The following is a 69,465-nucleotide window of genomic DNA, read 5'->3' as shown; positions in this document are numbered from 1 at the left end:
CACCTAATTGTGTTAAAAAGAAGAGATTAAAAATGCAAAATGACAAAATTTTATATATATCTTTAAGTCTGAGGGGTGGTAACATTTTCTTATATTTTGAGCATGAGGTGAGTCTTCAATGAAGAGAGTATATGAGCACAGCAAAACATTTTCATCATCCCGGGTTCCACTCGTGAAAGTGCAGCTTATTAAAGCGATGTGAAATAATTTGCACCTTTAGCTTTGTCTGGGTACTGGGTACTGGAGCAAACACAGCTTCAGGCAGCAGAAAGGACCTCCTTTAGCTCCAGGGCTCCGTCCACTGAATAATTGCACCAGAGGGACTCGGTACACCAGCCATTTTGTGCTATTCCAGTGGTGACACAGGACAGACACAGTCTGATTGGCGAACTGGAACCGACTGACAAATGAGTGATGGAGAGACGGCCTCTCCAACACAGTGTGACAGAGCAGGGTAGTCTTACCACTGGAGAGACTGAAAGAACTGTAGAGACCGCATTACCAGCGTGTGAAAGAGAATGGGCTGAACAGATGGCTGGTTCATTTGGCACAGTTGTGTCTGGGATGTCAGATGAGTCGCACGTTGCATAAAAATACAGACTGCTGAGACTCTTGTAGGATCAGTACAGAATTACAATCCTTACTCGGTGAGAAAGTGATTCAGGCGCTTCGTGGTGTCATTCTTTTGTTATACACTTCGTGGTGTCATTCTTTTGTTATACACTTTTTGAAATAAAAGCTATCATTTATCAAATTAAAAGGTCTCCCTCACATTTTCTCACAGTATTCCGAACAAAAACGTGTTTTAACCACATTGTGGTCACTTGTGCAACAGATGCACTTAGCTAAAACAGCTTTCAATAATGTAATATTACAAGGCAGGACAAGGACATCATGATAATGCGAGTCAAGGAAAATTTAATCTGTTGTATCAGTCATAAAACTGTATTAGATCCAGACGCAAAACATTGTCAGCGTGTCGTAGCTATTATATGTCGGCCATTATGGCAGATTTATGTTTCACTCAGTCATTGCTTCACATACAGTGCCATACCAATATATAACGTTTCTACCTCAAAGGCTACACATTGTACATCTATACAATCCAGCTTCTCCCACGTTCACTTCTACATAACCCCCCTCCACACACACACACACACACACACAAACAAACACATACACACACACACACATGCGTGCGCTTTCGGAAAGCATGCGGCCCAGTGCGAGGTGCAGGCCCACTGAGGGAGAGTTCAGTGGGTCTAAAATGGCCGCCCGAGGGAGGCTGCTGGGGGTAGGGTTGCTCGGTGAGAACCCAGAGGTAAGTGCAGACAGACACATTTGTCCAGGCCGTTATGCCCACGAGGTGCGTTCCGGGGGTTGCATGACAGATGCTGAGAATGCCTCGGTCTAATTTAAGCCTTCCAGTGGGTCCAAAACATCCTGCGTTGCCTTGCTGAGGCCGAGGATGTATTAAGATATGACGGAACTCGCCACCAGCATGTGATGCTCCAACGTGGAGAAGCTGCAGCCCCGCCAACAACTCAATACAACCACACACAACTGGACACACACACACAACTGGACACACACACAACTGGACACACACACACAACTGGACACACACACACACATCTTCAGATGTGTGTACACAAGTACAAATACACTGGCATAAGTTAAAAAAAACACACACCCACACTCCATTTATATACACAAACCAAACAAAATATTAAATACACACACGCACACACAAAGGGATACACACTTACGCTAAATGGTTCTATGCACAGTGAGTGAAACAGTGTGGGATGAGACTTTAATACTAGACTGCTGTTTTAGGGTAGAGGAATGCACCCTCTACTCAAAACCAGGCCTGCAAACAGGCCTGCCACAGTAAATCTGCAGAGATCCGTCCCATCCCACACCGGACCCTGCCACAGTAAGTCTTGGCCAGCAGAGGGGAAGTGTGAGCGAGAGCAGAGCTGGACTACACCAGGGCTCAGCCCGTGAAGGCCACACCACCTTGTTACTCCACCACGCACCTCGTGAGAATGAGCAGGCACTGAATTTAGATGGAGCGAATGCTTCAAATTTCTGCAACTGGACGACATTCCTGTAACTGGAAACTCGGACGTTCTCCTGTGTGCGTCTCTCACCTACGCTCAGGTCATTCTCCATTTCTGTTCTATTTACGCGCTCAATTTCCTGCTGCGGCTTCGCGGAGTGTGTGTTGTGTTGTCCGGGCCTCGACTACATGATAGAAAGGCTCTCAGGCTCCTGCCACATCTCTCATAGACGGTGTAATCAGGAGTGTGTGTTGTGTTGTGGCACTAAGGTTAGGCATGGGTTAAGGTTAGGGTTAGGGTTGGGGTTTGGATTAAGATTAGGTGCCTTTAAGTCAGCGGTGGCAGCGCTTCCTGGAAGACGACGTTGGGGGGCATAAAACACAACTGAGCGTGGGGGGGGAAGGGGGTGGTGGAGACAGAGGGATGGGAGAGAGAGCACCAGGCACTGAACACAGATCCCAGGGGCCTCATCAGTGGCTTCATCTCTGTTTCTTGGAAGCGCTTTTGAGCATTTTATCGTGTGATAATTGTTTGCCTCACCACACGTGCATCCCCACTGTAAGAGTGACATCCAGCGACACGTGTCCAGCGTCTACTGTGTGCTGTAGAATGTTTTCCACACAAGCATTTTATAGCCCCAGTTTTGGTTGAGGCTGAGAGTCTGTCTTTCATTTTTACATCTCTTCCCTCTTAGGGCTTGTAAACCGACACAAACCATTTTCTCTGAAACACTATCAGTCTAAATGACAGGCTTCTTGCATGTTGATATGGCCCTGGAAGTTCACTAAAAGGGCAAGCATGATTTCCACCAGGAAATGGTGGAAGGGAACCTGTACTGCATCTGACCAGCTGCCTCACGTCTTTTTTTTAATCTGACAAAAGTTTTTTTTATCGCCAGACGACGGCTTAAGCTTCACAATAGGCGTCCACTGTACTGTATGTAAGCCCCTTGCCACTGTGTGCAGTACTGCCTTAAGATAGAGGGAACGTGATATCTGGGGTCAATACAGATTCTCACTTTCACAGCATAAATGGTTGGCTGAGGTCTACCCAGCAGTGTGTTCAGTTGGCTCACAAAGAGGCAACTTGGATAAGGCTTTAGCTCTGGCAGTTAGATGATACAGGCCTTCGCCAGGGTAAATTAGATGTTCTGTGTGTGTGTGTGTGTGTGTGTGTGTGTGAGTGTGTGTGTGTGTGTGTGTGTGTGTGTGTGTGTGTGTGTGTGCTCGCGCGCGCCTGTGTGTGTTGTATCTCTACTCTGTGTACAATGAACTACTCAACCCTGCAAAATAAGAAACAAAAGGTCCACAATAGTAGAAGTTCACCTAAATCCACCCCAAAGCCACCAAATAAGAAAGAAATACACAAGAATCATAAAAATAGATTTGGACTTTGGTTTTATTTATGCGCACAACATATTTGACAAGATTTAGGACATATCAGTTATGTTGATTTTGGAGGGGTCAAACAGGCCGCCTGTTGGATGCGGAGCGTCTGGCCAGAGAGCCCAGTAGGCGCGCAGCTGAGCAATTGGTCACCTGAGGCCCCTGGAGTTGTAATACAAGTTACAGATGGCTATTAATCAATCAGTAATTAATATGCCTCAGCCTACTGCTCAACAATGAGGTATGTGTACCATTTTAGATCCAAATAGATGAATAAATAATGAAAAAAACATTCTACCTTTTGAACTACTTTATCTCATTTTATCATTGATGTAAAACAGAAGCTTTGACTAATCAACTCTAACAGTTAATATGTCAACAGTTTAGTTCAATAGTTTTATTAATCAAATCAACGGTTAATATGTCAAATGCATCATCCCTGTTTACCCATTCAAATTGTATAATTGTCAAACTAGCCAAAAGCTATTTGCGGGCTGAAGGTCCACAGCCTGGTGTTAGCTCAGACCCCCACTAGCACACATGGCCGCTCCTGTCCCAATCTGATAATGAGCCTCATATCTATGGCATTTCGTTTGTGCACACGACATTCCAGAGAGCGCAGAAACACAACTCAAGCTGGCTTTTGAAATGTAAATGGTCACGCTTTGCTAGCATACACTATTGATCCCAAGCTAGTCAAAAACATGTTTAATACTTTCAACTGCCACAGAGAGTAGTGGTTGTCTCAGAACGCCAACGAATGCTTCCGTGATGAGTCAGCGTCTCAAATATACTAGGACTGTCTCAACCTAACAAATATTTCTCACATATATAAGGACACGCTGATTAAATGCAGTCTGGATGCTAGTTTTAGCATAAGCAAGCAGAGTTGTTGCTAGCCAGAACCGACATGACAAAATGGGCCTTAAGACTAAGGAGGGAGAGGAAAACAAAACTACTCCACCAGGAACAGGATCACTCCCAGGTCAGATTTGATTTCTTTCAGTGGCCACCACATTTATAGGACATGCCACCTGAGACCAAAGGAAAATAATAGGAGAGGTCGTATGGGATGCGGTCATGCACAGAGCAGACCAACTCCAACTGGGGGTGTACTTCCACAGTTGCTAATTTGTTTCACAACAATAAACCCAAATTACAGAAGTCGTCATATGACAACGGACAATATGGGATTTTTTTTCAGAATGCAACAGTCATGAATGCTGTCGTTAGTCAGGAGATCCCCCAGCATGGCCTGCAGCCTGGGCCTGAAAGCAGAGCCTGGGAGCTGTGTGGGGTGTTTCCATAACCTCTCTCCCACCCCCACCCCCAGCTTCTTCATATGGCCCTCCATTGTGCAACACGGCACAGCATTTGTATTGTTTACAGTGGCAATACACGGATGGGTTGGCCAGCCGGCTGGAGGAGGGCTAAATTGTTGCCTGCTGTTAAAATACGCTGTCAGCCCAGTGCTGTGGACCCATCATGCCCAAGGGAGCTGCTCTGCTTGATCTCTTCACATAACCAGCCCCACATCTGAAACAAGCGCGACATGCACATATTAATAATGCAATTCGTGCAGTGGTTGTTGAAATTAATTAATGAATTCAATAATAATCAATCCGTCATAACAAATTTGGAACGTTAACTGTGTTCCTCTGGCTAATTATTGAAGTGTACAACCTCGCCACTGGCTCACATGCTGAAGCACAGATCTATCCTGCGTTTGGGGAGAAGACAATCACTCGAGATGTTATGACAAGAGGACCTTCGAGGTTTATCGGTGGGCGTTTCAAACCATTGGGCCAAATTCAGGTTGGGGCAGTTTGTTTCTCCTGGGGGATAATTTGGGGGGGGCCTCCTGCACTTGTTTGTCCTGGCTTTTGTGCGCCGGTGTTTGCTCAACGGCTCCTGACTCCTGAGCGCGGGGCACACGGCGCCTTTGTCAGCCCACGCCCAGCCAGCCAACGGCATCCAGCTAGCGCACGAGACGGCATCCAGCTAGCGCACGAGACGGCATCCAGCTAGCGCACAAGACGGGGAGAGGGGAGCCCAGGCTCGCCCACAGGGTGTGCCCAGATCTCACGGTGACTCATCGACCACCCACCCCACCCCACCCCATGCCTGCCAACCCCTCCGCCCATCGTCCCTCATTGTCAGACGGAGGTGCTCTCACGCTTTGATCTCGCTACTTGTCTGTACGTCCATAAATCAGCTTGCAAGTCACGGGGGTTCTGAAGGTGTAGCTGCACTACTTGACTCATGGACTCCATTGCTGTGTCAAAGGCTCGCAGCCTGGGTGGAACTGAACTGAAAAACTTCAAAAGGAGACAAGAAGAGAGAACAACTGAAATACCTGTTGTGGCACACTAGAGCACAGAAACATCAGAAATGCTCTTTGACACATGAACTTCCCTCAGTCTGAGGCTATCAGGAAACAGCTTAGTAGTAGTGGGAAAAACCTACCCATACAGATTGTTAAATTCTTTGTATCTCATCATCTTCTCCCAATAATAAATAATAAAGAAGTCATACATTTCTATAGCTCCTTGAGTGGCAGGGACACTTTTCTAAAAAAAACAATGCACACTGCCTACCTTGACAGACATAATTTCATTCATTGTACACACAAAGAGCTCGTGTTTAAACGACATACCCTTCTGTCCCCATGGAAACGATTACCATTGCTCTGTGTGCTGTGGAGGTGCTCATTCATTCACTCATGACCAGTATGATGGTCCTCCTTCCTCTCCTCAGCCACGGGGCACTGGTGAACACAGAACACACACACACACACACACTTGTTCCCTGCATACTGCTGTCATTGGGAATTCTCTCAGACACACACAAACAAGCTCTGGCCCACAATGCAGTATGTGCGGAAAAGGGAGTTGTTTGACACACTGTCTGACTCTAGTAAACACATCAATTGGACGGGGAAACAGAGACACAGAGGGAGGGAGAGAGAGAGAGAGAGACAGGGAGAGAGAAAGAGAGGGAGGTAGAGAGACACACAAAGGGAGAGAGAGAAGGAGGGAGAGCACGAGAGTAGGGAAGCGCTGTGGTCCTGTGATAGCCATATGAGATTCCACACGAGGTGATGAGTCATTCCCTCCCTCTCTCTCTCTCTCTCCCTCTCACCCTCCCTCCCTCCCTCTTTCTCTCAGTGCAGTGTATGGGCCTGAGTCATGGGCTCCACTCTTTCTGCTCAGAGCCTGTCCTGTGGTCGGTCGGAGTCCGAGCTTGAGTTGGACGTCCCAGAGGAAGAGACATGTGAGAATGGCCTCAAATGACTCATCACAAAAGACGGATGCAGGAACATGCCTGTCCTCTCTCTCTCTCTCTCGGTACCTCTCACTCTATCACTCTCTCACTCTTGTCCCTCTCCCTCTCTCTCTTTCCCACACACACACACACACACACACACACAGTTGTTCCACCGGTATTCCCCCTCTCCCCCTTTTCTCCCCCATCTCCCCACCCAGTCTTTTGGTGTTATGGCAAGAGAACGCAAACGAGTCAAAGCCGTTGTGTCAGCACGTTATGCGAACAAAGAGAATAATTTGACGAAGGGAATTATGACATCCTGTCAGGCTCAGGGACTCGGCTGCTCACACGTTGGCAACCGAGTCGCTTTTATATGCATAAGATATACTGCCTGCCTTGCAACAGGAGCTTCTCACCATCCAATATGGCACGGTCTCGGGATATTTTTAGAACACAGCAGAAAAAACATTCCCTGTTGGCTTTCGTTTCAGCATCTGTATTGGCAGTGTATTTACTTAACTCTGAACTCATTAGAACTGTAGCTCCTTACACACTCGCGCAGTGAAAACACGTCTCTGACGGGACATTAAGGGTAATGTAATGTAGGCTACTTTTCTTAGACCAGTAGGCAAACCCTCAATTACCAGCTCGACAAAAGGAACCCAAAAAAGGTCCCTTGGCACACACCAAACATGTGATGCATCCCCACAGTGGTGTTATACACACGCGAGCAACAGCGTGTGAAGTTTGTGGAACGCACTGAGGAGGTGTGAGGCCGAATAGCCCATGCATGAGGAGATGTGCTGACAATTGCAAGAGCAATAAGGATTTTTAGGGGCATTATGACTGGGTCAGTAAAACACAGCTGCCCCCAAAAGTCCCTCACTTTTCTTGCTGCCTTATTTTGCATGGTCCTCCTCGACTGCCCTCACTAGCCAATCTCCGACGTTTCACGACCTACATTGAATACTCTTTTTGTTCAGGCCTGTAATAGGGCAATCATGGCAGGAGTATCATCTATTAGTTTACGAGCTGAGGAATGTTGCAAATTGGCATGGGCACTTTATACCACTTTTGGGTTTGCTAGACGTGGGAATGTGAAAAACATTCTGTGATACATTAATTAACAGATGTACAACATTCTAGAGTGAAGTGGCTTTTTATAACTCTCATCTAACATGTTAGGCAAAACATACCGTAGCTTAAATAAAGCGGCACATTCATTCTTTCCGTCGCCCCACAATTGAGCACTTGGAACTGGGTCGTGTTTTTACACTGATCAAGTGTGTGTGCCAGGGTTTATACAATAAACTGTGTATTTATAACAGGGACTTCTACTGAAGCCTGCACAGGCATTTTATCGCGGGGTGAGCGAGTTCAGCGCTCTGATTCTTCTGGAAGGAGGGTCTCACAAACGCCTGCAGTTTGTACAGAGAAAAAAGCAAACATGCACGGGGTCAATTGAATAAGTGGAATTCCTCCCGTGGCGGGCATCATTTCCAAAATGACTTATTTCTAATGTGATTTGTGCCTTGGCTACAGCGCTCGCGTGGCGATGGCTGCCGCTGTTGTGCCAGACTTACAGGCACTCCAGGCCTTTAGCAGTGAGAGACACATTTTCCCTGAATGGCACTTTGATCATGGGAATTATTCATTGAAATGAGGTACGGGGAACTAAGACGCTCGACCTAAAATGGATCTGTGGCGGTCGGCATAATTGACAGGCAGGAGACTGATTGGAGTTGAGACAACGCACAGCTCCACAGAGGAGCTCTTGGCAGCCAGGGCCGCTGCGCTGCTTAATATCACAAACTTAATCAGCCCACTTGGTGGATATCCCAAAATTCCTGAGCGCCCTCCCCATGCTACTCCTAACCGGCCGACTGGCTTTGTAGCGTGGAGCAGCTCGTCCACAAAGGCCAACTACCCACCCGCCTCACGGGAATCCATGTGCTCACTGGGCCTGCTCTGTCTAACACGTTACACTGTGAAATTATCATAGCTGGATATGTTACTAGATCAAACATACTGAACTATTTCAGTTGAATTCAGTGTAATGAACACTGCAACTACAGGGAAATAAATGATAAATTATGAGTATAGTAAAAAAAATCATTTATAAGTTATAATTTGATCATTTAAGATCTGCACTAGATTTAAATGTAATAATGGTATGACATGTTGACATGGAAAAAGTAGTTATAACTCCTGTTGTTCAGAAGAACAGGACTGAGAAAGTTTAGCCACAACTCAAAACAAGCAACGCAACTCTCTAAGGCCTCTTAAAAATGCTCCACAAATACCATCCATTACCATAACATGTTCCAAATGTCTTGTTTTATTTCTTACAAATAATCTGGGTTATAATATTGGCACATTTTCATTATGATGCTGTATATATAATTTATCTTTAGTGGTAAATTTCTTAGACAAAATGGTCTTTGCTTTCACACAAAGAGACCCATTTATTCTTTTACTACCTCATGGAGAACTTATGTTTAATTGAACATGTTTTGGTGCAAGAAAATTTGAGGTTTCTTTTACTTTCTAATGAAATTAGGCTATTGCTATGTATTTACAGAGGGGGATAATTTATTTAATATTAGGCCTAAATGATGTTTAGGTTTATAACTTGAATGACCCATTCTAATCATCCAGATCATACATATGATTTAGTATTGAAAGCACACACCTAGTTTTCATTGATATTCAGTAGGCAATTTCGTTTGTTTCTGTAATGAGGTTATCTCGAATCATTCCATTTTAGCCACGTTTGACCTTTGAATTGAATCTAAAATTACTTTTCATTTAAAGAAGAAACAGAAATAAATTTGTCTGGTGCCATTTGAAGCATGTCTAAACTAATTGTGGTTCTCCGCGTCGGTCACATGTGCCAAAAACTGGGACTTTGTAGGCCAGTTGATTTAATGATGAAATTCACCTTGCCCGCAAAGACCCAATCTCGAACACACTTATACGATGTTCTCCTTTATAATTGTTTCAGGTTTAGTTGTTCGATTTTCCATAGTCTACAGGTCTAATAGAAAACCCGCCCAAAACTCTTTTATTTACCTCAGTTCTTCTATAGCCATAACCTTATTTAGGCTACTCAAACATATTTATATTAATAAAGCTATTCAGACCACGCACATGCGATTAACAGCGTCGGGCACAAATTACCTGTCAAATGTGAAGTCCGTTGTCAGACGATTGCAGGACCAATGGTTGACTTGAGGTTTTATAAGAAATAGACTCAGATGTAGAGATGAGCCGATGTCTTCTTTGTCATGTAATCTCCCGAGCCACAACACTTCCACTAAGCGACTCCACTTGTGAAAAGCCTCCCGCTTGAAGAATCGACAATGTTGCCGTGGAGTGCGAAGTTCTTGGTACTTCACATCTCAACACCGCACCCCTCTTATTTGCGGTGTTGCACACACGCCGATTAAGAAAGCCTATCCTCGGGGACTAATTGCAACATTTTCTTTGGCGGAAAAAAAGTGGACTGTCCTTCACCAGTCCGGAAAAGTCTCCATTCTCCAGCGGAACATTGTATCATGTATTCATGAATGCCAGAGCCTTTAAAGAAATTCCTGAAATATGGTCTGCTCGCGCAGAGCGACCCCATGTGCTTGGTGTTAACGCACAATCCATCTGGTTACCGTAGACGTTTTGTTGTGTTGTCATACAGTGCTGATGCGCCACTAACTGGTAGCCGAGATGGACCAGATATGTGCTATTGCAGCCACATGCTGGGACCTCCCAGAAATGGAATTCTACTGTAGTTGGCTGGTTGGAAGCTAGTTATTTCAGGCGTTTAGCACAGCTTCGAGTTGAGCATTGCCATTTAGTTCAGTCTACCGGAGAGGGGCGCTGTAATTTTCGGTCTGCCACTGTACGACAGGTCTAGGCGTTGATTGGCCATGAGGCAGACTTCTGCGCTGGATAAAGAAAAATGACATCATTTTAAAGTTCTACTTAAATTTACCCATCAGACCAGGTCTTAAAATATACATTATGCTGAATGAAGTGGTCTGCATTAGTGGTGGTCAATTACTATAATTACCTACCTATTACTGTTGTCAGTCAACATAATTGCGTAATTTGAGGCTCATTGCAGCTTGCTGTGAGAATGCCAGAACTTTTGTGGTGTCGTGCGACTCCAGGCGATGAGAAAGAAAGTTACACTTGTTAATAGAATAAAGAAAATTATAGGCCAACGAAAACAAAGCTATTCGGGTTAGCAAAAATGTTAGGCAATAACCTATAACAGCCAAATTTGCCTGCCTGTTTGGGACATCTTTTGTGCGAATACACTATCCTTTGTTAAAACGACGTCAGTGTAATGGGAGGGGGAGAATGTAAGGCTATATGACAAATGTAGATTATGTCAACTCTTTGTAAAATATCTTGTGTTGTATCTTGTTTTGTATACGAATACACACGATCCACCGTTTAATATATGACGAGGTTAGACTGAACAGCCTAGGACACGCCTTTTTCTGTGACGCGCCCCCATCAGCGATGTCAAATTACTGCTCGATACAGCTAGTCCTATCCATTGTAATATAACATTTGTAATTAACATAACAGCCCGGATGTGCATCCACTCACGTTGTGCAACACTCTCCATATCGGCAGTCTTTGGGTAAGTGACAGCATTGTTTTTATGCTCTGCACGTTTATTATTTTTGGGTAGCCTAAGCCATCGACCGGTCGGGCGCGTCTCTGGGACTTGTTCTATAAACTTTTAACTATTGATGCCAGCGGAGGCACTATTCGATAAAGTCTTCGATGACACCATGTCAAGGTGGTTTGAAACTATCGATTTGTTTGACATTCTAGGGATTATTTAGGCTAACCCACAGCGCGATATCCCCTAGCCTATCGGCCTCGGTCTCTGTAATTCTGATGTCATTTGTATGCAAGGGCTTGTAGAATAATATGTGAAGCAGCGCAGTCGTTTTTTTAAAGTTTATTTAATTATAAATAGGGAAACGCGTAGGCTGTGGGCTATTTGATGAAACTATGTGAAATCAGAGCAAGGCCGAATGGCTGCTCTCTATGCTGATCTCACGCAGTCAGGTGGTAGCTGTCAGCTGCTCGGAAAACAACGAAGTTCGGCCCCGGCTGCTTAGGCTACACTGCAATGACGTCGTCATAACACATGGATACACACGTTTTGGCATGTAGTGGCACGAGTTGTCCCTCACAGACTCCATAGCATTGTGAACGGTGAAAAGTATTAATTCATTTTACAAGATAAGTTTGCGCAACACAATGCGTAGTCACAATTGCTACAATGTGTTGCCAGTACTCTCATGTTTCAGGAGGTTGTTATTAAATAATCACTGGACCCACATTATGCAGCCTAAGGAATTGAACAGGTACTGGAGCCTGTGGTACCACTGTAAAGAGATTCACTTTAGGAGTTGGGCCTATTTGCAAAACCATTTTCTAATTCATGAACCCACGTACCTTTTCGGGAATATCATAATCCAAGTCAAACATTCCTCTCCATGGCCTGTGGTTCTAATCACTACTTATGAAGCAGTAATAATCTCCATCAGATGCAGAGGGATGTGTTGGTGTGGTTGTGCCTCACCTGTCGGTGTTCATCTCTTCAGGGTGGCTGGTTGGGGAGCAGGCTGTGACCCCGCGTTGGGGGGTCAGCACCGGGCGGCCGGATGGTGTCCCCCACCATGAAGGCAGTGGTGGACGCCGTGTGGGCCGTTTGGAGCATCAGCGTGTCCATCTACGACTACATCCACACCAACGCCATGGAGGAGCGCATCCACACGCTGGAGAGTGCCATCACCGTCCACCAGTGCATCATCGGCATGCTCTCCGCCGGCCTGTTGGCCCTCGTCACCTACGTCCTCCTCAGGAAGCACTGAGGGATGACGGTCATCTCAGAGGGACTCTGGAGGCCCAGTACTGGGGGGGGGACGGACGTTTGCATCATGAACAGAGGTCCATCTGAGTTTTCACTTCCATGGGACACATCTTGTGAGGAGGCCGGGTGACCACTCAGCGCCACGTCCTGACCCCTGCACGAGTGTCCAGATCAGGTAAACTCAGGACCTGGCATGCAGTGGCGCATGGAAACATCACCAACGTGAGCCGAGAAAGAGACCAACGTGAGCCGAGAAAGAGAGCCGATGGCATGAGAGCAGATAGCGAGTTTTCTGCCAAGGTGTAAAAATATCCCGTGGCGCTTGTTGACGGAGGGCTGCAGGAGGATGGCGCTTGGGTCATCTGTGACCTGCACTGCCCATCTCCGGAGTATAGGGTTGCAAAGGGCTGGACGATTTTTGATGAAGTCCCGTTTGGCCCATCGGTACAGAACCTGTACCGACCTACCAAAACGTTCCTAATTTCAGTAAAATGATTAATTTATGATATGACATTCCCTGAAAATCTTTTAAAGATCCCTGGACCTTTGCATTCCTACTCCAGGCTCTCCCTCATGTCCAGCAGACAGTGGACATCACTACTGTACTTGTTTATTTATTGTCCAACATTGAAAGTAACAGAAAGTGTCCTTACTCGACTAGGTATCTTATACTATTACCATGGTTCCAGATATCTCGGTCAAAAGATCGATATTTCCTCATTTGAACTGACTAGAGTTTACTTACAATATTTAAATGTCTACTATTTTTGTTGATAGGACTAATGTAGTGTATTTTAAAATATAGAAATGTAACTAAAGTAACATGGTCAAATGTCATTCATTTAGAATGTCAAAAAGGGCTTTTCCATGAGGGAGGCTTTTAAAAGTCTGTTAGTGTAAAGCCAGGGAAGCTAATTTCCATCTCAATAATTCAGCAGGAGGGTTGATCATATTAAAAACACTCTTCCCTCGTAGACCAACATGGCTCCCGACCAAACAATGTCAGAGTGGTTTCTCTGAGGAAATGCATCAGGAGAAAATAACGGTCAAGGATTGTAAATCAGATAGTTGAGTAGAACTAAGGCCTCATGTTTTTATGTATATACGTTTGTTGACTGTTACTTGACATGACAGCAAAATGAATGTTTCAGCTGTAAAGATGATGTTTGGTGTACTGTAGCCTAAAACCACATAAGAAAAGATCATCCAGTCATGTTTTATAGCATAGTCACTGTGTTCCAAACATAGGATCATCCATACATGTTTTATAGCATAGAAACTGTGTTCCAAAAGTAGAAATGGCACAACAGAAACACAAAACAATGTTACATCAAGTATGGATGGCAATGCTCCAGAAACACTACAACATGATGTGTTAAGTAGAAGAATGAATCTGGAAAAATGGTTATCTGCTAATAAATTCTTAATAAATGTATATTTCCAACAACACTATAAAAATGTTAAACATGCTCTTGTACGTCACAAATGCAAAATGGTTGAAATTCCAAAGTCCCTCAAACCTTCGGAGACATCAGCATCTTGAAAACATAACACTGTAGAAGTACAGCAGCAAGAATGTGTCAGCAAACTCCAATTTCCACACGTGCCACTCGTAGGGGCATTAGATGTGGCCTGTCTGCAGCAGGGTGTACTGGGTAATGAAGCGCTCCACGTTGTCGCCCTCCAAAGCCTTCATCGCCCGCCAGTGGAGTTTCCCACAATTCTCGGGTTGCCCATGCGGCCCACGCTCCTCTTTGATGTAGTCCATCCACAGATCTAGAAAAGAACAAACGGTTGGGCAAAACGGATGGGTCATGTGAAGATTCGATACTCTAGCTAGTGTCCAATTCATGCCGGCTCTTTTTGATTAGTTGTTCTTTCTGGGACTCGGTGCGTGCAGAGATTTTAAGTGTGTGGGCCCTTGCTGGGAGACTTGCTGTAATGAGATGGATGCAGACTTAAAAGTGGAAAATTCACAACTGCAGCAAATCCATCTCCCTTTGACATTTATTCCCTTTGATGCAGAGTCTCTTACCATCGTCCGTGGAGCCGAACTCCCTGAGTGCTCGCTCGTAGCAGTCTCTCACGTTGTTCATCTTTAAACTTTCCTGAAAGAGAGGGCACCGGCTCAAAAGAAGAGAAAAAAAGGGCATGCAATCCTGTGAATCGTTTGAGTGCGGCTCGACAATGACCATTAAGCCGTGTCCTGTGAAATCACACACAGATGCGTTCGGGTTGCAAGCCTGCCAACAGTCAACGTACCTGCTGTTTCTCGATCTGGATCATGGTGGTGAAAAATGCCTTGGTGAAGGGACGATGTTCATGCAAACTAAAAAAAAAAACAGATCAGTTAGTCCCTATTAAGAATATTTGAGAATCCTGAAAGGTTAAGATCTTGTTTACAAATGTTTTCACACAATGTATACACACCTTGTGAAGGTCTTTCGGGCTTTTTTGTACCCTCCTGTTCTATAAGCCCATTCCAGGTACTTTTCTTTTACTGCTGAAGAAACATCTGGCACAGGGGACAATAGACCCTTCTGTGGGAGGAAAAACATGAACCCTCCTTGTTATGAGTGAACGTTCAGCTTCATCACAGGGCAGTGGACATTGATTCGATGGTACAGCGTCACTGGGTTCACAGGTTCTTTAGGGCTGCGAGCCTTGTGCCGGACAAAGATGGCAGAGTGCCAGACAGCTGCCCCGGTGACTTTATAGTAACACAATCAGGTCGGTTCTCGTCTTGGCCCTGACCTCGACACTTACAGGAAAACACTTAAAAACTGGCCACAGATCAGTTGATGGGGAACAAAACACCAGGTTAACCTTGATAGTTTGCTCAGGCGTGGAGCCCAGACTTCACACACGTGCAGGTGCCTTCACTCGTGCCTGTTTCCCTGCTTTCCCTTCCCCTGCTGGGTGACACTGAAGTGCACTGCTGGTGAAGGGGGATGGGGGGTTTACCTGAAACAGCGCCTCAGTCTCCTCAGCACTTCGGTTGGACTCGCTCCACTGAATCCACTGCAGCCACAAAGGCAGGCTCTCCTGAGGGCAACACAGACAGACAGACAGAGAGAGAGAGAGAGAGGAGGGAAAGAGGGAGGGTGAGACCAGCTCATAGCATTGTTCACACTTCTCACACTTCCTACAAGCCTCCTAAAAGCCACCATGTCCTGCTCCATGTTCCTGCTCTGTTCTTCCTTCAGTGTGTACACACACTCATATATATATATATATATATAGTAAGTATTAAGTATATATACTCTTTTGATCCCGTGAGGGAAATTAGGTCTCTGCATTTATCCCAATCCGTGAATTAGTGAAACACACACAGCACACAGTGTACACACAGTGAGGTGAAGCACACACTAATCCAGGCGCAGTGAGCTGCCTGCATCAACAGCGGCGCTCGGGGAGCAGTGAGGGGTTAGGTGCCTTGCTCAAGGGCACTTCAGCAGTGCCTACTGGTCGGGGTTCGAACCGGCAACCCTCCGGTTACAAGTCCGAAAGCGCTAACCAGTAGGCCACGGCTGCCTAAGGAATATATATATATATATATATATATATATTATATATATATATATATATATATATTGTCAAGACCACCAGGCTCTATATACACACATCCATATATATATATATATATATATATATATATTTGTGTCTGTGTGTGTAATGCATGTGTGTATGTTTGTGTCTGTGTGTGGGATTTTCCATGCATTGGCATATAAACAGCTCTTTTGTGCCCTGTTAAGTGTTACATAACTGGGGGCTCCTAATCCGCCCTGTGCTGCCTGTAATCATGAGTGGCCTTATGAAAAGAACTCTCCAAACAATGCGAACTCACCTGACGTCTGGCGCAGACGAAGGGGCCCTGACCCACTCATAGCCTCGCTACACCGCTCTCACGTTTATTTATTTAGACGACACTTCCATCCAGACTGACTCAGTAACGTACAAGGAATGCATACGGTTGAGCACGTCCTCATGTGTGCCCCCCCCTCCCAGGTCTCCCCCTCCCTCTGCTATATCAGGGAGGGGAGCTCACTAAGGAAGGCGCCGCTATCTAGGTTCTGTGAAACAGCCCCCAGATTGACTCATAGTATCACACAGGAAATGTATACGTTTGGGCTCTCCCTATCTCCTCCTCCTCCTCCTCCTCCCCCCCCCCCCCAGCCCCAACCCCCAGGTCTCCTCCGTTCACCGTCGGGCTGGAGAGCTCCTCATTAAGAGGAGGTAATATGTCAGGGGAGCTGGGTTTTAATTAGGGCAGGCCTTGGAGTTTCAGGGAGGTGTCCCACTTTTAAAAAGCCGGGCAACGAGCTAGCGAACGGCGCTGACAAAAAGCAGCCACCTTGGGATTCACGTGACCGAGCGCTTCCTGGAATAGACCGCCCGCCTCTGCGCTGCCCAGCTTCACCAATGTCTGCAGGGCCAGGCTCCACGTCTCCGGCGATTGGCTGAAGCGTCGGGTGGCTGCCGTGGCAATCTGGGCGGTGGCTTCTTCGTCGCCTGACGACAGCGAGGCCTCGAGCTTGACCACAGAGGAGCAGAGAAGATGAAGTTAAGGCATGTAGGTCTCACTGACCACAGAGGAGAAGATGAGGTTAAGGCATGTAGGTCTCATTACCGCCATGCATATTTTACATTTCTATTTACTGTATACAGTCCCTGCATGTTACAAAGCATCATCAAGCTGGACTAAATAGAAGTGTGATATTTTCATAACAAGTTTGATCATTTTTGTAAGAACTGTCGAGTGCGGTGCTCGCAACAATCACATTGTAATCAAAGGGATCATTGATATCACCTAATTATAACCTAAATGTATGAATGTTGATGTTATCTGCTGCAGTAGACCTTATAGGAGGCCTGAGTACTGATCCACGCATGTAGACACATTTCAAACCCATCTCAAAGGACTGCTTCTCTTCACGTACCCAGGTTTTGTAGAGGGTCTGTGGGAGCAGCTCTGCCTGGTGAGCCCCCTGCAGTGCCTTCAGTAGCCTCTCTCTTCTCTGCAGACACACACACACACACACACACACACACACACACACACACACACACACACACACACACACACACACACACGTTATTAACACATCAGTCCCATGAGCCATCGGCCCTCCATAACTCCAGGGCCGGGTCCCCTCTAGACCCAAACTGCTCTATGTGCAGCCTTATAAAAGACAAACTAATCCATACATAATTAAATACGGAGCACTTACCTTGTCCTTCAGCTCCTGGACGTTAGTTTTCCTCTTGTATCTGTCCAGACAGAAGTTGGCGTAGCACGTCCACATGGCCTCTGTGACCCAGAGAGAGAGAGAGAGAGACAGAGAGTTGTGTAACAAGCACGCACGTTTGTGGCCGGTCATAGCTAATCAAAGAGACGTTCTTTTATTGAAAGCATATTGTGACATGCTCTGTGCGAGACACAGTTCTGGGGTATGCGTCATATTTTGTTCTGCTCATAATGTTGGTTGAGAAGAAACTGGAAGTTGCCATGATTCCTACTAAGCTCCTTTTCATTAGGAGGAATTTGAGAGGGTGATTTGAGCAGACCAGAGTCTGTCATGCACAGCAGTGCTGCCTGCCAGCAAGTCAGATGTGGGTGTGGATCCTATTCATGTTAAGGTTCCTTAACTTAACTTAACCAATGTGGGTGTGGTGGATCCTACTCATGTTAACTCATTGAGTGCCAAAAACGTAATATTACGTTTTTCCTTCCCATGCGTTGAGTGCCAAAAACGTAATATTACGTTTTTAGCTTTTTGTTAAATTACGAAACTAGACACTCTAACGTGTGTTTATGTGATTTTGGGATTTTGGGAACTCTGTGATGAATGGAAATGAAATATATGACGATCGAAAACTCATGAAAACGCACAATCTGGACATTTTATCTGGACATTTTATCATAACTCGGTTGCCGCTTTGGGTCAAATCAGTGACGCATGCACGTCAGGTCAAAACCAGGCCATTTTTGTGGGTCTATCACTAGGTGGCAGTCTCGCCAGGTCTCGCTGATCACTTCCCGGAAAGTTTACAGGCAGTACATATTTCATGAAAGACGTTATATCTCCATTTCTAGAAAAAAACAGCGATTTTGATGAAAACTAGCCACTGTTTAGCTTGGGATTTCTCAGGAACAGAGGCGTGTAGAAATACACGGTTTGCCCCCACTGAGAGCTTAAAGTCTCACCTTTTAGACGAGCCATTGTATGTGTTCATAGCTATAACACAGAATATGCTGTGGCTGTACAAAAATCATCAACAATGGTCTAGATTGCTGGCACTCTAGGACAAAGCTTCCGAAAACAGCTTGGCATTCAATGAGTTAAGGTTCCTTAACTTAACCAATGTGGGTGTGGTGGATCCTACTCATGTTAAGGTTCCTCAACTTAACTTAACCAATATGGGTGTGGTGGTTCCTACCCGTGTTAAGGTTCCTCAACTTAACCAATATGGGTGTGGTGGTTCCTACCCGTGTTAAGGTTCTTAACGCCCTCCTCGTAGACGGCGCAGCACCGCTCCTCCTTGCGGTCAGTATCGGAGGCTTTGCCTTTGGCCGTCTGAAGCTCCGGTGTCACCATCACTTCCAGCTCACGCTTGGCCATGAAGTCCCACGTCACCGAGTTGTCTGTGTGCTGGCTCTGCAGCCTACAGGAGCAAATGTTCAAATGGCCTGTAATTGTCCTGTTGACATTTACTTTGTACAATAAGAACAATTATCAGTTGTGTTGAATTAGCTGTGTGCTGTAATATGCTGGTGTTTTTTTGAAACCCTGTTTTTGTACAGTATGTGATAAAAAATAAAAAATTGAATTTTATATTTATATTGAATTGAAAATGATGAGAAATTGGCATCTTGGTTTGATGGTACTTGTCAATTAATAATCACCCAATTGAATTCATTGCCCTTCCAATCTCACTGCAATTAAACATCATTCTGGCCTTTGACATTCTTATGAATTTGGAACTGAATCAAATGGATTTTGATAAAACAGCAGTTTTAAACAGTAAGTCAAATCTCACTCTTGGAGGATGGTGGCCTGGAGGTCTTTGGTGAAGTCAAATATGGAGGCGATCTGCAGGAGGGACAGGATGAACTCCGCTCCTGTGGAGAGACCCACATTAGCATCAGCATCAGTCTCAGCACAGAACTCACTGCATCAGGACCACGCACAAATACTCAGCCTCAACTGGACGAGACTGTGAGAAAAAAAATCACCTGTGATCTTCTGAGTGGCGTCTCTGTACACCACCTCGGCCAGCTTGCCACTGAGAATCTCTTGTGAGAACTCATACTCCCCCTGAGGAGAGAGAGAGAGAGCAAGAGAGAGAGAACACAGAGCAGAGACTTCAATAATCACCTTCACATTACCACGACTAGGTCATAAGTGCCTTTAAACATCTTATAATGTCCCAATACATTATTCAATGATTCAGCCTTGAGTCCATATCGGGACCTGAGGTCTGCAATAGCAATGCCGACCCTCACGGGGTGCCCTATTGTCTGAGCTCACCACGTCCATCTTGGCCTTCTCCAACTCCTCCTGCTGCTTCCTCAGCTTCTCCGCATGCATCAGCTCCATACGGAAATACTGTATGTACACACAAACAGTCAGAATTACTGCCCAGACACACAAACAGTCAGAATTACTGCCCGGACACACAAACAGTCAGAATTACTGCTCAGACACACTAACAGTCAGAATTACTGCTCAGACACACTAACAGTCAGACCGCTGCGGCAGCAACAACTACTGGCACAAATCAATGCTTGTTCAAGTCATTCATTACAAGCGCTGCATCTCAAATGCCCCTAGAAGCATCCACTGAACAAATAATATGAATTTGTTCTATTATGACTCACCCAAATAAGCATCCATATTTTCTTTGCTGCAGTGTAGGCAACCCATTCCATTACCAGACATGTTTGATCAAGTCAGCTACTAATTCTAGTCTCAGAGTCATGCACCAATTCTGGAGCAGCCAATCTGGAGGGTTTATTTAAAGATATCCCATAAACCCTCAGGGCTGGTTTCTTGGTTTGACTAGCCCTGGTCGTAGACTAAAATCTCTTCATTGAAGCTCTTGTTTAGTCTAAGACCAGGCCTGATCTGTGTCTGGGAAACCAACCCTTACAGTGCTGATCCACCAACATGGAGCGTTCGCATCCACTGCTACACATGGATCCCATTCATTTGCTATGGATGACAGTGAGGCAAAGTTCACGCCTTCGCAAAGCATCTCGGAGAAGGCAGCATGGTTGTTTAAGCAGCAGCTCTGGCACGACAAGAAGTTGGGTGATACGCAAATTATGCAAATTAACCTGAACGTGACGCAATTATCCCATGAAGGCAGGAAGTTGTTGGTCCTTTGTTGTACCACAACGCTATCTGGGAAACTTTAGTTCCGCTTACAAGACTGTTAATCTCGACAAATTAATGTTTTAACAATCTATTCCACGACCATCTAAGAGTCCATAAACCAAATGAAACGTAAAAAATGTAAAGGCTTTGGAGAAATATATTGATTGTTGGTGTCTTTGGTGTGGATTTAATATAGCATTGAATAATTTCAATAAAGCAAAATTTCGAAATGGCTTGCATTACTTAGTCTTGACTAGTAACATTTTGTATGTATTAAATACATGTCTAGTTTAGTTGTACATTTATATGAAGCACTTTAGCCAAATAGAAGATGGGCATCCAAATGAGGGAAGGTGTATAGTTTGCAGGTGAATTTGCGCCACACAGATAAATCAGTTGCATTAGGGTTAGCCATGCCCAGCCAGCTCCTTACCTCCTGGTAGACCTTCTTGCTGTCGGGGTGGAAGCGTAGAGCTCGCAGGAACAGGTGGCGCGCACTCTCTGACGAGCCCCTGTCCTCCATCTCACACTTGGCAGCCATGACCCACAGGGCTGGAGGAGGAGAGGAGGAGGGGGGGTTCAGAGTGGAGGTCAGATTGGGTCTGTTTCAATGACGGCTTCACACAGACGGTGTAGTGGACATGTATAGGATGCATTCAATTCGTATGCTATTTGGAAACTGCCAAAGGTACTACACATATAATGATTGAGAAAAATCCTACCAACGTTGCTGCCTTCGAGTCAAAAAACAACTAATGCTGCTTTCGAGATGTCTCGTAAATGTCTCGTAAATCCGCCGCCCGAGTTGGAAAGTGTAAATTACCCAGCTTTCTTGCGGCATTTTGGGCAGACACGCCCACTTTACCTCGGAGTACTTGAGGGTACCCCGAGGTGGACGTACGACCTTACAACAAACATGGCTGCGCCCATAGTTGAGATGAGATGACATGTATTTTTTTGCATATGTACTGTGTTGGTCATGTTAAAGTTGATGTAATGCTCTTACACACTAGATTACATTGCTGCTTCAATCCAGTCACCAATTCATGCATTGCACGGTCTTGCTGTGCCTGCAATACAATGTAACAATTTGTTTTCCAGCCGTTTAGCTAGAGGCTACATGTAGCACAAAACAATAACAATGACTAGCCTCCTGCTAATGCCCCTCGTGGCTCGAGAGAAAGGCGTTCCTAAAGCCACTCATTGGTACATGTTGTACGGGTGAGTGTACGATGATTTACGAGACATCTCGAAAGCAGCATAAGTAACTAATTAAGTGTTCAATTTTAAAATACATGCTTAAACAGAACACCACACGTGAAGTACCTGGTTTGTCTGGGTGGACAGCAAGCATGGACGAGAAGACTTTGCTCAGTTCACCCTTAGTGGACTGGAGAGAGAAACCAAAGGATGTACATTACATTCAGGTCCACAGATATGCCTGTGTGTTATCCATTCAGGTCCACAGATAGGCCTGTGTGTTATCCACTTTGCAGAGATCTTACACAGTGAGAGAAGTTTACTTACCCACTTCTTACAAAAGGCTACATGGGACAGCCACAACTGGACATCTTCCTGAAAGAGAAATAATATAGAAATAATAACTGGGGTCTTTTTTACCCATGTTGAAGTGGACCTTTTGTTAACTTGTAATGATATTTAAGGTTTCCTGTGCAACTTTGATGATGAATCAAGCACACAAACAAAGCTGTATGTATATATGATCTCCATTTTTAAGCTATGAGGGCCATTAAGAGTACATGTCTGATAACACTTTTACAGCTACTATCATACACTTCATATACTTCCATACCTCTACTTGTTAACATTACTCAACACACAGACCAATGGTTTCCTAAAATAACATTACAACTGAATAGGAAGAATCAACAGACAGACCAATCCCAATTTTCAAACACAGAAACCATTCACTTTTACTATGTATGCACCCTAGTAGACTAATACTATTGTCATATGTTTATTCATCAAAGAGTTTCTGACCTGCCACTTAGACGTAGCTCTCCGGAATGTGTTGTTGACTCTATGCATGATGGGGAACTCAATGTCATCCCTCTTGAAATGGTATCCAATGTTCTAGGGAGCAGTATTAAAGAACAGGTAAGTGACCCCACACCTGTGAAATACTTTACATAAACTCTATGAAGAAAACACATTATTCTAACAAGGTCTACAGAGTATATTGGCCCCTAACACTTACTGTTCGTCTCTTCTTGATAAGTTCCAGCACGTTGATTTCATACTGAAAAGAGATCAACGATATTATTGGTCCAAGATATTCAGTGTGATAGTGTTACAACAAAGGCCAAGATCAATGGACAATCGTACCAAGTTATTTTATAGATCTCATCCAAAGCCTGTGTAAGGGACGACAATGAAATGACTGAATGAGAACCAAATGCATGCCTTTGAAACCACACCTGAATGTATGCAATGAAGTCCTCTTTAGCAATGTCCCTTCTGTGTAGTTTGTATTCTAGAGCAGTGGTCCTCTTCAACATAGACCTGCGAGAAATGTTATGCTAAGTTAAGACAACCTTCCACGCGTATGCGTTAGCTTACAGTATGATCAGTAACATTTCAGTACAATATTGTATCAAATTAAGCCAGGTAAATCTCAAAAGCAAAATAAAATTAAACCGCGGTGCCTTTGTTTATAGGCAGACAGTCCGGCTATTCCACCCGACATTTGCCTGACAGATAACTTGAGCAAAATGTGCATTACAATGAAACTTTCTACACATACTTGATTTCCTTTTTGGTGAACAGTCCAACTCTTTCCAGCTGCTCAAGCTCAGGAATCCTCTCCTCTATTCGCCGTTGAACTAGTTCAGCCATTCTTCCACGTCAATGTCAACACTGTGTAATGGTGTCAATCAATAAATACGTACAGTTTGATAAATTACTTTGTTTTTTCACTAAATACGCACTGCGTACACCTTGACTAGCTTCATTGGAGAAACACACGCGTGTGAAAGTTGTGATGTATTCGACTTCCGGTGTCCCACGATTAACGTTCCGTCTTGAAACCTTGCATGGCGCATTGGCACTGACCCATGGCAAATGTGAGCTGCAACACCACCACTTCAGTCACAGAAGTCTCACTGTTTTATTTTGATATGATGAAAGGTAATTATTAATAATTATAGTAATAAATGAATTGATTGGGTATATGTCTACGTTTTTTATCGGAAAGAAAAAAAATATATCATAGCTGTTTAAATTGTCACGAGTTTCATCAGCTTTGTCTTTTACAGGTTCACAGTACAAGCACTTCAGACATTTCAAACAAAATAGAACTTCACACATTTCTATGCGCAGGACGGATCATAAACATATGGACCAAAACATTATTGGCGGCAAATTGCGTCCTCTACCAAACCTACTTTCACATCACCCTAAATATATCGAACCAATAACAACACGGAATGGGCTCATTGCATTTTCTATTGGACAATTTTAGGGGATGGGCGTATGCCAAAAATGCTCAGACAGAGAAAGTCCATCGGTGTTCTTTCACAATAGTTTTTTGGGAATCCCTTGAATATACCACTAATATATTTGTTTCTGAAAATGACGAACTTGAGTTTATTCTGACAACCACAATAACATTTTGGGAATGTTTCATTTGAAGGTAGGAATGATCTGACGGCTCTCCTGCACACCCAGCCAACCACCGTTTTCAAGATTCACTCTTGGAGCCCGCTACACTTGGTTAGCAAGCCATCGGCAAGCTGATGGTTAACGTTAGCAGATTATTTCGCTAGCTAGCTTGCTAGCTGGTCGATAGGTAACCTGGCAGACTGTTAACCTAGCTATGGGAATTGTGTATTGTACCGATGTATTCGCTATTATCAATAGCTGTTATTTATTAAGGTAGCTCTTTAAAAGTAGTGGGCATCTGTTGTTTTTTTCAAGACCAGTCGAGTTAGCCCGCTAGCCCGCTACAAAGAGCTCAGTGGATATTAAAGCCAATAACGTTATTTGTGTCCTTTGTTTTGAAAGGACTTTTGTGATAGCCGGCTACGTGTTGTAAGTTGTTTTATATAGTCGGATGGCTCCTCAAAAGTATTCGGGTCAAGTTATGAGCAACTCTGGAAACTGTAAAACAAACGGCGTTATGTACCCGACCTCTGCGGCCGTGATGAACGCAGCGAAGAAGCCCAAGATGGAACAAATTCAAGCCGACCATGAGTTGTTCTTGCAGGCCTTTGAGAGTGAGTACTCAACGTCATCTGTCAATGCATGTTTGCTTTTTGACATTTGTTATGCACAGCTTTGCGAATCAAAAGCCCCAAATTGATTTGAATGTCCACACGTGTCAAATATCAGAACCCCATGACACATGTAGATTTTGCACTTGTTATTGCAAGGCAGTTGATTGCTGAAAAGTGTTTTGTCAGTTTACATAATCAGTATGCAAAATGAACTCTTCAGGTTTAAATTGTCCTATCAGACAGGTCACCAGCTGGTTTGTATTCGGTGCATTACAAAGATTCCGATATTAACAAACAAGCCGATTTTATTGTGCTTCCAGAGCCAACTCAAATATACAGATTCCTTCGGACAAGAAATCTTATCGCCGTAAGTGTTTTATAAGTGTTTTAAACCCCAATAGTCATCCTCCTGTGTCGTTTTTGAAAAAAGAAAAAAAAATGTTGATTGCTCTAACGTTTGAATTCTTTTTGCAGTATGCAGACACAAATAATTGCTTGTCATTGTAATCATTTCACAGTAGCAACATAACACATGTCTAATTTCCGCCCCCCTCCACCACACACACACACACACACACACACACACACACACAAACAAACAAACAAACAAACAAACAAACAAACGAACACACACACACTGTAGACAGACCCTTCTGTGTATGTTTTGGAAATTAGCAGTTATAGTTGTGCTCATAAGTTTACATACCCTATGCTAAAGTTGAGGAAAAAGAGGAAAAAATTATCTTTTGGAAATCTTATGTCTTAATTAAAAAAATGAGGGAAAATCCAATCATTAAGGACACCATTTTTCTTTGTTAATGAATAATGTATCGTAAATAAATACATGTTCTTCATTATAATACTGGGGTCATAAGTATACATTTTTATTATTATTAATAAATTATTATTTTTAAAGGCCAGTTATTTCATGGATCCAGGATGCTATGCATCCTGATAAAGTTCCCTTGGCCTTTGGAATTAAAATAGCCCCACATCATCATATACCCTTCACCATACCTAGAGATTGGCATGGTTTTATTTCAATTAGCCTAATAGCTGGTTTGATTTGCATTGAGAGATGATCTTATGGAATGTATCCCATGCCAATCATGAGATGGTGAAGGGTATGTGAAGATTTCAATTTCCAAAAGATGTTTTTTTTATTTTTTATTATTCCTCTTTTGAGTCCACTTTAGCCTGTATTGTACAGGGTATGTAAACTTATGAGCACAACTGTACACTTACAGATGTTGTGGTTGATGATTGAGTGTACAGTAACCATCAAACTACAGCTGGACTTTGATGCAAATGTGTTTTGTCCCATTCAGCCTATACTTCTGCATAGGACACTCACCTTCATGACTCACAGAAACTCCAGAACAAATGCAAGGCGGTATGGCAGGCTTTAACTCTGTTTTCATGGATCGATTTATTCTGTGCTTTGAGGCTTTTATTGTTTATGTTTCCTCTTAAACAAGTGCCACACACATGACTTAGTGCTTTGTTTTGTGTGGTTCTGGTGAGTAGAAAGTCCTTCAAAGTGGATGACATGCTACCCAGAGTGCAAGCCATGAAAGGAGAGCAGGACTCACACAAGTAAGGACCTTAAAGCACAAATATAATTTAACACAGCCAGCTACAAATGGCCGAAGTGTCATGTTGTCTAATCAAATATGAATCACACTCTGAGTACTGAAGTGTGTGTCACAGAGAGGCCTGGCCCATAGGTTTTTAGCTCACTCTGTGAAAATGTGGGATTTTGAGCAGCTAAGCTTTAATTACAGGGTGCTTAGAATGTACAGACCCCTTTAAAATTATAGACAGCTGATCACCCATCAGAAAGCCTAAGATAATCATGTAAATGTGGGGGAAGGGTTACTTAACACAGGGTGGGTGATGTGGGTGAATGGTGAAAAAAATGTCTTGCACAATATTGTTGATGATCCGTTGATATTTATAAATCAACTGTTGATGAGTGTGTGATTCAGGTCACTCACGTCACTCTGCTCTCATTCCTCAGCTTGGCATCACACCTACAGCTCACATTTACTGGATTCTTTCATAAGAACGGTACGTAGTGACATGATGTAGCTCCATAGTCCCAATGTAGCTAATAGATGGCGTCCTAAATGCATCTTTTGGCACGGGTTTGACAACCTAACAATATATCTCATTTGATTTGTTGTAGACAAGCCATGCCAAAACTCAGAAAACGAGCAAAACTCAGTGTCTCTGGAGGTGCTACTCGTCAAAGTCTGCCATAAAAAACGAAAGGTACCTACATGACCTCCTGGAATCCTTCCTTCCTTCCCACACATGAGCATGACTCAGTGCCTTGGTACTGTGGTATTTTAGGAAGTCAAAACCATAGCATTGCTTTAATAACAGTGCAGCTTTTTTCTTTTCTTTAATCAGTGATTGTGTGCACCACCATGTATCCTAACTCTCTGTGCCATGTGTCCCAACCCACTGCGCCATGCGTCCTAACACTACACCATGTGTCCTAACCCACTGCGCCATGCGTCCTAACACTACACCATGTGTCCTAATTCACTGCGCCATGCGTCCTAACACTACACCATGTGTCCTAATTCACTGCGCCATGCGTCCTAACACTACACCATGTGTCCTAACCCACTGCGCCATGCGTCCTAACACTACACCATGTGTCCTAACCCACTGCGCCATGCGTCCTAACACTACACCATGTGTCCTAATTCACTGCGCCATGCGTCCTAACACTACACCATGTGTCCTAATTCACTGCGCCATGCGTCCTAACACTACACCATGTGTCCTAATTCACTGCGCCATGCGTCCTAACACTACACCATGTGTCCTAATTCACTGCGCCATGCGTCCTAACACTACACCATGTGTCCTAACCCACTGCGCCATGCGTCCTAACACTACACCATGTGTCCCAACCCACTGCGCCATGCGTCCTAACACTATACCATGTGTCCTAATTCACTGCGCCATGCGTCCTAACACTACACCATGTGTCCTAACCCACTGCGCCATGCGTCCTAACACTACACCATGTGTCCTAATTCACTGCGCCATGCGTCCTAACACTACACCATGTGTCCTAATTCACTGCGCCATGCGTCCTAACACTACACCATGTGTCCTAACCCACTACACCATGTGTCCTAACCCACTGCGCCATGCGTCCTAACACTACACCATGTGTCCTAATTCACTGCGCCATGCGTCCTAACACTACACCATGTGTCCTAATTCACTGCGCCATGCGTCCTAACACTACACCATGTGTCCTAACCCACTGCGCCATGCGTCCTAACACTACACCATGTGTCCTAATTCACTGCGCCATGCGTCCTAACACTACACCATGTGTCCTAATTCTCTGCGCCATGCGTCCTAACACTACACCATGTGTCCTAACCATCTCACTGTTGCTCACACTGCCCTGTCAGGATGTCAGCTGCCCAGTGAAGCAAGTGCCTACGGGTAAAAAGCAGGTGCCTTTGAACCCTGATCTCAGCCAAACCAAGCCGGGTGCCTTCCCCTCCCTACTGGTCTCCAGCAACGAGTTTGAGCCCAGCAACAGCCACATGGTGAAGTCCTACTCCCTCCTGTTTAGGGTGTCGAGAGCCGGCAAAAGGGACTCCAACAGCCTGGTCAACGGAGAGACCGACGAGAACATGGGTCAGTCCACCGTCACAGCTGTGTGTTGTGTCTGGCTGTGGGTATATGTGCTGTACATGAATGCACATGACTAGACCTGTACTAGTCCACTAAGATATTCTCCTATGAGTCCTACAACACAGTAACTATGCACATGACTAGACCTGTACTAGTCCACTAAGATATTCTCCTATGAGTCCTACAACACAGTAACTATGCACATGACTAGACCTGTACTAGTCCACTAAGATATTCTCCTATGAGTCCTACAACACAGTAACTATGCACATGACTAGACCTGTACTAGTCCACTAAGATATTCTCCTATGAGTCCTACTGCACAGTAACTATGCACTGATTGTTTGGTTGGGCTATTCATGATGGGAATTGAGATGTAAACAACCATTTATATTGTTTCTAACTATTTATATTGTTTCCAACAATTTTTACGGCACATCCCATAATCGGATATGCTAGAATGCCAGGATATGATGGAATGAATGGAATCTTTTTTTTTACTTGGCTCATGTAAACATACTGTTTTAATTTCATTTCTAAGATTTAACTGGATTCCAGCTAGGCATGGAATTGTCATCTCAGTCAAGGTTTTCATGTACTGGTATCTTAAAATACAGGTGATTGAATTAAGAATAAGTAAGAATATTCTCTCAAGCATAGCAGGGTTTGGGGTGAAGCCTAGATGGACATTTTTAGGATAGTAGGGAGGGAATGACTCATCAGAATATCAGAAAGCCTAAATGGTAATTGATTTTGATCTCCTGACATCATCTATGCATGCATAAACCCAGTCATCTCCTTTATAGGGCACTTACACATTGGCCCTTTAAGTGCTCAGATTGGAGTTGGAACCAGATACTGTGGTAGGATTATCCTTGATTTACAGTAATGGAGCATGTATGCGTTGGCCTCCTCCTGGTAACTGTGCCATGTATGTATGTGTCTCCTGTGGTAGATGTGAAGGAGGAGGTTCCAGGCAGAAAAAAGAGGAACTCTTCCCACAGAGATGAAGGCGAGGCCACCGAGACGTTTGTTGCACAGATGACTGTTTTTGACAAGAACAGGTATGCATGATTTCAGACTGCTACTCCACAATGAGACTAGCTAGAATGGAATAAGCAAAGCTTCCATAAACAGCATAGCTGAAGGGTAGCTGCTCCACAACAGTGGGGGGTACTTGAGGTGAACTGTCAGTTCATATACTTGCTAACAAAGACAACAACTTGAGGAAGAAGAGGCAATGAGCTGGATTTTATGGCCTGTACTTAGTTGCACTAGTGCATTCAATTCAGAAAGAACTCTGCTGCAGTGTGTGTGTGTGTGTGTGTGTGTGCGTTTGTGGGATGGGGAGGTTCATTGCTCTAACACACCAAGTAGGGGAGCTTAAGGCGAGTGCATTCAGACTGTAAAGACGAGTTGTAGCCGTTTGAATTAAACATTGCATGTCATTGTCAGCTGTTGGAAGCCATCGCAAATGATTCATCATCAAATCGCAGTTGCAAGGTTTTAGAACACTTTTACCTCACTGCGTTTATGACATAATTCAGTCAGACCAGCAGAGGCGTCTGGTCAGAGTTTTTGTTATAGGAGAGGTAGAGAAATACTTAAACTCGGTTTTGAGGAAGATCGGTGTCTGCACAACATCAGTCAAAACGGGTATGCTAGTAAAGGTAAAAAAAAAAAAGGCACATTTTACAGACTGTTGGCTTATCAGCTATTTGGTTAACTTTGCTGGCTAACTATGGAAATGTTGCGAGTTGTTGCACTGTTTTGGATCCACAGTTTTTTAGAATGTGTGTTGCAGCAAGTTGCTGGTTTATAGGATGTTGTTCTCGTGGTGAACCTTTGGTGTAAATTGGCTTTAAAGGGTCATTCACACCAAGAACCATAACGATAATGATAACTATAAACAAATATTGTTCTCGTTAATATGAATGACGACGTTCACACACAAACTATAACGATAACGACATGAATAACGATATTGTTGGGGATCACTTTCAGATCAATTTTGAGAACGATAAAAAGCTAATAGCCAATCAGAACCCATCAAATTTTAGCTGTCACATTCATTAACACAAGGAGAGACTTTGTTTATCGTTTCGTCAGTGTGAACGCTTTTATCGTTATGGTTATAGTTATCGTTATCGTTCTTGGTGTGAATGAGCCTTAAGACTGTATTTCCTTGGCTGTGCGCGTGCAGACGGCTGCAGCTGCTGGATGGGGAGTACGAGGTGTCCATGCAGCAGGTGGAGGACTGTCCTGTGAGCAAGAAGAGAGCCACATGGGAGACCATCCTAGATGGGAAGGTCAGTGGGGCTGCAGAGGACTGATTTGTCTACATGCATGCAGCTGAAATATACATATTTATATAAAGATTGAAAGTGTAAATAGCTGTTGATCGTGTGTGTGTGTGTGTGTGTGTTGACTGGCTTTGTAGAGGTTGCCCCCGTTTGAGACGTTCTCTCAGGGCCCCACACTGCAGTTCACCCTCCGCTGGACAGGCGACCCCAACGACCCGTCCACCGCGCCCGTGGCCAAGCCGCTGTCCACGCGCAACTCGGACACCAGCGCTGCCGAGAGCAGGCCCAGCACGCTCCGATCCGCACCCCTGGGTAAGAGCCACTCCAGCCAGCTCATGTGGTCCTGCACCCATCACACCACTTTGCAACGTCTACAGGACAATCACATCTGTAGATTTGCAGAGAATTGGCTGTGACCAGGAAGTAACTGCCAGTGTTTGTGTTATTGTTGGGTAACGAAAAGTAAAGTGAAATTTTATTATGGTATAATCATCAGTATTTAACCTCAGTGACTCTAGGAAACATACTTGTCCATACAATCGGCCGATGGAAGCGTTCAGCTGGGCTAGCTTGCAGTCTGAAAAGTTGTGGGTTCAATTCCCGGCTTCCACTGTTGTGCCCTTGAGCAAGGCACTTAAACCAGAGTTGCTCTGGGGAGACTGGCCCTTGTAATAGAATTGTCAAATGTACTGTAAGTCACTTTGGCTAGAAGCCTCTTCTAAATGAAGAAATGTAAATGTTAAATGTAATACTGTGTATAACTGGACGCTCCTTAAGTGTTTTGTTAATGGTCAGTAATGTGTATGTGTTTGTGTGTATCAGCCGTTAAGGACTCGGTCAGCACCAGCATCCAGACGAGGCGAGAGCAGTCTGTGTGTGAGCCGCGACAGAAACTGCGCATATTTTATCAGGTAGGAATCAGGAGGGCAATTTTCCTGCTTGGGCTTGCCTAGGCACTCCGAATGAGTCACAAGTGGTTTCTACTGTTTAAGGAACAACATTTCTCATCTGGCAGTCTGAATTACAATTTACATTTAATTTATGACTAAAATTACTCATTATATTTCTGATTGGTATATGTGTATACACATATGTCTCCATGGGATATAAGAATACAATGCTTTTAAAGCCACATTAACTCCACGATGCTTCAAATACCAAACAATTATCGTGAACATTCCCTCGTTATGTCTTAAAGCAGACTATGAAGGCAGTAATGATGGTAGATGGTTGATTTGAGTGTATTCGATTAGTGCGTTGTGTCACTGGATGAAAGCCGCCCTGTATGTTGTGTCTGTGTGTGCAGTTCCTGTACAACAACAACACTCGTCAGCAGACGGAGGCGCGGGACGACCTGCACTGCCCCTGGTGCACCCTCAACTGCCGCAAGCTCTACAGCCTGCTCAAGCACCTCAAGCTCTCCCACAGCCGCTTCATCTTCAACTACGTGGTGAGAAGCAGAGCCGCTCACAGCAGGGCCACAGCAGGAGCCCGCTCTAGCACATTACCACCACACAGTCTTCTGCTGTGTGTGTGTGTTGAGTGTGTGTGTTGAGTGTGTGTGTGTGTGTGTGTGTGTGTGTGTGTGTGTGTGTGTGTGCCTGCTCTAACAAATTAGTGTTGCACGGTGCACCGATACTACAAAAGTATCGCAATACCCTGAAATTAAAAATGTCACAATGCCTAATTTTATTAGTATCGATACTTTTGAGAATGACCGTGTTCTTTTGAAGTAACATGCGTGTGCACAAGGCCTCCTCCCCTAACCTGTGGCTGTGCGTCTTTTCTCCTCACACGCACGTAAGCGCAGCTGTCGTGCTATAAACACTGAGAGATGGCTGCTAGTTCAAGTGATGCTATGGTAACACATAATAACAGGCTAATATCACTTGCATCTCTCAAGTTTGTGTTGCTAACCTACCTAAGCTGTGGGATTTTGGTCATTTAGGCCTACTATTTGGGTTCAATGTAATTTAGAAATAGGCTAAGCAACCATGGCAAACTTTTACATCTGAAGAGAGATCCTTGCTAACTATCCCGCTAGCTCAGGTCACGTTTGACAATAGTGCTCGCTAAAATCATTAAGGAACATTGCAAGACACTTATCTCTTCTATGATCCCAGAAAGATTTTCTTCGACTTGTACATTTTTGGAACATTTATTTTATCTAATGACATACAGAACATAATTAATTGCATCCACATATCCTTATGCGCTATGTGCAACTTTTATTCATTAGACTAAAACCGTGAGACAAGGTCAGTTACACTCATGTATCTCTTAAAGTGACAGGCACTCAATTACACCTACACATCACCAATGTGCACTCAATTAGACCTACACACCACATTAAAGATAAGTGTAATAGTTATAGTTTTAGAATAGTTTTCAAATTGCTAAATATATTTACTAGTAATTATGCAGAATATATGAAATATGACATAAGCCATCATTTTCCATGTGTGTTTGTGTGGAGAGAGTCAAGCAGAATCTGGGATGGCCACTGGTGTGAATGATCACACTACAGCATATTCAATATTACTGATGATGATATCAAGGTGGTGGGACCCCCAACTCAAATACATTTTTTAAAAAGTATCGAAGAAGTATCCAAATCGCAATTCTTGACTTGGTATCGGTATCGAAACATTAATTTTGGTATTGTGACAACACTATAACAAATAAACATGTCCCTCTACAGCCATAGGCATTGCCAAATCTTGTTGAGTGCAAATTGTACTGTTCTGACTTGTTCTGATGAGGCAGACTCTATTACTGTTGTTCTGATGAGACATACTCTAATACTGTTGTTCTGCCTTGTTCTGATGAGACAGACTCTAATACTGCTGTTCTGATGAGACAGACTCTAATACTGCTGTTCTGATGAGACAAGACTCTAATACTGTTGTTCTGCCTTGTTCTGATGAGACAGACTCTAATACTGCTGTTCTGATGAGACAGACTCTAATACTGCTGTTCTGATGAGACAGGCTCTTATACTGTTGTTCTGCCTTGTTCTGATGAGACAGACTCTAAAGCTGTTGTTCTGATGAGGCTGACTCTAATACTGCTGTTCTGATGAGACCGACTCTAATACTGCTGTTCTGATGAGACAGACTCTAATACTGTTGTTCTGCCTTGTTCTGATGAGACAGACTCTAAAGCTGTTGTTGTGTGCGGCACATGCTTGTTTAAAGATGACTTGTCTGTGCTTCACTGTCCAGCCTCACCCAAAGGGAGCCCGGATAGACGTGTCGATAAACGAGTGCTATGACGGCTCATACGTGGGCAACCCCCAGGACATCCACAGTCAGCCAGGCTTCGCCTTCAGCCGCAACGGCCCGGTCAAGAGAACAGCGGTTACACACATCTTGGTATGCAGGTGAGCCCACACTCCGCTCAAGCACGCGTCGGGTTAAATCATCTCTCTAACTTTGGGAGTTCCAGCCCATATCAGCACGGGATCACTGAACAACCTGATACTGGTGTAGTAAGCTCTTCTCTCCATTAAGTGTACTCTTGGGTACATTTGTCATGACTGTGGATTGGTGTTAACTCTCCACTGTCTAGCAAAGTTGCTACAAATCAAATCAAACATCTTGGTGCACATAACATGTATGCTAAACTCCTGAAGGGTCCATATTTTTTTGTGGGCACTTAATCCACTTTTGGGGGCTAGTTTGATATGTCCATGTGTATCACTTCAAGGAGTATGACTAATGAGCTGATCTTGGATCAGTGAAACCCTCTCACCCCACGGCGTTAATATTTGTGCCCACAGACCCAAGCGCACCAAACCCAGCCTGTCAGAGTTCCTGGAGTCGGAGGAGGGCGAGCCGGAACAGCAGCGCACCTACGTGAGCGGCCACAACCGCCTCTACTTCCACAGCGACAGCTGCATGCCGCTGCGGCCTCAGGAGATGGACGTGGACAGCGAGGACGAGCGTGACCCCGAGTGGCTCCGAGAGAAGACCATCACGGTACGGGCGAGACGACCAGTTGCCTCACAGCGGCAGAGATCGACCACTAACACACTTCTCCCCTCCAATTTGGTTATGCTTTTCTTTTGATGAAGGCACACTCCAGTCAAAATGACATTTTTGTGCCTTTAATGCTCCCCAAAGCTTCCCTTTGGTGCTACACATTTAGCTTTTTTTAACCACATATTTGGAATAAGTACATTCTTTCCTCTGTGTAATTCTCCTCTAATTCTCTGCATTACTTGTGTAAACAAATCTGTGTGCGGTCCTCCGCTACCACGTAACTCAATCTTGCTCTTAAAAAAGACCACTTCCTCCCAAAGCACATTTTTTGGAGAAACTCAGAAAGTAAATATGGTTTGAGTTTGCATTGGGCTTATATTTCCACGGTAGTGGCTTTCTGGCCTATTCTCCTACTTTGTTATAGTTCCACTGTGCTCTACCTTACTTACAAGCTGCTTTGAATAAAAGCAACTAGCAACTGAATAAATGACCGTGTGTCACACACTATTAAGGAGCTGCTCTACATTGCCTTTCCGACTACTCACACTCTGGAAAAAGAGGAACAGTGGCACAGGCATATTGTTGCCCACACTCTGTGTTAAGTCAAGGTTTGGAAAGCACTGCTGCTCTCAAACGCAGCGACCCTTTAAAAAAAAGTGGCTTTGAAAAGTGACGTTACGGTGGTGTGTGGGCGTATCTCCGTGACGGATGAATAATAACAACTGGCTTGTCTATTGACATTTCTCATAGAAAGAACTTCACCTTGTACGGTGAAAAATAGTGACGGACAACAGAGGGTCAGTCCCAGGTCAGACGCCCTCTCATGCCATCTGAGGATGCACCCGAGTCATCCGCCTACATTAGTGTCTTTAAACCCTGTTTTACTATTCATATTACGACTCTACTGACTACTGATGGTTTCTGCCTGTCATAGTATCAACACTGAGTAAGGGGCGAGTTGTTTAAATATGTTTACAGGGGTTGCTACACTGAGGCTGTAAGTATGTCACTGCACGTGAACAACACACACACACACACCCATGCTCATCTCCTGGGGACTGTTATAATGTAGAGGAGGAGGAGGCTGTTGGACATGTGTGGGCAGTCTGTATTGTGAATCTAACTGGAAGGGCTCCTCTTGCAGCAAATTGAGGAGTTCACGGACGTGAACGAGGGGGAGAAGGAGGTGATGAAGCTGTGGAATCTCCACGTCATGAAAAATGGGTAATGTACATGTTTGTTTGTTTGTTTGTTTGTTTTGTTTACTTCATTATCAGAGGGGTATTTCACAAAACCTAGATAAGGGATTAAGCTGGGATTTTTTGGTTATCCTGGATGAATTTAGCCTAGACTTGGTTTCACAAAAGAGATGGCACATAAGTTACCATGGGGATTTATTCTCTGCACCTAGCCTGGTCCCGACCAGGCTAACAGCCAAGCTAAGTTAATTCTAATGGTAATTATGTTGTCTCATTGGTTCAGCTAGCTGTCATTCACATCAGACCTCCGTGCTCATTTTTAAAGAGCTTTATTCCATTTATAAACTATTTGCTAAATGTATTTGCTCGCAAAACAAAACAGATTGTCTGCCTACTACCATATGGTTATTATTTTAATTGTGATAGCCTTATAATTATTAACATAGGCCTAGGTACTCATTGTTTGCTTATTTTATTGATAGACGTTTCATGAATAGCTACTGTAGTTGATTGGAAGTGGAGGGGCAAGTTTTCGAAGGTATTTTCAACTATAATAATAAGGTATATCATACTATGTGCATCTTTGCAGTGGCAAGCGCTTTCTTAATGATGTTGCGTGCCGAGACAAGGAAGCACTCACACGTGGGTGCATACGTAAATTTGCATTCAGTTGGTCTACCACGCCTACTCCTGCTGTTTTACAGAAATAGCCATGATTCCCCATTCCAAAAAGGACAACTTTACTTCATTGTTAGTCTATATCAAAAGCGGCTGTTCACTTTGTGAGAATGACGCTATTTTCTGCGTCTTTATTATTCCAACCGTGAGTTCTTTGGGGCAGAAACGAGAACGCGCACACATCCTGAATTACTTACACCTGGCTTGACATAGTCGCTCCTACTGATCCTGGCGTTAGTGAAATGAGTTGAGCTAGGATGACCAGACAACGCTATGTCAAACCTCGCTTTATCACTTATCTTGGATGTCTTAATTCTGCCTTTGTGAAATACCCCTCTGGTGGGTTAGCTGTTGGTTTTCCAGTAATAGCATCACAAAACTGGGCTGTCAGTCCTACTTTAAAAGGCTATTCTCTCAAAATTGACATGGTGTCTTGGCAAAGCCAAGTAATGTGATTGCTTTGCCATTGCAGATATAGTGTAACCCTGCTGTGTTTGTATAACTCTGTGTATAGTATAACCCTGCTGTGTTCATCAAAACTCCTCTAGAAAGGCTTGTAAGACCTGGCTTATTATGAGTCCGAATGAGTTGCCTTGTGGTTTTATGTAGTGACGTAGCATGAATTTGAACTGTTCTCATCTGCATTCTCCCCTGAGCAGCTTCATAGCGGACAACCAGATGCCCCAGGCCATCATGCTGTTTGTGGACACCTGCGGCCCACACATCATCCGCCGCAACCTGTGCCGCAACTTCCTGCTGCATCTGGTCAGCATGCACGACTTCAACCTGGTCACCATCGCCACCATCGACCGCACCATGACGCGCCTGCACGAGATCGAGGAGGAGCTGCCCGAGGCGGACGCCGGGCTGGCCGACACCCACGCCATGTGCAACGGCCACACGCTCGGCTCCGGGGTGTCGCTACACGGCAAGCGCACCAAGAGCGCCATGTGTGACTGACGAGGCCGCTCGTCCTCCGTCTCCGCCTCGCGCCAGCGGAGAGCGGATTCCCATTACGTTCCTTTTCTTTGTTGGTTTCAGAGCACTTGTGAGTGTGTCGACTTGTTAAGACTGGTAATTATGAGCCATTATAGTGAAATCCTAAATGGACTACGAGGCTGGGGGAAGGACACATCCATTTTAGCATTGGATAGCTCACTCTTTCCTCACCATCATGGCTAGAGTATGTCGTTTCTCACCTAGTAATCGGAAAGCACTTGTCGAGAAGACATGAGTTGCCGTAGGATGGGAATACTATTAGTCTTGATCATTTGTGTTCATTAACTGATGCCGGATCAGTGGTCTATTTTAGCACGTTAGCACTTGTCTTGCTACCCACTCCAGTGGATGGTCACAGAACATCTGAAAAACCTTTCCCCTCTGATTGTCATGCATTGGAAATAGGTAGGCATAAAGCTAATTTTAATGTCTTGTTTTATTGTCCTCTGTTGGTGGTGTAATTAGCCAGGTTATTTTGGTAGCAGATTCCTACCTGTACCAGGTAATCATACCTGGAGATAATTGGTGAAATTCACTCTCCGCGGAGCATTGTTTTAAAGATGCTACAGAATTGTAAGATTTGTATCCCTGAAATTACATGGTATGTTTTGGTTTTTTTCTACTGGATCACTTCCAGGATTAACTGACACCCATAAGCATTACTTCCAACAATTTATTGTTGGTTATCCATTTTTCAGAAACTGACAGTACTACAGATATGTACAGTATATTCCGTTAAAAAAAAAAAAAAAACTTGTTCAGGACACTTTTTTTATTTTGTTTATATTTGAAGCCGTTGTTCATTTGGATGTGTTTACTAGTGTAACCACAGCAGTTTTCACCATTATCACTCAGAAAAAGAAACAGAATTGCTTTTTTGTAGGAGCAGAATGTGGAACAACAAATGGTTACTTATGGGTTTTCAACACAAGCCAAAGTGCAACATTTGCAGCAACCTTCTTTTCCTCTTTTTGAATTGTATACCTGTAGTATAATAGGCAAAAAGTATCATCAGACAAAATACTTTCATGCAACTTTTGTCTTGAAATAAAAACAATAAATTATCATTTCACCCAGCTTGTCAAATATCTTTTTTGAACATTTTTGTTTGCGGTCATAATCAGCAGTAATGTTTAACAATGTTTAAACGGATGGTGCAAAATGCTATGAGGTTAATCTAATATGTGAGGACCACTGTGGCATACATAGTTGGCCACTGAAGTTCTCTCCCTGGCAAGAGGCTGGATTTCGGTGGGGCGGTGTCTCTGTGACGAGGGGTGACATCATGCACAAGTGGTCCAGCGATAGGTGGATTATTTCCTGTATGTGTTTTTGACTTGGCGGGATTGCAAAGTGAGACGGTTCTCAGTAGCCTAGTAGTCCTAGATAAAAACCCAAATATTGTGTATAGGAAATCTTTGCAGAAATTGTCGCTGTCAACGTCTGAACAGTGTTTATGTCTGTTATCTACTGGAATGCCTGTTAATCTGTTGTGAAACTGCGACTAGTAACACCCAGAGCGGTAGATATGGCTCTGGTAACACCTGTTTATCAGTCAGAAATTGCTGACCAGCAAACTGCAATCAACCACAGGATAATGTTTCCTAGCAACAGTAAGGATGCAAACTAATTCATTGTCAGCGAGGAAACAGCTGGTATTTGTCTTTTATTGTTTTTACCAATTCACCGAGTCGTCTTGTGGCCCGCCGTTACAGTTTTATGTAATTCTATTCAGCGATATAAGAGCCTGAGAACTGGCGAAACTAGGCTGCGTTTCCCCCCTTGATTCTGAACACAGCATTTGTTGCAGTCAACAAAAGTCATGTGAGACTGATTATCGTTGCTCTTAACCATATTGCGTGTTGCCCGTGTGTGTGTGCGTGCTATCACACATCGACAAAAATATGCAATTTTCAGAAGAGCACGAATTGATCTTTGGAACAGTGAATGAAGCTCTTGCCCATGGCGTCGTCCAGAAAGAAGAAAACTCACGCTAACCCACACCAAACGGGTAGTATCACAGACTTTTTCACAACAGCAAGGAGTGAGGCTACCTCTGATGTTAAACCTCACAAGCTCAAACGACACAGAAACACAGGTGGGGTTGGCAAGTCTGTAAAGCTGCACACAACAGTCACTGTGAATACTGCTACCTCCAGGGGCTCTGGGGAAATGGTAGGCCAGCATAAGCCTTCAACAGTGGAGTGTGTGGATTTAACTTGCAGTGATGCAGACACACCTGTGACAATAGAACCATCACTCTGGTATGAGGATGAGAACCCCTGGAAATGCCACCTGCAGAGGACCTCGTCTGTGGACCTGCCAAGTCAGTCATCTTCAGGAGACCCTAAAGACAGAAAGTGCACTGAAATAAGTCATTCAAAAAAGGACAGTTCAGCAAAAAGGATGCCTTTTCTCTCACACACATTAGGATGGATGAAGACCAGTGTGAAGTCTACTCACAAGTCATGTACTCAAGACCTTTACTTACCTCAGAAGGAACTGTCTGATGAGATGCAGACACCTCTGGGAAGCCAGGAGCCAAAGAAAGACGATAAGCCAGATACTCAGGACAACGGCAGGGAGAGCACACTTCAACCTGGGGGACATGTATTACAAAAGCCACACGGTTAGATTTCACTCTTCTCTGTGTTGTGTTGGCTATTTGACTATACTGTGTGTCCTGTACATAGTGTGTGAGGATGTTTTTTTTTGTAAACATGTTACAGATAATTTGCTGTGGAGTCTCCCTTGGCCAACTTCTCCGCTGTTGAAGAACCTGAGGGGATCATTTCCTGTGTGGCCATCCAATGTCCAGTATCCCACTCAGTGGCACTCTGTCACCACCCGGTCCACTCCACCTGTGGACAGACCGAGGGTCAGTGTGAATTTCGCTTTCAAATCATTTTTTTTTTTCTGAGTGCGTTGTACGTATGAACTCCTGTGTTAAATGAAACATGCTGCTGTGGGCACCTGCTGATGTTGTAGAGGTCTGGATGGAGAGAAGACCTGTCAGAGGACGTCCTCAAGCACCTGCTGGAGGAGATCAGAGTCACCAACCCTCTGTTCCCAGTCCAAAGGTTCTTCACTCTGCTGTCAAGAAAACGTGTAGCGCATGAAAAGACCACGTCTAATCCAGGTATGCCTTGGAATGACAACTAAACATAGAACATTTAGCATGTTTTTAATCATGTATATTACTATTTGTTGTGGTCAACTCAAGTCAACTACCTTGTTATTGTGTTATTGAGTGTTATTGAGAGGAATTATTGTGTACCTGTGTACTTATGATGGAATGGTAAAGGAAACGGACCCAGCAAATGTCACCAGCAAAACATGCTATAAGATCATCTGGATGGCCCCTGTGTAGCCATTTGCTCTGCCAGTTATGCTGATCTTTTTTTCTAGATTAATGTTTCTATCAATTATCATATTTCTTTTAGAATCAGTTGAAAGCACGCGCAGTCCTGGAGTTTTGTCAGACCATTGCTTGAGAGGCAAGAGAAAATGGAGGCTTGATGGACTAAATCTAGGTATATCACCCAAACGGCGTAGGCCCAACCACAGGCCTGAGGAGAAGGGCGTCGTTGAGCCTGGCTCCCCTGCTGGACCGTCACTGACCATATCAGGCCACACTCCCAGGAGGCAGGTCTGTCGGAGCAGGTTGAGTCGGACGAGAAGGCGTAGACAGCAGCAGAAGGCAAGCCATTCTGTAACACTGAATCCACAGGAAACTTCAGGAAAATACATTGAAAATACAACTCCGCAACTTCATGATCAAGGTGAGCCAGTGTGATGGACGAATTTCGCTGTTTTGAGTCACTCATTTCGTGTGACGCACCCAGGATATTTGCCTTGTTTCTCTGTCTCAGAATGTCTACAGGAAGATGTCTTGTGGACTGAAAAATACCAACCTCAGCACTCGGCTGAAGTTGTAGGAAATTCTGCAGGAGTGAAAAAATTGCACAAGTAAGCAACTGTTTCCATGGTTACAATGCCAGTTGTGCTTTAGTATGTTAAAAGAACGTGCTAGTGTGCTGAATAGGTTTTCCTCTGCTTCAGCTGGTTAAAGAGATGGAAGCTGAGAGCAGACAAGGAAGAGCGTGAGAGGAAGGAGGAAATGCGAAGGAAGAGGAGTAAAGGTAGTTGGCTCAATTAACCTGTAATAGTGAAACACCATTTTTTTCATAGCTACTCTGTGAGTGTTCAGCTGTTCATCGCTGTATATGTTTGAAGCCAAACAGTGAATTATCGTACCCTGTGTCTGTCCAATGTTTCCTCCAGGCGTGTGGGATAGTGGAGACTTTGAGGGTGAGGTGGTTTTAGCGGACTGTGAACTGGAGCTGGGCAGCGCGCTAATCATCTCTGGCCCACACGGCATTGGCAAGACCGCAGCTGTTTACGCCTGTGCCCAGGAGTTGGGTTTCAAGGCAAGAGTGAATGTAACGATACATACTCTAGTTGTACTAGCTCAAGAATGACAACATGACAACAAGAACAATATGACGTGAAAAATTACAACAGTATGTCGTCTGTGTTTATACTCTGCTCATATTTGATTCTTGTGATGTGTGGGGTTATTATTTTGTCTGTGTAGGTGTTTGAGGTAAACGCGTCGTCTCAGCGCAGCGGGCGCCTGCTCCTCGCCCAGCTAAAGGAGGCCACCCAGTCCCATCAAGTGGGCACCCCGACCGCCTCCACCCTGAGGCCCACCTACTTCTCCTCCCGTGGCACAGCAGCCTGCTCCACGAAACCTGCAACCTCCCCACGTAAGTTTGTTAACAATGAGATGCAGTCATCTGAGGATACACGAGGTAACATTTTGAGCAGTGTTGCCGGGCAGTGTTCCTGAGGATTGTTGTTCTGGCTCTTTCCCATTGATATTGGCTCATATGTTGTTGTTTTTTCTGGAGAACTTTAATCAGGAGGCCAGATGTCATGATCGTCCAAATCAGAACACATGGTTATGTGCTCAAAACATTGCTCAAAAGATTGCTCCATGTTTCGTCACCTTAAGTCATGTTCCTCTATATTGTGTATACTTCTAGTCCTGCAAAGCCTGCAATTCTGACACTGCTTAATGTATCATGGACTATCTTTTCAATTGCAGGGAAGACAAACTCATCCAGGAAGGTGATGACGTCAACTCGAAGACTTCCATCAACTCTGCGGAAAAGTTCCCTCAAGAGAGGCCCCTCCACCTCTGTGAACCTGACACATTTCTTCCACAAAAGGAATAAGCCTGAGAACACAATTCATCGCTGTCCAAAACATATACAGCATGGTAGCTACCAAGAAAAATAACCCTCCCAATTTTAAGATAAAGATAGACCATGTAATTTCCTACACAGGAATGGTTATATATGCAATGATTACATGCATGTCTGCTCAACAGGTGACCACACTGTGGAGCCAGACAATGAGAAGAGAGAAGAGGAAGGCCTTCCAACCATCATCATAGATCAAGAACATAACCACTCCATCACTAGAACTGGCAAATCAGCACTAATGTCTCTCATTTTGTTTGAGGAGGTAAAGACATTAACATTTGGATAATTTACCAGAACTGTAATGTAAGACCCTATTTTATTTAGTTTGACTGTTAAGACCGATTTGAACGGCATCTCCAGTCTGACCATAACCAATAGATAAAAATAATTTTCTTGGAAGGTTGACGTCATCTTCAGTGATGATGTGGGGTTTCTCTCAGCAATTAAGACTTTCATGTCCACAACCAAAAGGCCTGTAGTCCTGACGACCACTGGTAAGCCCTGTCTTTCATTTTCCATCTTGGTTGTAGTTTGTCAAATATTATGACTGTACGTCATGTAATGAGACTTAATATTGTGATGCCATTGTTCATCATCACCCAAAGATCCTTTGTTTGGTGGAACATTTGATTGCCGCTTGGAAGAGCTACACTTTAGGAAGCCCCCAGTGGTAAGGCCAAAAGACCATCCCAAACATTTAACATCTTTGCATTGCGAGACTTGAAAGCCTCTTTGTGAAGTTGAGCTTCAATACAATCATTAGATAAAATGCTAAAATAGAAACATTTTGACATGCCTATGTCCCTTAATTCTGTTTGCACACAGAAGGTTCTCTGCAGCTACCTGCAGTTGGTGTGTTTGGCGGAGAGCGTGCGGACGGACCCTCGGGACGTCTCCTCTCTGTGGGCGGTGCAGAGAGGGGACATCAGGCAGTGTCTGCTCCAGGTGCAGTTCTGGGTGCGGAGCGGAGGGGGGCCTGCTGCGCCCCTGTTGCTGAACAATCCTGTGGTCCCTCGGGGTCATCCGCGAGCTCAGGAGGAATCTATCGAAGGGTCGAAGCGGACCACTGATCTGCCTGCATGTGATACTGGCTGCTCAGGGACTCCCGAAGTACACGAGCTAGCAAGGATGTTCAAAGTAAGCTTTGTGAGCAAGCAGCAGCACCCCTACCACATTTAGGTCTTAAGTCCTCATGGGGACCCAGGGTCAGTTCCGACCTGCGGTCATTTCCTGATCTAATCCTATCTCTCTCTCCCACTCACTTCCTGTCAAAAAGTGTGGTTTCTGAGCTAACTTTACCAAAGTCCTTTTAGGCAAGTCCCTCTACTTCAGTGGTTCTCAAACTTTTTCTTTCATTCCCCACTTTGTCCCTCATCGCTCTAAGAGAGTGGTAGGTCAAGCTTAAAATTTACACATTTATTGAAATAATGACAAGTTCTAAATATATCCTCTTCAACAGAGTTAAAATCAGCTGGTGCTGCAGATATAATAATAAATAAATACACACATTCTGTTTTCCAGCAACATATTAGGAAGCATAGGCCATTTTACAGCATTGTACAATGTACAATATATTCAATGAAATACCAACATGCTGCATTAAATGGATCTATAATCCAGTCATACTGAGCACTGCTGGTTGGGAAATATGTTTGAAATAAACTTTGCAGGGATGATGTAGGACTACTGTTTAATACATGGGATCACAAGAGTGCCTCCCAATCAGACGTTTCAGCGATTTCGCTCAGAAATCTCAAAGGCATAATACTGTCGCGATCGAGGCGCCTGTCCCATACTCAAGTTTTTTTGGTGAATGCCGTAATCTTATTTGCTAGGTGAGGTAGGTACTTGTCTTTGCCTTGTAACTGGACATTTAACTCAAATGTATCGCTAAGATATATCAAATATATCGCTGAGATAGGCCAGCTTCGTCAAGAAATGTTCATTAGTGAACGTGCTTGCCGATTCAAACATGCGCTCTTCCTCCAAGAAGAGGCGACTCGGAGCTCAAACACGCGCGACAGCACTTTACGTCGGGAAAGCCACCTTGCCTCGCTGTGAAACAGTACAGCCTTTTGGTCAGCTACCATCTTTTTGCAAAGTGCGTAGAATAGACGCGCTTTTAGGGGCCGCCACTCTCACAACAACGTTCAAAATCTCATGTAGGTCGGGACTAACTAAGCTGCCTTGACACGAACGCTTCCCTGTGAATAACACAGTGCGTTCATTGCGCATCGGGTGCTACCTAGGCCCAGGCTACAGATAAAAAAATAAAAAAATAAAAAATTCACGTCAGTTCGCGCCCCACCTGGCATGTCTCCGCGACCCTGTAGTGGGTCGCGACCCACAGTTTGAGAAACTGCTCTACTTGGTGGCCATATTGCAATGCTTTTTGGGCACTTATCAGGCATTGCGTGCGCAATGCTTCACAAATCACGACACACCAACTTCACTCCACACATGATTGGCACAATGTATTCACATGTCAACTTTTGGGGCGGAATATGTGTAGATGACTGCCATGAACTAACCCCATACATTTCTATAGGATATTCTTTGAGTGCTGTGTCTCATTAGAAAGTCTCTGACTTTACTATGTAATTGGGTAGATTTGACAAAATGTTTACCATTAATCAGGGAAGGTCAAGCTTTTGTATGCATTCCTTTTTTGTTCGTCACATTTTACATCCCACTGTTTTGTCCAGATGTCTTCATTTTATGATAAAGCTAGGTTCATACCTGGACTACATCTGAGGAGAAGAGATGTTCAGAGATCCTGTCAGAGAGCCAGCAGAGAGGAATAGATCTACTTTACTTGAACATGGAGGCCCTCCTGCCTCTGCCAAGCCCTGCCTCACATAACCCTGGAGACTTCATGGAGAATGTTCCAAACTCTGGCCTACTTGGACACATTACAGCTAAAGAACTTCCAGAAGCTTCTGTAACTGTAGATACACCCTGGGGAGGGAGGCTGTCCTCCAAGCCAAGGAAAAGGCGCTGTCTGTCTCTGAAAGGAATGCAGAGGTCTAGACCTAACTCTCCAGAGAAGACTGTCTCCTCACATCAGTCTACGATACGGAGTCACCATACGGATCAATCAGAGGCAAGGACTGAGGGTCACTCAGGGGGGAAGAAAGCCTCTTGTTTGGTGTCTCGCTGCTTGAACAGCCTCACAGGATTCCTGGACAACTTGTCCTTCCTGGATTGTTGCCTGCAGGATCACGGGCATGTGATGGAAACACGCTATTGCGCACCAGGCCTGCTGTCTGTCCGAACTAGAGCAGAGTTGAAGGATGGCTTGCTGGACGAACTGGAGGAGGAGCAGATGTGGAGGCACAGGGCCTCGGACTTCAGGGCTGCTGTGGAGGGCATGAGCTTCAGGGGGTGCTGTCTGGAGGTGGGGGCAGCCATGGCACAGGCCCAGAGGCTAGGAGAGGAGGTGGGGGCTGACCAGTGCAGGCAGATGCTGGAGCAGCTCACCTTTCGGTCATCTCCCCACAGAAATGGCCTCTCCAGCCAGCCCAGTCAGAGTGAAAAACTGTAAGTACTTAGCTCATTCCAGCGCACGCTAATACTGCATACTGGTCCGTTGTCTAATTTAAAGGGGCATTTTTTTTATCCAGTGCCTTCTACAAACAAATGATACAAGACACAGGAATCCAAATAACTGATTCACAATTCAAATACATGTACATGTATTCAAACGTGTCTGCTTAATTAATAAATGTAAATGTATTGTTTTGTAAATCAGTCATTTGGATTTTTGTGTCTTGTAGTGTTTGTGTGTCCAGCGTCTTATTAAAACTGTTCCGCAGCGTTGCTGAAAGGCGAGCTGATCTTATAAAGACGGTACTCTCCAGCAAAACATTCAGCATGTTGGGAAGCAGCCCAGCCATTTATACCGACTACATGCCCTGTCTGCGCACCATCTGCAGGTCAGAGAGTAACCAGGACAAGGACAAGACTAAACACAGGTGAGAGAGGTTGATGAGTATCTGCTTATTAAAGCTTTTTTAGTATGAGTTGAAGTTCCCTTTCGGTTATTGATAGTAAAGGAGTGAATGCATGGGAGGTGAAGTGATAAAGACCCATGATGACAAACTGTTTGCAGATATGCCCATTTGTACCATTCATACCATTTTGACATACATATTTATTTTCCTTGGTGAAAGTAAAACCTGCTTAGTTCGAGGATCATTCCAGTACTTGAACTAGTTGGGTAGTAGTCTAGGGGAATACGCCTGGATTCAAGGGAAAATAAGGCGGGGGGGGTGTCTCTGATTTCGAACAAAGCTTTTTTCAATAGCCAATCGCTGAGAGGTGGCAGACCTTGTGAGTATGCACATGTACTGGGTGTTTCATGAAAATACCACCGACAACTAACTAACTACCAAAACGATTGTTTCTTCAAAACTCGACTCTAAACATGATTCAATTACGTTTGTAACTGCAGCCATTTTGCACTGGTTTCAGTAGGAACTTTTGCCCATGAACACAATGGAAGTGAGATCAGTGGGCGTCTCTGAAAGTAGCTGTTTTCCGGTTGTGAAGGTTTTGGCTCAGAAGTTCGTTCAGCATGATGCAAGCTTCTGGGTACTCAGATTAGTTGGGTAGTTAATGTGCCTGTGTCCCCAGATTTAATGAGAAGTCGTGCGGTGTTTGTTATTTACAGATTCCCACACTATCTGAAAAGCATCCACACTGGACTCTCTCAGGGCACCTTGCAGCTGCTCTCCGCTGACTTCCCATGAGACTGCTCAGGAAACGATGCACTCCCCAGAGGAAATAAGAGGATGTATATCATGTACTGTATGTAAAGAAAATATGTATTGTATAGTGGAAAATATTTTTGAGTGTTATATTTTTGCCAGTCCACAGTGTCATTTTTCAATAAATTAAACTTTATTTTTCTAGAGGTGAGTTCCTGTGACTCCACAATCTTAGGAGGCTATTGCAAGGTTTGTGGTTACTCATCTGTTCCAAACATTAAGCCACGCTGCATGTTAGCTCAGCAAACTCGGAAGTCAGAGTCAGAGAAGTCATGTTTGAGACCACAGGAAACATAACATTTCAGAAGAGAGCACATTGATGTGTCAAGAGGATTGATCCAGTCCTGGCTCATACAGTTGAAGTACACTGAGAACCTGTTTCAGATGTTCAGAGGTAAATACATTGGTGGCAGTCATCAGGGGAGAGGAAATGCCAGCTTAGTGCTGACTCATGGGACAGTGACATAACCCAAAGGTCAAAGATACCTAAGCAGTCTATTCCCCAAGGAGCTCATAGAAGGCCACTGCCTGCAGCAGGGCATCGGACAGTTCTTCCCCGCGGTTGCGGCTGCCCATCTGGAACGCGTTTCGATACTTCACCAGCAGGTCGTGGGGGAAAGTGACACGAGGGGACTTCTTGGTCACGGACTCGGTCATCATCTGACGCACCACCTGCGCGCCGCTGGTTCGCGACTCGCCCACTATCAGGCCGAAGTGACGGCCAACGGCCACACGCATCATGTTTAGAACTCTGGGCGAGTCGCTGGCTTCCTGCCGTTGCGTCAGCAGGGCAAACAGCATGGCCTCCACGGTGCGGAGGTGCGCCATGACTGGAAATAGCGTTGTGTTCTGCATGGAGATCCCTGGCTTCTCAACAATGAAGAAGTCCGCATCAGGGATGTGTGATACAACAGAGGAAATCTGGAAAAAAAAATATTATACATCATGCATGCACGTCAAGACACAGTTCACAGCCATGTGTTTGACGTGACACTATGGAAAAAAAGCTATGAGGCTTACTTCTTCTAAGTAGGCTGATGCCATGTATGTCCCCTTCATGAAGCTACTGCATTCGTGCTGTTGCCAATCGAGCACCGTCAAGGCACGGTCCATGTGAGCCCATGCCACTTTGTTGGTGCCACATATGACGGACACGATCGTGTTAGCCTCCTGAAACAATGAAGCGAAACTTCCATTATTGTAAATAAATATGATATAATGATAGCGCATGGTATGGACACACAACTGGCATTACCTCTAGGTGCCCTCGATCGATCTCTGGTCTGATGAATTTGGCGAGTTGTATCTTTGCTTTCCTTTTCTCCTTCTTCTCAGGCGGGTTAAGTATGGAGTTGAAAACAATCACAGCACTCTTGTGCTTCACTAAAGGTACGTTTATGACACTTTCGAGGTTTTTGAAGGGCCCATGTCGACTTCTATATTCCACTATATTTACAGATTTGCGTCCTCTCAAAAGTTTTATGCTAGCAAGTTCCGATTCCGTTGCATTATTTAGAAGCTGCAGGATGGCAGCTCTCTGTTCCGGTGTATAAAATGCATCCAACGATTGCTTGTCATCGCTGCATAATTCCGAGGAGAGGGAACCATTCAAAGCGTCGAACCCAGCAACTGTGATGCGGCTTCGCCAGCAACATGTGCATTGGAGGTATCTAGGTGAGACCGCAGGGAGTGAACCCGTTGTACGACAAAGTAATCCATAATGACCTGCTGAGACATTATAGACAAATATCAGTGCCAGTGCCTCAGCTTATACTCGTCTTTTACTGTAAGCAGATGTTTGTTGATTAACTTCACCATGCCCTAGCTAAACCATGCTAACTGTTAGCTACTACAATGATACCGGCAAGGTTATCTAGCATGGATGTAACAGACTTACAGACTATAATTTGTCTTCTTTAAAAGATACAGTGCACACCATTCTTCGGAGAATTGTATGTTATGTTGGATACCTGTTAAGACTGCAGAGGAGAGAAGACGTCTAACGATCCACATTGCCTTTTCATTGCATGACAGTTGTGTCAAGACAAGTTGTGCTTGTAATGTCCGCCTTGATTATTTTTCCGTGTGAAACACTGGGACAGGAATAAACGGTCCTATCGTACTGGCCCTGAAGAAAAACAGTTGTATTGCATCTAGCTGCAGTTGCCAGATTATGTGCACAGTGCATGTGTCATGATGTCTGATGTTTCACTTCTTCAGCTCGTTGAGATAATTTTAGTAGTTCATGTTTACTTGTGTGTATGAAGTTTTCACTTCCTCAGCTCAAGGGCAGGGCAAGAGAAGTTCCAACAATACTCTCCTGTGCAATATAGGGGAAACTTGCACTTCACTTCTGCCCCTCACAGTGGGTTACGAAAAAACAGTTTAGATGAAAAGATTAACATTAGATGATTCTTCAATGCAGAAAGGATATCTTGGATGTTGTCTGAAGATGGGGTGTTTCTGATTGGAAAGAGAGGGAGACGAACAGGATGGAAAATAAATAAGATGGCATCTTCTCTGCACCCATGGGTACTTGGGACAGAAACAAGATTATTCTTTTAGAGATGGTGAAACAGTCCAATAACAGTTTTTGTGCTGATTGTGGGGCACCTGGTGAGTGTTGACCATTTCACTCTTACATCAAGGACTGCTGTATTTAATCATCTCTGTCCTGTTTTACTGAATTGTCAATTTAATGTAAACATTTGGAGGAAGATCACCAGAGATGTATGGATGAGATAAGTGTTATCCTGGGGATCCTAATGGTTGTTTCATTATTTGTGTCTTGGTGATGGTGGTGCTCTTCAGAACCAGATTGGGCCTCCTACAAACTGGGTGTGTTTGTGTGCATGAGCTGCTCAGGCACGCACAGAGACTTGCCAAACATCAGCCGCATCAAGTCCATACGTTTGGACAACTGGGAAGATGACTTGGTTGAGGTACTGTGGGCCCACTAGACTTGTGTGATCTCAACCAATCATACTTGATTCATATGTTGTCAATGATGAGCGCTTCAAATGTAACTTCTGCATGGGTCTGTTGTTTATTACCAGTTTATGAGGCGCCATGGCAATTCAACTGTCAAAGCCCATTATGAGAAGTTTGTTCCAGCTTTTTACTACAGGCCAAAACAACATGACTGTGTGTGAGTTTTGTTTTACTTGCTATAATGAGGAAGTGTAATGACCCCTCAACAGAGGCCATTCACAAGGGGGATTTTCTGCAGAAGTACACACACCTTTTTGTACAGTTAATGGTAGGATAAGCGATGCTAAGCAATTTCTAACACATAACACTTTTTGTTTCTCCTCACGATCCATTCCCTCTCCATTCTCTGGGAGCACTGTAAAAAGAACAGTCTTCTGCAGCCTGTCCACCAAACAATAACAAAACGCATCCCTTACCCAACCTTTGATTGTCATAGCAAGCTCAAAGCATGCATACACCACCGGTCACAAGTTTTGAAACTCCTACGCTTTCTTGGTTCCCTCTTTTTCTACTTTTACATTGTATAATAAATATAAAACATGTTATTTGTTTACACTTTTTTGTTTACTGCATAATCCCATTTGTGTTAATTCATAGTTTTGAGTTTGCAGTTTTTGTAGCGATAGTAAAAAAAAAAGACCCATAAAAGAGCTTTTAAAACTTCTGACCGATAGTGTCAATTATCCCAATAAATTCTCCTTAAACAGGTGGAAATAATCAAATAATGCAATTAGAGCATAAATGCATTCACTTCTAACTGATTTACTTCTAACTTTTATCATTATTAACTCTTATTATTAATAATAATTATTATTATTATGAATACAATACATTTGAATAAATATGTTCTTTTCCTTCAAGAGTCCTCAGAGAGCAGTGGATTCGAGCAAAATATGAGCGGCGTGAGTTCACAGGAGAACATATGCACCTCCAAAAGATTTACAGTTCAGGTGAATAGACCCGCTCACAGCCAGTAGTGACATGAACGTCTTGTGATGACAAACCATTCTCATACTAAAGTATTAACCTCAAACAGGTTGCTATGAAGGGACCTTGTGGAAGAAAGGCAAAGCTAATAAGCAGTTCTTGAAAAGGAGATTTGTCCTTTCTGAGAAAGAACTCACACTTGTGTACTTCAACAAAGACGATGTAAGTACTTTATTTGGGAAGTTATCCAAACTTCTTTAAAAATGGATGAAAGTAGTTGCTGGTAGAAGGGTCAAGGATGACACAAACCCTATTGCTAATACGCTAATACACTCTTTTGTGTTTATTTTTGTCTGGTTTCATAATACTCAGCTTTTTTAAAGCTAATACTCCTCCCTTTGATCATGGTAATATTCCTTCATCTTTCTCGACTTCTGGCTTACTCAGCTGTCCAGAGGGCCCAAAGCAGTCATCCCAGTGAGAGATCTGAATGCATCTTTCCAGCCAGAGAAGATAGGCCACCACCATGGCCTACAGATCTCCTATGTAAAAGAGGACCACACTAGAAACCTCTTTGTCTACCACGAGAGTGGCCAGGTGGGAATAATCCACATCTCTTGTCTAATGTTGTGTAATACCTGTTCACTCACAACAATTTGCATAGTTGGACTATAGGGTTGAAGTGAATGTTGCATGCTTTTGCTAGTTTATGGGAATGGTGTTGGTTGTATGGATCATTCAGCTCAATATCTCTGCCTTTCAGGTGATTGTGAACTGGTTCAATGCGATCCGGGCAGCCCGCTATGCATACCTGAAGATGGCCCTCTCCCCACCCAATGACAGTGAGGTACTGACAGCACTCCTGATTTATTCATAAATATCCAAATGTATTCATAAACATATCAATAAATGTTAAATAAGACTTTTTGATAAACATGTACTTGTGACAACAGTCATGTCTTACAGTAGGCTATATATCACATGGCAATATGGCAATAGCTTTCATAAATTATTAGTCATTCAGTTATTGTCTATTTTTTTGCTTCATTTATTTGTTTTGTTTTTCTTTGAGAAGCTTCTACCATTACTAACCAGAAGCAGTATCAAAGAGGGCTACATGGAAAAGACTGGGCCAAAGGTTGGTGCCACTCACATATGTGTGCAATGCGGCATATCCAATATGCATTTACTCCAATTATTTGTTCATTAAATTTATGATATATGCAATTTATCTGTGAATTTGGATTCATATATTTTTTGAGATACCATTGTATATTTCTGAGAGACAAATGATAATATCAGAAATGATGTCAACACTTTTTACTTTCTCTTGGACAAGCAAAGGGAACCTTTCAAGAGAAGATGGTTCATTCTTTGTTCTGTGGACAGGAGGCTGCTCTACTTTAAAACACCAATGGTAAGTTTGGATTTTTCTAAACATTATCTTGAACAAAAGGGAAAAAAAGAAGGCATATGTAGGCACTGTATATGCAGTCGCTACCTCTTCTCTTCTTTCCAAAAGAGGGAAATAAGTAAGTTAGTTAGTAATGTGCTGAAGGGCATTTCATCAGATGCCTTGCTTCTGTTAAAGGATGCCTTGGAGTTGGGTGCTGTGTTTATCGGCCCTGAAGCCCATGGCTACTCGGTGAGAGAGAGCGTGCCCAAACGCGCCCGATGCAAGTGGAGGTGTGGGATCGTGGTGGAGACGCCGAACAGGCAGTTTGTGTTCATGTGTGACCGGGAGCAGGAGCAGAGGGAGTGGATCGGGGCCTTCAGAGAGGTCATGGCTCTGCCCATGCTCCCTCAGCACTATGCCCGTAAGAGCCACGACCACACCGCACCACAACCACAACCATACCACGACCGCACCACGACCACACCGCACCACAACCTCAACCGCACCACAACCATAACACGACCACACCGCACCACAACCATACCACGACCACACCGCACCACGACCACACCGCACCACGACCATACCACACCACAACCACACCGCACCACAATCACACTGAACCACGACCACACCACACCACAACCACACCACAATCACACCACACATCCCACCACACCACACATACTTAAACAGTGATCACATGCTTTATCAGTACCAACTATACAGGACTTTAAATACACCCGAGGCAGCCAGTTGTCACTCGGCCAATAACACGGTAGATTACTGATAATATGGTGATGTAAAGGATGCATCGGTTATCATCTTTCTTTCTTTTTCTCATTTCAGTGGAAGCAGACATGAGCCGCAGGAAATCATGAAGAGAGGAGGAGGGCAAACGAGAAGATTGTTTATCTCTGCTATTGTATTTGCCTTTTAAAGACGGCCCTTAGAGACTTTTAAAGATCTGTGAATGTGCATACAATTTATGTGTTGGTACATTGTAGGCCTATCATATGGGGTTTAAGTCCTCAAATGCATTTTTGTTTGTTTTACATTAATCGAGCCAGAACCCGCTATTTCATCATTAGACTGTACCTGGAGAAGATGACCTGCCAGATGACCTGCCATTTCCTTGCCAGTCATATAGCTGACTCTGATTATATAATTTGGAAAACATAACAAGTTACAAATCAGACACTTTCTGCAGTTTGATTGTGCTTTCCTATGATTGTTCCTGGTCATTAATCAAATTAGATATTATGGCCGTTTTTATGAAAGTTGGGCTTATGGAATTTGTTTTTGACATGAAATAAAAGAGTCTAAATGAATAGATCTTGATCAGAGAATTAGGCTAGGCTACGCATTATCCGCAATCCGTGCTACTTGTCCCACTCTTTTACTCGTCCGTAGGAACGTCAGCTGGTGGAGGCGTGTACCATGATGCGAGAATCAGCAGCTTAGCCAACAACCACCAACATCATCGGCGGTTGCAGCCTTTCGCGCAGATGTAAATCTTTACATCTCAAAATACCTCACCAGTGCCCGTGTGTCAAGTGCACTAATGAGAACTATTTGACAAAAAACACTGTCTTTAAACATAATTCAAACTAATATTCTGACGGTAGATCCGTAAGGGCCCACACAATCTGCGCACTTGAAATCGTCCGGTCAGATCAGATCAGATCTACCTTCAACCTTGCTGTCCTACCGCATGTCATCTTAAATGCTTTTCGATCAGAGATTTTCCGAGTCGGACAGACAAACTGGAAAAGATGCGGAAGGACGTGAGGATATTACTTGTAGGAGAACGTGAGTGTGCATATTGTTTTTCATTCGCTTGGACTGCATGCCGCTGCCATGACCATGACCGTGTTATTAGCAAAGAAGACAAGTGACAAACTGTTAAGATGAATGTTGTGTTGTGGCGCCTATAACATACATTCCCAGAAGTAGTCTGTGTTTTATTGCTGTGAGTTTATGGAGAATTCGATCTGTTTGTGTAGGGTACCGAAACGACGACGCTAAATAACAGACCAGTCAACCACAATGAACACTGATTACTTAACATTATTTAATCCGATGTTGAACTGCCAGTGCTGCTCATTATGGGAAACATAACGTAAGACTTAATCGGTATAGCCATATGCGCTACTCTATCTCATGCCACACTATTTAGCATTATTTTGTAAATAGATATGACATGTTGTAGCCTGCTCTAATTACAGTTCAAAGGTTTAGCCTGACCGATGAATTTGGGAGAGAGAGAGAGAGGCTGAACAATATCCATGTATGTTTTGAATGTGCATACCATTACTGAAGTAAACATTTACTCAACATTTACCCCGTTTACTCAAGTAATTGTTAGGCTAATATTGACCTAGAATTTGGTATCTGGCTTGTTATCCAGGGAACTATGTGAAAATACAATTCAAAATGCACCACTGATGGTGTCTGCACAACTGATTACCACGAAATTGTATCAAGGAATAATAGACTAATTGTATGCCATGTCTTGGTCAAATGGGCCTAGAGTATGGCCCTGGTCAAATACCTACAACGGCCTGGACCATAACCTGCACACACCTGTACTGATCCAAGCCAAATACTGCAGATAGTGTTCAGACATATCTGGCCAAGCTGAGGCTTGGAAGCCTACTCAAGACCGTGCTCTGATGAAGGAATCATCAAGGAATCAATATTGTGTCATCCCTTGTGATTAAGTAAAGAAGAGTGTTCTGGTGGCAATGCTCCCATTGATGGAGACACACTGCAGCAGGTGAAAGCAACACCATAACATCAGGTGCTAAACCTGAATGTCCAAATGTTTCATTTTTTTTTACCTACCCTAAAATGTATTGCAGCCTTCCTTGTGTGATGCATAAGGTACATACAGTTGTGTGGTAGGATGGTTTATACGGTCAACAGCCAGTTGTTTAAAAAGTGGCCCACATAAATGAAAATGGGGTACAACGCATTACAGCTGTATCATGAATTAAATATTAGGGAATAGGGAGGCTATTTTAAGATCAGACGAGAGAACTTTGAAGGTCAGAGATAGAACTGACTCAGTAGGGGATGCTGTCAACATTCACTGTTGTGGTTTTACTTGTATCTTTTCTTCACAGCCAAAGTAGGGAAGACTTCCCTTATCATGTCCCTGGTCACCGAGGAGTTCCCAGATGTGGTATGCAAACAATTTCTCACAATACCAAAGACGCTGAATCAGACAACAATACAGTTTCATGATAGGCCTTTATGTGGAATTCTATGTCATCTCAAAGTGGATTAAATACTTGGACTGTATATAAATGCATACTGTGTTCATGTGTTGAGCTCTTTTTTTTGCCTCAGGTGCCCTATCGGGCTGAAGAAATCACCATTCCTGCCGACGTCACCCCAGAGAGAGTGCCCACACACATTGTTGACTACTCAGGTAATGGCCACTCAGCGCTGCCAATAGAAGCCTGTTTAAAGTGTACTGTAGTAGGGTGCTGAAGGCTGCCAATAGAAGCCTGTTTAAAGTGTAGTAGGGTGCTGAAGGGCTCTGGTCACTGGTCTAATGGATTTGTGCTTCTTTCTGTCCCCAGAGGTGGAGCAGACGGATGAGCAGCTCTATCAGGAAATCTCCAAGGTGGGACTCGAGCCCCTCACTGGTGCTGGGGAATCATGCTGTGGTATTCATGCATGGTGGAATGCCATAGCTAATTATTGTCCTCTGTCAATTACAGGCCAATGTTATCTGCATTGTCTACTCAGTCAACAACAAGAAGTCCATTGAAAAGGTATTGTGGGAATGTCTGCAAGCTAACTCCAGATTCACTTGCCATTGGTTAATGTCAGAACATATGATCTGACAGTTGTTTGGATTGATTGCTGTGGAAATCGATGTAATTTTATTTTTTAATGTATGTTTTGTTGTTTTAGGTCACCAGTCATTGGATTCCACTAATAAATGACAGAACAGATAAGGACAGCAGGTTTGTGAAGAATGTTTATTATTTTGTTTGGTTCAAGGGAAGTGTGCCATATATCATAGTATAATATGCAGGACTCACATACGCCCTCAATCTGCATATTACAGAGTCATGGAGGTGACATACTAAATGTCTGTCCCCAGTTGAATGACAGCTCAATATTCATAAAATACACAATGTTCTCTTGAATCATTTCCTGCATTTCCTTACATATGCATATGAGATAAAATAAATTATGTTCAGTGAATAGTTCTTTGGGATGGGGTGTATTTAAAAGAAAACAGTAAATCTACAAGAATAGAATGGAAAGTAGGTTACCAGTAAACATGGAAGAACAAAGTGTCAAATAAAGTGCAAAGTGATAGCTGCACCAAGTTAACATTGTTTCACTTCCCTCTAAATATGTGCTCTGCACTAGTTAGCTGATAGACTGTCTGCTGCTGTGTGTGTTGGTCAGGATTCCCCTCATCCTGGTGGGCAACAAGTCAGACCTGGTGGAGCACAGCAGCATGGAGACCATCCTGCCCATCATGAACAAGTACACAGAGATCGAGACGTGTGTGGAGGTGAGGAGCAGGAGACTCGAGCAGGGGGAAAAGGTCAAGGCCATGTAGTAGCCCATTACCAGTCACTCCATGAGCAGCTCTACAGCTCCAACATGGTGGACTGCTAGTTTTTAAGAGATTTCTCATCCATGATGAGAGGAACTCCGCAGTCTGCTTTGGAGGTCTTTCCAGAAAAGGGAGCTTTGAAAAAGGTCCTGCTCAGTGAGGAGTGTTTGTGTCATATCTGCCACTTCTACATTTTCATCTGAGAAGCACTGTGACTCATGTTGGGATGAACATTAATTACTGTTAAAAGTGCATGTTGGTTTTTATCAACATGGACATCTTTATTACAGGCTGGATTGGGCTGCAATGACCAATGTACTGTATGGGTCATTATACCCTGAACTGAAGTAGTCTGTAAATGAAGATAATTTCACCGTCGCATCCCTCTAGTCATTGATTGGTGTGTGCTTTAAAGCCATGTTGCATGAGGAGGCCAAATCAAAAAGAGGCTAATAGATACCAGCAGCTGCCACCCTCCTATGCCACTGTCTCATCAAAGTTATGCGTTAATGAGCAAACTAGCTATGCCACTGTCCCATCTCAGTTGGCATTAACTAGCTATGCCACTGTCCCATCTCAGTTGGCATTAACTAGCTATGCCACTGTCCCATCTCAGTTGGCACTGCCACTGTTAGAAAGTGTTAAGCTTGTCTCCACCCAGACTTGGAAGGGGACCTGCTGAGAGCTTAATCTCTTGGTCTGATCCCTTCTCTGGAAGGGGACGAGTATGGACATGGCACCGATGCTAAGGCCCTCCGGGGGCCTTGAGAGCCTGGGCTCTGGGATCTCCCATTCCTCCTGCCTGTATCATGACTAGCAGCTTAGAGTGTGCCAATAAAGCTCTGAGTTGGAACAGTGGCAGTTCAGTGCTGGTACACCCACACCTCCGACTTCTGGCACTTGGCCTGACAAGAGAGGATATCAGTTTGTATTAAATGCTGTGGTGTGATTGAGCGCAGCAGGAACCACAAGCAGACGTCTGGCCACAGATCAGCGTTCAGTACCCTGATCTTGTCAATCTTTGTCTTAAGTTATGGACTTTTAGTGGTTTGAATGTCATAGAGGCACTCAAATGGTAACTGTTTGAACGTAGCAACGTGGCATTAACATGGCTGTGGTACAGATTTGTTTCCTGGAGTATTACTGAATTCACAGGTAGCTAGCATGTAGCTAGCATGCATTCATTTCCAAGAGCTTTAGGAAGTGCTCTTCTCATGAGTATTCAAATACACGCAGTGTGCAACTGCCCTTTCACTCTTCTTTTTTAGTTTGTGATCAAGGTGTGAAGCTGCTCTGTAACTCCAAATGTGTGTACAAATGAGGTGGGTATGGGATGGGATATGGATGTTCAGTTCTTACCTTTTGTTTTGTTGTTACCTTCCCAAGTGTTCTGCCAAGAACCTGAAGAACATCTCGGAGCTCTTCTACTATGCTCAGAAGGCAGTTCTGCACCCAACCGGTCCACTCTATTGCCCTGACCAGAAGGAGGTACAGTGGATAGCCTTATCTGAAGAGCCAGTTTTCCCTTTCCACAATATATAATGAAATAGGTTCAGCCATGTCTGCATGCAAAACTTCTGAGTCTTGTTTGCAGATGAAGGTGGCTTGTCTCAGGGCCCTCACACGCATCTTCAAGGTATCCGATTTGGACAATGATGGCATCCTTAATGATAACGAGCTCAACTTCTTCCAAGTGAGTCCCCCCACACTAATGGTGTTTTTTCTCTTTAGTTGACTAGTGTAGGTTTCACTCCTCCTTCAGAATAAATTTGTGGCACCCGTAGTGTTAGTTAATAGTGAGTAGTGTTCTAATGGTGACGCAGTAGTTTCTTATGTGTATGTGATACTGTACCTGAGTGATTTGGATTGGTGTGGATGTGGATCAGTATTAAAAGTATATTTTACAAAAAGTAGTATTTTGTGCTGTGCCTGTGGATGTAGTGGGGCAGTGGGTTTGGTGCAGTAGTAAACTGTAGTAAACTGTAGTAAATTGTAGTAAACTGTAGTACAACTGTAGTAAATTGTGTTGTGTCCTCTGTTGCAGAGGACATGTTTCAACAGCCCCCTGGCTGCCCAAGCTCTGGAGGACGTGAAGAATGTTGTGCGGAAGAACATAAATAATGGAGTGTGTGACAACGGCCTCACGCTCAATGGTACAACACACACACACACATTTGTTGTTGCTCCAAACTGCCATTCACTGCTGGTTATTAATTTACCTTATATAAATAATGGGGAAAAAACAAGAGGTACATGTCTTACTTACTTTTTCAACCATGGATACCGTTATTGTAACAACCAGCTACTCGCAGCTTCGACTGGTTTTAATGTCTTTATGGTTTTAATGTTTTAAAGTCCTACATCCGGCATGGCCTGTGTGTAACTGTCCTGTCCCCCCTCCCAGGGTTCCTGTTCCTGCACACACTCTTCATCCAGAGAGGAAGGCACGAGACCACCTGGACCGTCCTGCGCAGGTTTGGCTACGATGACGACCTGGAGCTCCACCAGGACTACCTCTTCCCCCCGTGAGTGTCCACCTCTTGGCCAGCATCTTAGTCGGACTCGTGATCATCCTAGCCATCTTATTTTCATATGTGTAGTGTTTAGTTCCTTCTGCTCACCTGTAACTGAATATTTACACAATATTTCAGTTTTTCTACTCCAACACTAAGCTATTTCAACAGCTGTCAGAAACATGCATGTGATGCTATCGGAGGCAGGTTACTGCAGTATGGACACTTGGTAATACTGCTAATGAAGCCATGTGAAAATCTGTCTGATCCACCGGACAGCGTGGGGTGGGGGGGGGGTGGCACCAGCTGCCTCAAGCAGGTCGATGCAGCACCCAATCGGGCATGAGAGGGGTTAAGTTTGTTTGGCACTGGTGTTCACCTGCTGGTGGACATGAACTGGGCGAGCCCTGTGAGCTCATTAATGTGATGCTAGCCTGGTGGGAGGCCTCGTGGAGGGGAGCCTCTGGACGGTGCGATGTAAACCCAGTTGGTAATGACCGGGATAATGGATCATGGAAGGAAACCCAGCACTGCCCTGGCGGTCACTACCAACCCCCACCACACGCCCCGCGGGGTTCTCTAGCCGTCCCCCACTGCGTCTTTTGAGGAGCCCTGGTGTAATCCAGCTATTCTGATCGCTAATCCGGGCCCTGGGTGCGTCTCTTAATCTGACTATAATGTTTATGCCACCGCAGGTTAAAAATACCTCCCGACTGTACCACCGAGCTCAACCACAATGCTTACCTCTTCCTTCAGAGCATCTTCGACAAACATGATAAGGTGACGGACAAGCTTTTCATCCCCCTCACAGTGTTACTGACAATAGATGGACAGTGGTGGCTTAACGTGGCTAAATACTGCACTTAATCACTATCAGCTATCTGGAGGCCATGCATCCTCTACGCAACGTGCAGATTTGCTTTGCTGTTATAACGGCTCATTAAAGTTCACTTGTAAAGTTTAAAGTGCAGAAATGAATGTCTTTTCTCCTATGAATAGTCCTCCTTATGAATAGTCATTTCTTTGTGATCCCAAAAAATTATTCATAAAAGTATAACAAGACATTCCCAAACATTGCATGTTTTCAGCTATTATGTTAACCATTGAAATCTTTCCATGTAAAATGTCATTAATGTCTGTATTTTTCCATTTAATCTTCATAGCCCTGTCATGTGTGTGTGTGTGTGTGTGGTTGCAGGACCGGGACTGTGCCCTGTCCCCAGAGGAGCTGAAGGACCTGTTTGATGTCTTTCCCTACATGCCCTGGGGTGCTGATGTCAACAACACCGTCTGCACCAACGACCAGGGCTGGATCACATACCAGGGCTACCTCTCCCAGTGGACGTCAGTAACCATGACCAACACCAACACATCTGTTTACCATGACCAACATCAACACATCTGTTTACCATAAACAATACCAACACATCTGTTTACCATAAGCAACACCAACACATCTGTTTACCATGACCAACACCAACACATCTGTTTAACATGAGCAACACCAACACATCTGTTTACCATGAACAACACCAACACATCTGTTTACCATGAGCAACACCAACACATCTGTTTACCATGAGCAACACCAACACATCTGTTTACCATAAACAACACCAACACATCTGTTTACCATGAACAACACCAACACATCTGTTTACCATGAACAACACCAACACATCTGTTTACCATGATCAACACCAACACATCTGTTTGACATGCTGTTTTCTGTGTCAACACACTGTAGTATTGCTTTTTTGAGCCCTGCATATAAGCTGTAAGACATTTCAGCATTACATACCTACTCTTTACTCGGATGTAAGTTATGTAACTAGAGCTTAGGATGCATCAACAACGGCAAAGTATTTAAAAATTACAAAAAGTACATAATACATAATACCCCAGTTTGGCTTCGTTGTTCAGTGTGGCAGAGTAACTGCTGTTTGTCCATGTACCCTTGTGTCCAGGCTAACGACATATCTAGATGTGCAGCGGTGCCTTGAGTACCTGGGTTACCTTGGTTACTCCATCATTGCTGAACAGGAGTCCCAGGCAGCTGGCATGACGGGTGAGAGCAATCTACAGTCATAGTGATAATATCCAACAGGTAGTTCAAGGCCACAGCATTTCACTTATTTTCTTTTTTTTTAAAAGACATCAGTGTATCATAAGCCATTTTCATATGGCTTATAATGATCACTTTTTCATTATGCTGTTGTGCTTATGATAGCGAACATTTAGTCAGAGTGCATAATATGAAAGTGGTAAGGTTTTTTTGAAAGAATACATGACATTTTCACATGGCATATTATGAAAATCCTTCTTTTGAAGCCATGGCCATTTTTGGTTAGACATTTCTCATTTGAAAGACTATTATTTATGCCGGTGCTCTCCTTGTGCTTCTCTCGTCCTCTTTCTCTCTCCTCCCCTCCGTTGTTCTCCTCTATTTATTCCTCCATTCCTTCTGTCCTCCTCTTTGGTCTCCCCCCTGCAGTGACTCGGGACAAGAAGATTGACCTGCAGAAGAAGCAGACCCAGCGCAACGTGTTCCGCTGTAATGTGTTTGGCGCCATCGGCAGCGGCAAGAGCGGCTTCCTGCAGGCTTTCCTGGGCAAAAACCTCATGGTGAGCACACAAGCACACACAGTGGCTCTTGCCTCCTCATGCAGATCAGACAGTCAAACAGAACCATTTAGCACCAGCACTGTAGTGCAATCTGCTATAGTTGCTACTTTTATGGCAGAATGTCAATTTTTTTTTTTTTTTTTTTTTTTTTTTTAAATGAGTATGATCATATACTGTAAGGGGAATTTGTTCTTTTAAAAAGTATTTGTGTGATTGAAGTTTAGTTTTATCATGTATAATCATGGTGTGTCTGAAATACGTTGTATCTCTTTTTGTTCTCAAATGTTCTTGGTTCTGTTTTGTCTGTCCCTTCCTCCCTTAGCGCCAGAGAACAATAAGTGAAGAACACAAATCTTATTATGCAATCAGCACAGCCTTTGTCTACGGTCAGGAGAAGTACTTACTGGTGAGCTCTGCTGTTGTTGTCTCATTGATGCATAGAGCTTTAAGATGGTGTCTTCATGAAGACACTATCAGAATATTTTTATTTTTTTTGATTGTAGAGCTTCTTCAGCAGTCCTTTGATTGATTTTATGTCTGGCTGCTCAAAAGTATGGATATGAATTAGTGTGTTAATGTGACCACTACAAACATTTCACATGCATGTGTAATGCATCTATTTCTGGAGAAAATGATTCATTAAACTGGAATAACAAAAAGATAACCTGTTAGAGGAAATGTGTAAGTCTGAGTGTGTCTGACATTACTTACAGTTCAGTCTTTGTATTGAAGGCTTAGGAATTGCCTTTGCCTTAGGTAATCCTGACTAATGTTGAACTACTTCCTGCCTGTCTCTCTCTCAGCTCCATGAGGTCTTCCCAGACTTTGATTTCCTCTCGGACCCAGAGCTGTCCTGCGATGTTGTGTGCCTAATCTACGACGCCAGCAACCCCTTCTCTTTTGAGTACTGTGCAAAAGTCTTTAAGGTCTGTATTATGCCCCTTGCTGGGATTTAAGCTTTAAACTTTAACCTCCTGCTCTCTACTGTACTTACTTGGCTCCTAGAGCCACTACTCGTTCTGTGGGCTAAAGCTGACTTGACTCAGTGCACTATTCATGACTGTTTGTACTGTACGCCATATTGGCATCAAGGTGAAGTCAGAGAGGAGACTGACGGCCCAGACACATTGCCTCTGTCACGTTTGCCGAACAGCTGTGTTGTGGCCGTTGCTGCTGCGGTGCAGTTGTGCGCGTGTGTGTTCACCTTTTAAACACCAATAAGACTTTCAACTGGTCTTTGTGTTCACCTTTTAAACAGCAATACGACTATCAACTGGTCTTTGTATTCACCTTTTAAACACCAATATGACTATCAACTGGTCTTTTCCATTTATTGCTGCCCAGAACCGTCTGCATCACAGACACTAAAATAGGCGCACCCTCTATTCTTTAGTTGGGTAGTGTGTGCAGTCGGCCTGAGAGGTGTGTATGATGGAGGCAGTGTGGCCACTCTAACATGTAAACGTTTGCGCACACACACAAACACACACACACCACACACACACACACCTCTGATCACGTAAAAGGTCAGTAGTCAGTAGCCACTTCTTCATTTGTGCCGACAGCAATACTTCATGGACAGCAAGACGCCGTGCATGATGGTGGCGTCCAAGGCGGACCTGCCGGAGGTGAAGCAGCATTACACGCTGACCCCGCTGGAGTTCTGCCGCAAGCACAAGATGCCGCCGCCGCAGTCGTACACCTGCAACACAGCCGCCCCGCCCAACAGGGACATCTTCATCAAGCTGACCACCATGGCCATGTACCCGTAGGTATCCCCTGACCCCCCCCCCCACACACACACACACACACACACACACACACTCCCAACAGTTGCAGAGAAGCACAAGAGTTGGTTCTTTATGCATGTATTTATTTAATCTGGTGCAGTTGTATTGATTTAGTCTAAATGGTCTTCAAACGTAGACAAATACAGTACTTTACAACCGTCCTCTCTTCAGTATGTTCATCTTAGATCTTAGATCATTTGTCCACTAAACTTTTGTAAACTTAGATCATTTGTTCAGTTGGGTCTTATAATGGACACCCAAACTGAAGCTGTTAGTCATTCATTTTGCCAGTTGCTGACTGGTGGCGTGTGGCAGTACTTACACCAGTCAGATGCCTTGTTCAGATCTGTCATGTAGCCACTAGTGGGCAGCAGAGAGCCTCAGGTGAGCACCAGCCAAAGTGTGCATGTCAAATGATGTTTTTTTTTTCATACATAGCCACTTGGCTGCTGGTGAACTATAAAGGCCAATAAGGGTAAGACTTGCAGGCTTGTTTGCTGTGAACTCTGAAGGGAAATGTTTTCTGTGTTGCAACCTGCAGGTCATGTCTGGATTATGTAATACCCACCCATCTGAACAGTAATCCCTCTGCATAGCCAACTCAGTGCACTGCAGCACATGATCATCCTACTACTTTAATCCAACAAATGTAATCTGCAACAAATGACTTACTATACTATTCAATGTAATCTGTGTTAAGTCAGTATTTTGTTGCTAATTATGGCCCCGTGCACACGGATAGTCTTTACAGCACGTGTGAGGGGGTGATGCCGGTGAAGGGTTTGTGCATGCCGGTGTATCAGTTTGACCATGAGGGCTACTGGTGGTCTTCTTCACTCACTCTCTCCTGACCAGTCTCTCTGCTCCTCTACCTGCTGTGGTACTGGTGGGTGGCATCACAGGTGTGTTTAATTAACAGCAACTGTGTGATTGTTTGTGTGTGTGTGTATGTGCGCATGTGTGTGTGTTTTCATGTGCCCTCCTATCCCCTATATGGGCTGTGTGTGTGTGTGTGTGTGGGGGAAATGTGTGTGTGTTTGGGTGTGTGTTTGTGTGTATGTATGTGTGTGTTTGGGTATGTGTGTATGTGTGTGTTTGGGTATGGGTGAGGGTGTGTGTGTGTGTGTGTGTGTGTGTGTGTGTGTGTGTGTGTGTGTGTTTCTTCTCTCAGCCACGCTCGTCTGCGCTGCATGTGCACGTGCAACCGGTGCACCTTCTGTCTCTGTCAGAACTTCCTCAACTCTGAGCTGATGCAGACTGTGAAGGCCAAAATCTACACCGTCATTTTCAGCAGGTTCTCCAGACTCGTTCCTCCAACAAAACAAAACAAAACAACCACACACTCCTTCTCATCGTTCCATCTCTTTTGTTCTCCTTCGTCAGCTTGATGACTGTCGCCGTGTCGTTTTGCTGCTTCATCTCCGTGTTTGTGTCCGCTTGTCAACTTGTCGGCCATTTTCTGTTCCTCTTTGGTTTGTCCTTGTCTCTTGTTTCCATGGTCTCCATCACTCATCTGTTTCATGTCACACTCATTTAATTGTTTTATTGGTCACGTCTTTGTGTCTTTTCTTTTGACCTTCAGAATGCTGCCATAGAGACTGTAGGTCTTCAGAGAATGCTGCCATAGAGACTGTAGGTCTTCATGTACAGTTCTGTTTTCACACTTTGGTTTGACACATCAACATTTGACACGTCCACTTCCTCTGGTATGATAGAATGACATGCCGGTGTGACTCAGTGCAAACACATATAGACTTTGTGTCTTTTGTATTTTTAGAAAATTGTGAGCTGTACTGTCTTTTACAGTTTAGAAGAGCTTACTATGGTCCATGACATTTCATTCCTGTTGAGTCTTAAAAGATAAGACAAACATTCTAATCTTATTAAGGCCTTTTGCCAAGGGCAGACTGCTGTATTTATTGCATTGCATGCAGTTTTTTTTTTATAAACTCTTTCATTTTACTGCAGGTTACATAAACATATTAAACACAGTCTCTGGTCAGCCAGTTTAGAATCAAGCAGCTTTTCATTCTGCTTTTAACACTTTTTTCACTCTTTTTTTCACCCCCCACCCACCCCCCTCCCGTCTGTCTGTCTGTCTGTCCATACCTCAGGCACATGACGCAGGCGGACCTGAAGAGCTCCACCTTCTGGTTGAAGGCAAGCGTTGGAGCCACAGTGTTTGTGGTGCTGGGCTTTGCCATGTACAGGGCCATGCTCAGGTCCCGGTGACTGAGCCCCCAACAACCCCTCCCTGCAGGTTTCTCCCGACGTCAAACACAAACAAACATTCTCCAAACGAAGACTTAAGAGTTTCCACTTAGAAAAGCTATGTGTCATTTTGTACATGGGTGTGTATAATGCTCTGCCCTCTGTGGCAATATCATAGGTATTTATATTTATACTGACTTGATAGAGGAGTCAATGCCCACACACTATGTTGAATTTCTCTTCTCAGTTGTCTGTCTCTTGGCTCCTAAAGACTCTTGAAATAGGTAACAGGAGACCTTGGATATCCTTGTGAATAATGTACATTGTTAGTGTATATACATATATATTTATCTTTCCCCATGAAATGGTGTAAAACAAAGGAGTCATGATGGATAATAAGCGTTCATACATCAGCTGTAATGCACTAATGGGCTCCTGAAGTGTTATATTCAGTTGTTTGAGATTAGTTTTGCAGGCAGGTTTCTGAAAGCCACAGGTGGGCCAGAGGTGATTCATATTACCATTATGTGCACTGATGGTCAAATTAGACCAAAAGACTTGGAAATAAAGGACTTAGAACAGGTGAATAAATAAGCTAGATAACATATTTCAATATATACATATTTCAATTAATTCTTCCCAGTTGGTAGTTTTGCATGTGTGATCATGCATCAAGAAGTGTTCATATTATATAGTGGCCAGTGGGGTGGACACCACAGGTGACCAGTGCACTGCCTTTACTGGCCAGTCATCCCATGCACCCTGGCACCATGTGTATGTGAAAGGTTCATCATGCTTTAACACATGCCCTGCATCTGTTAGACTGGATGTGCATGCTGTGCCATCTCCTCAGACACGTGTTCTTGCAAGGAGATCAGCGACCAACTACATTCCTCTGTGTTGTGAAAGAGATCCCTCTCCCGCACCTTACGAACACCATAAGTTGAGAGTTTGTTCAAAGTTAGTTTTTGTTTCTTTTTCATACTTTCCAAAGTTTACAATAAATGGTTGCTGCTAAAGCCATGACTGGTGTGTTGTAAGTTACTGTGGGTAGAGCTTTAAACACGAAAGCTGTTAGGGACTGTACGATATTTAGCGGGGGGGGGGGGGGGGGGGGCCGGTCGCACGCAACCACCAAGGATTAGAACACTAGGATAAGATTTGGCCATGGACATACTTCTTTCGAAAATAGAAATGGGGAGGCAAGGTAGCCTAGGCAAGAGAGATAGGCTACATTGCTGGTCAAAACGTTAGCGTAAGAACTGGTTTAAAATGCTGAATGAAGCACAAAGCTTTACTAAAGCACACCAACTGTTTAAAGACACAAACACAACGAACTAAGGTAACTTTTATGCATGCGCGAACCTATACATACCGGTAGAGAGCCTATGGCTGTGTAGTCTGTGCCATAAGATTTATTCCTGCAGGCTGCCCGTTTTGGCTGTCATACTTTTAAATGGCTTTGCAAGAAGTAGGCCTACATAGACCATAACTTGTACTACTGTCATCTTCTTTAAGAACTTTTCCCAATATTTCCCATAGCCTATATCGCTTTTCCTGAAGGGGTGTCTTTATTATTTTAACTCGCGTCTTCAGCTTCTTTACTGTTGACTTACTGTATTGATGCTTTACTGTATTGATGCTAGCCTTCTCGTGATTTTAAGTAGGCCTATTTGTAGAAAATATATATTTAATTAATTTTAACTGACCCGCCCGCAAATGACCCGAATATCATTAAAATATTTAGTTTATGACTAATAACCGCGGGTGACCTGCAAGCTTACGAGGAGAGTTGTGGGAGATTCAGGTTGCGACTTTTTGGACTCGCCCACTCTGTCAAAGAGACATCATGTTTTGGCCTACAAACTTATCGAAAACGGATCATTGATCAGGGGGGAAAAATATCATGGATCAGGAAAAAATTATTTTCCTCGGCCCTCCCCCCAGGCCAAAAAATTTCTCCTGGGCCTTCCCCTAAGGCTTAAAAAATTATCTTAAGCCCTCCCCCCCCCCCCGGTAAATATCGTACAGTCCCTTACACCGTGCAACTTAGAGAGTGCAGTGGAAGGTGAAGGGTGATGTGTGTGTGCACACACAATACTATTACTATTACACACACACACACACACACACACTCACTGACATGTCCAGTCCAGTCCACAGCTTTTCACCTGTATAGCTGTCATGCCTGCCGTACCTCATTATACCTTAGTCACACTGTCACACTCTTATGGCTATCACACTGATGTCACATGATCAATTTGGACTCACTCCTCATATGTAGGAGGTTCATCCAATTCATGTCAAATGTGGTATGATGT

At 44.0% G+C, this 69,465-nt stretch overlaps 6 protein-coding genes and 1 long non-coding RNA gene across 9 annotated transcripts; 4 read left to right on the top strand and 3 right to left on the bottom strand.

The window, feature by feature from the left end:
• Positions 1-3,446: 3,446 nt before the first annotated feature.
• On the bottom strand, positions 3,447-10,398 carry LOC143133869 (uncharacterized). Its single transcript, XR_012988562.1, has 2 exons — positions 9,899-10,398; positions 3,447-6,218 (listed from the first exon to the last, which is right to left on the bottom strand). It is a non-coding gene; the product is annotated as an uncharacterized LOC143133869 (long non-coding RNA).
• Positions 10,399-13,859: 3,461 nt separating this feature from the next.
• Positions 13,860-24,007, bottom strand: utp6 (UTP6 small subunit processome component). The gene is made up of 19 exons (XM_076293777.1): positions 23,760-24,007; positions 23,434-23,518; positions 23,214-23,255; positions 22,997-23,089; positions 22,523-22,570; positions 22,322-22,385; positions 21,429-21,547; positions 20,147-20,224; positions 19,852-19,933; positions 19,656-19,737; positions 19,105-19,280; positions 17,846-17,925; positions 17,555-17,632; positions 16,969-17,148; positions 15,579-15,659; positions 15,045-15,154; positions 14,877-14,943; positions 14,650-14,722; positions 13,860-14,390 (listed from the first exon to the last, which is right to left on the bottom strand). The coding sequence occupies exons 1-19, from the start codon at positions 23,849-23,851 to the stop codon at positions 14,236-14,238; spliced, it is 1,785 nt and encodes a 594-aa protein (XP_076149892.1). The 5' UTR covers positions 23,852-24,007; the 3' UTR covers positions 13,860-14,235.
• A 506-nt stretch (positions 24,008-24,513) lies between these two features.
• On the top strand, positions 24,514-39,136 carry suz12b (SUZ12 polycomb repressive complex 2 subunit b). The gene is made up of 16 exons (XM_076293764.1): positions 24,514-25,230; positions 25,551-25,597; positions 26,559-26,623; positions 26,758-26,826; positions 27,251-27,300; positions 27,419-27,504; positions 28,674-28,905; positions 29,858-29,966; positions 31,106-31,211; positions 31,343-31,517; positions 32,028-32,116; positions 32,512-32,655; positions 34,430-34,587; positions 34,987-35,185; positions 36,333-36,412; positions 37,725-39,136. Exons 1-16 carry the CDS (start codon positions 25,068-25,070, stop codon positions 38,023-38,025), a joined length of 2,073 nt encoding a protein of 690 aa, XP_076149879.1. The 5' UTR covers positions 24,514-25,067; the 3' UTR covers positions 38,026-39,136.
• A 266-nt stretch (positions 39,137-39,402) lies between these two features.
• Positions 39,403-48,085, top strand: atad5b (ATPase family AAA domain containing 5b). Its single transcript, XM_076281115.1, has 16 exons — positions 39,403-40,693; positions 40,794-40,942; positions 41,053-41,203; positions 41,508-41,846; positions 41,937-42,033; positions 42,127-42,206; positions 42,349-42,494; positions 42,662-42,833; positions 43,175-43,348; positions 43,460-43,596; positions 43,735-43,828; positions 43,940-44,004; positions 44,160-44,471; positions 46,066-46,874; positions 47,051-47,308; positions 48,007-48,085. The coding sequence occupies exons 1-16, from the start codon at positions 40,012-40,014 to the stop codon at positions 48,083-48,085; spliced, it is 3,744 nt and encodes a 1,247-aa protein (XP_076137230.1). The 5' UTR covers positions 39,403-40,011.
• Positions 48,086-48,214: 129 nt separating this feature from the next.
• Positions 48,215-50,195, bottom strand: tefm (transcription elongation factor, mitochondrial). Of its 2 annotated transcripts, none has more exons than XM_076293744.1 (4): positions 50,074-50,195; positions 49,359-49,831; positions 49,124-49,273; positions 48,215-49,024 (listed from the first exon to the last, which is right to left on the bottom strand). In XM_076293744.1, exons 1-4 carry the CDS (start codon positions 50,114-50,116, stop codon positions 48,599-48,601), a joined length of 1,092 nt encoding a protein of 363 aa, XP_076149859.1. In that variant the 5' UTR covers positions 50,117-50,195; the 3' UTR covers positions 48,215-48,598. The 2 variants fall into 2 exon arrangements, with proteins under 2 accessions (XP_076149859.1, XP_076149867.1); XM_076293752.1 differs by having other exon boundaries at positions 49,359-49,828.
• A 240-nt stretch (positions 50,196-50,435) lies between these two features.
• LOC143133831 (arf-GAP with dual PH domain-containing protein 2-like) lies at positions 50,436-54,748 on the top strand. The gene is made up of 11 exons (XM_076293732.1): positions 50,436-50,719; positions 50,915-51,045; positions 51,160-51,251; positions 51,956-52,044; positions 52,131-52,243; positions 52,469-52,618; positions 52,785-52,868; positions 53,097-53,159; positions 53,361-53,438; positions 53,613-53,838; positions 54,267-54,748. Exons 1-11 carry the CDS (start codon positions 50,632-50,634, stop codon positions 54,296-54,298), a joined length of 1,146 nt encoding a protein of 381 aa, XP_076149847.1. The 5' UTR covers positions 50,436-50,631; the 3' UTR covers positions 54,299-54,748.
• Positions 54,749-54,839: 91 nt separating this feature from the next.
• rhot1b (ras homolog family member T1) lies at positions 54,840-68,160 on the top strand. 2 transcript variants are annotated; one of them, XM_076293720.1, is made up of 20 exons: positions 54,840-55,229; positions 56,546-56,604; positions 56,772-56,853; positions 57,008-57,051; positions 57,149-57,202; positions 57,345-57,397; positions 57,852-57,960; positions 59,392-59,493; positions 59,600-59,698; positions 60,050-60,158; positions 60,410-60,530; positions 61,214-61,298; positions 61,717-61,862; positions 62,486-62,586; positions 63,013-63,143; positions 63,466-63,549; positions 63,947-64,069; positions 64,709-64,911; positions 66,105-66,227; positions 67,048-68,160. In XM_076293720.1, the coding sequence occupies exons 1-20, from the start codon at positions 55,193-55,195 to the stop codon at positions 67,163-67,165; spliced, it is 1,983 nt and encodes a 660-aa protein (XP_076149835.1). In that variant the 5' UTR covers positions 54,840-55,192; the 3' UTR covers positions 67,166-68,160. The 2 variants fall into 2 exon arrangements, with proteins under 2 accessions (XP_076149835.1, XP_076149825.1); XM_076293710.1 differs by lacking the exon at positions 66,105-66,227.
• The last annotated feature ends 1,305 nt before the right edge of the window (positions 68,161-69,465 follow it).

This window comes from Alosa pseudoharengus, unplaced genomic scaffold, assembly GCF_046254945.1.
Source record: "Alosa pseudoharengus isolate Yale_2024_CS ecotype anadromous, Long Island Sound unplaced genomic scaffold, YU_APseudo_1.1 YU_APseudo_1.1_scf_1, whole genome shotgun sequence".
NCBI classification, from domain to species: Eukaryota; Metazoa; Chordata; class Actinopteri; order Clupeiformes; family Clupeidae; genus Alosa; species Alosa pseudoharengus.
The sequence above is the reverse complement of the archived record's forward strand: the minus strand, read 5'-3'. Positions and strand labels throughout refer to the sequence as shown.

Excerpts from the sequence above, each read along its gene's own strand:
- tefm (XM_076293744.1), bottom strand. The coding sequence starts at position 50,116 with ATGTGGATCGTTAGACGTCTTCTCTCCTCTGCAGTCTTAACAG. Across the intron at positions 49,832-50,073 it reads CTCCTCTGCAGTCTTAACAG|CAGGTCATTATGGATTACTT; the intron begins GTATCCAACATA and ends ATAATGTCTCAG. Across the intron at positions 49,274-49,358 it reads TCGATCGAGGGCACCTAGAG|GAGGCTAACACGATCGTGTC; the intron begins GTAATGCCAGTT and ends TCATTGTTTCAG.
- utp6 (XM_076293777.1), bottom strand. The coding sequence starts at position 23,851 with ATGGCTGAACTAGTTCAACGGCGAATAGAGGAGAGGATTCCTGAGCTT. Across the intron at positions 19,738-19,851 it reads CGCCACTCAGAAGATCACAG|GAGCGGAGTTCATCCTGTCC; the intron begins GTGATTTTTTTT and ends GTCTCTCCACAG. Across the intron at positions 15,155-15,578 it reads AGACTGAGGCGCTGTTTCAG|AAGGGTCTATTGTCCCCTGT; the intron begins GTAAACCCCCCA and ends TTCCTCCCACAG.
- suz12b (XM_076293764.1), top strand. The coding sequence starts at position 25,068 with ATGGCTCCTCAAAAGTATTCGGGTCAAGTTATGAGCAACTCTGGAAAC. Across the intron at positions 26,827-27,250 it reads GGAGAGCAGGACTCACACAA|CTTGGCATCACACCTACAGC; the intron begins GTAAGGACCTTA and ends CTCATTCCTCAG. Across the intron at positions 31,518-32,027 it reads GCTCCGATCCGCACCCCTGG|CCGTTAAGGACTCGGTCAGC; the intron begins GTAAGAGCCACT and ends TGTGTGTATCAG.
- rhot1b (XM_076293720.1), top strand. The coding sequence starts at position 55,193 with ATGCGGAAGGACGTGAGGATATTACTTGTAGGAGAAC. Across the intron at positions 56,605-56,771 it reads CCGAGGAGTTCCCAGATGTG|GTGCCCTATCGGGCTGAAGA; the intron begins GTATGCAAACAA and ends TTTTTGCCTCAG. Across the intron at positions 57,398-57,851 it reads AGAACAGATAAGGACAGCAG|GATTCCCCTCATCCTGGTGG; the intron begins GTTTGTGAAGAA and ends TGTGTTGGTCAG.
- atad5b (XM_076281115.1), top strand. The coding sequence starts at position 40,012 with ATGAAGCTCTTGCCCATGGCGTCGTCCAGAAAGAAGAAAACTCACGCT. Across the intron at positions 41,847-41,936 it reads TCCGCAACTTCATGATCAAG|AATGTCTACAGGAAGATGTC; the intron begins GTGAGCCAGTGT and ends TCTCTGTCTCAG. Across the intron at positions 44,005-44,159 it reads ACTTTAGGAAGCCCCCAGTG|AAGGTTCTCTGCAGCTACCT; the intron begins GTAAGGCCAAAA and ends GTTTGCACACAG.
- LOC143133831 (XM_076293732.1), top strand. The coding sequence starts at position 50,632 with ATGGGTACTTGGGACAGAAACAAGATTATTCTTTTAGAGATGGTGAAA. Across the intron at positions 50,720-50,914 it reads TGCTGATTGTGGGGCACCTG|AACCAGATTGGGCCTCCTAC; the intron begins GTGAGTGTTGAC and ends GGTGCTCTTCAG. Across the intron at positions 52,244-52,468 it reads TGTACTTCAACAAAGACGAT|CTGTCCAGAGGGCCCAAAGC; the intron begins GTAAGTACTTTA and ends TGGCTTACTCAG.